The sequence below is a fragment of the Filicampus tigris genome, chromosome 14 (genome assembly GCF_054856515.1).
Source record: "Filicampus tigris isolate MCC_2025a chromosome 14, RoL_Ftig_1.0, whole genome shotgun sequence".
NCBI lineage: Eukaryota > Metazoa > Chordata > Actinopteri > Syngnathiformes > Syngnathidae > Filicampus > Filicampus tigris.
This window is the reverse complement of record NC_141230.1, coordinates 16,769,354-16,841,442: the sequence shown is the minus strand read 5'-3', so window position 1 is coordinate 16,841,442 and position 72,089 is coordinate 16,769,354. Positions and strand designations below refer to the sequence as shown.

The window sequence follows — 72,089 nt, the reverse complement described above, 5'->3', positions numbered from 1 at the left end:
TGAACATTTTACTTGTGTCACTGAAATTGCGGTCCACCCTGTCAAAATGGAGTAATTGCCACTTAAAGAAACCCTCTGAGGATTTCAGTGATATTACCACAAACATTTTCTCTACTTTGGAGGCTGAAATAGTCAATAGTTGCAGAGTAAATTTTTACACTTAGGATTCTTCATTTTGATCACAATGTGTATGTAGATGGATGTCGTCAAGCTTAACATGTCCACTCTGTCGTCGTGAATTATTAATTGATATAAATCCCTTTCAGAAATTTGAAATATATATATTTTAAACAGAGTCAGCTTGCTAACTGAAGTGTTGTTGCTAAGAGAAGGCTCAACATTTGCTCATAAAATGCTCACATTAGCAAAAAAATGTACACCCTGTCATTGTCCACCCTGTCTGCATGTTCATATATTTTTTTGTTTACATTGTCTGCTTGCAGTTCATTTTTTAGAAAAAGTGTGAGAGCATGGCCAATATGCATTACTAACAACTTCATTCAAAGGAAAATCTCAACTTTTCGAGGATGAAAAGTCTCAAAGTCACTTTATATTGATATTGACTCATATATACCAAATATGTACAGTGTTGCCTTTCAAAGTGTGCTTTATTTTGCTGGATGACATCTGTCCCTTAATGCTACCTTTAAATCTTTGCCTCAAGGGATTGTGTTGTATATTTTGATACTGTATGTTTTATTGTCAATAATAAATTATGATCTTCTATTTGCAAATGAAGCTGTTTTTGTGACTTTACAATATTGGACACACACATTAAATTCTGCCGTCACCTCAATTAGGTAAATTTACATCCACAAAACTGGTTGTCATTTCCATGGTTTAAAAACAAAATCAAATGGTGAGCCCAAAACAAGATTGATGTTTCATAGTACCAAATATTTGCAGATCTAGAATTCAAACATTCATGAGCAATATAGACATTTTTACAGCTTTAAACAATTCACTGAATTGTTGCTGGAGGAAAAAAAAGACACTGTACCAGCGGTACCAAAGGAAATAAACTGCATTCCAAAAATAGTTATTATAAGATACCATAACAGGTTGGCGTTTTTTTTTTTTTTGTTTTTTTTTCTCCTCACAAAAACATGCACATTAAATCACACACACAGACAGTCGACAAACAGCAAGAATGCACTTGTCCTGTCTGGACAGGAAGTTTACTGGACACGGCAGGCACAGTCAATGCTTTTCGTTAGCAGGTTTGATTCTTCTGTAATATTACTCATAATAGACTTTGAAATTTCAAACGACAAATGCAAATCGGATGAATATAATGAAAGTGTCTTCAATTTAAAGAGTTGCATGAGCTGAAAGCAAAACATGCTCATCCCGGTGTAGATTCCAGGCAAGTTTCTTCAGTTAAATAACATTGTGTGTATATAAAGGTGGTCAGGCAGTTGGTATTATCAACAGTAGTAGCGCACAGACATTCCAGCCTTCTCGTCTCCTTTATGTGGTTCTGTTTATTAGCCAGTTCGGGAACAAATCATTATGCATCAAGTGGAAGTCTCAAGTGGAGCACGGTAGAAAAAGATGTTGAAAGAATTGGTTCTAATTGACAATCGAATCCCGAGATACACAACCCTGGACAGGGAAATAAGCATTGCTCAAATAATTACATTTAAACAAAGAACAACATGTGAGGCTTGTTCAGTTTGTGCAATTGCTTTTGAAAGGTTAAAAACAAACTGTCATACGTTCTGACAGTATTTATAATGGCCTAAGTTATTCAGTTTACCTCGCCTTGTGAGATTTAATGCAAATAAATAGGAATGAAAAGCCAGCTTTGTGAAGCACTGCACTGCACTGCCAGTGGCCCTGCTTTTACGTTTCACTTCAGCAATTGCTTTTGAGTTATTGTGGTTATAAACATTCTTATTGCACACCCAAACGAATCAAAGTGGAAACGATTGATCTGCACCGTTATCAAGATCCACACCAACATTTAATGCATATTTTCCTTGGCCTTATATTATGTTATGTGAGAACCTTTGAGGAGATTTTGTGTAATCTTGCAAATAAGAGTGAAATCACATTCATGTTTCTATGAAGTAAGATAAAATGATTGTGGTCTGGTCAGATTGAAGCTAAAAAAAAGTAAACAGTTCTTGTGGTGGTGGGGGAGGGGACTTGAAATTCCTTGAATGTGTGTCTTTTAAGCATTTTGAGTGGCGCAGTGTTATCCCCGCATGTTTTTGAATTGAATTGTGTTCACAGATCAACAGAGAGTTTTACAGGCACAAGCATTATGTGGTCATCAATTCACAGTGCAACATAGAAGGGAACGTTTTGAAGGGAAAAAAAGACAAACACATTTTGAAAAGTATGGCAAAATGTAGAAAGATTTAGCAGCAGAGATGATCTCTTCTCGCAGACCTTCTGATTAGCATTAGCATTTAGCTGTTGCATCAGCATGTCGAGTACTATACTTATATGCTAACAGACATCCCACTGGCACCCTTGGAGAATCACTCCAGGCACTTCCGCTGTAGGAAGAACAACAAAGTTCACAAAGACAATTCTGGATTCGCAAAAAAGTCACTTTCATTATTCATAAGTCAATGGTATGTCAAATGGAGTTTTAGAATGAAATAAAATAAGATTTGTAAAAACAACAGCATTGTGTTATTTTGCGGATGCTCTTCAAATTCCCCGTGTAGGGTATTTCTACTGACAAACTATACAAATAAGTCTGGAAAGAAATGAAAATACAAGGGAAGGACCACTTGGTAAATAATTGAACAAATAGAGATGAAAGTAAATGTTTCAATGGATGTACAACAAGAAAATACCATCTGGGTCTTTTCCTCATCTGCTTTTTCCAAGAATTGCTTCTGTTGTATCCGATAAAACACAATTCAGAAGCGCATAATTGTATCGGATAAAGTAATTGGAAAAATAATTAGATCGTACTTTTTTGCTGAGGCACTCATTCCTTCTTGAGTTCAGACAGGGATTTCTGACCCTTTCCAACTATTTATTAGCAAACAAGAACCCACACGGTCTAATACAACATCGCATCAAATTGGAAAATTAAAATGTCCTCCAAATTTGAGACAGCACAGTGCAGGACAAAAGAGATGGCTTTTTGTTCAGGGTGCGTATGCAACATGTATCAGTTAAGTCATCGTCTATTTATTACCTTCTGTACTTAACACACCGGGCAATGAAAATAAATCAACAACAGTTACTGGTGCATACTTTATGGAAGTCTTTAGGTGATACATTGATATACAATATTGTAAAAAGATTTATTCTTCGTTTAATTTCACACATAACACATAAAGCTGTCAGGAACATGTTGAAACAATTGCAGAGTCGTATTTAACCAATGTCTCCATGAAATGACGACATCAAGGAAAAGAAATCTGATTCCTCCCCAAACTGTTCCCTCGTTGGAATCTCTTGTGGGAGGAGCTAACAAGTAAACCGAGGATGTATGCAATTAATGCACTGAGTTTTTCCAATGTCAGCAAATCTGCCCTTGTGTGCTCCCAGCTGGGCCTTATCTGGGTGATTTATCGGCGTGTATTTAGTTGCCATGTCTGTTTTCAACTCCTCATTGTCACGTGACGTTGCAGATAAGCATTATTGATGTTAAGATATTTAGGCTTGTTCCAAAGTTTCTGGCTCCCAAAATGTTTTGTTATTGGAGAAATTAAGTCCGCATGTGCTTCTGGGTGTTATCATTTCATATTATATCATCCCTGCCTCTAATTGTGAGACTTGTGACCCAAGTAACCTCAAGTTTCCAGTTCGGTAGTGCTCTTTCGGTCTTACCTACCATGAATAAGTTCATTCATTCCCAGTTGGACCAAAGTAGAAATTGAACATTTATGGTTGTTAAAATACACTGATTGAACATCCCCTCAGACAGACCACCAGACAGGCTACATTTCTCTGCTTGTCCATGCTCTGTTCGGAAATCTCACCGATATTCCCAATGGCCACCATGCAAGGAATCCTACATTACAGTAGCTAAAAACAAAACAAAAAAAAATACACCTTTCCATCTTATCTTTTCAGATTAAACACAGAAGTTTTGAATGCCCCACATTTACAGTTTTTAGGCTTGCACAAGGCATTCACCACAAATCATTCTTACCTCCGAGAACATCAAACAATTCTCTTAAATAAGGCCTTGGATGGGAAACATATTGCCTGTCAGAATCCGAAAAAGAAATATTCAAGTAAAGTACAGATGAAAAATATTTGTAATCATGAAGACTAGAGACACCGAATCATACCATAGCACTGCGTAATAAACCCAGGATTAGTTTAGTAAATAATAGTTTTCAGGTTCACATTCTCCATGATAATAACTTCATCTGTGTCCTTGCATTCAGTGTGTGTTTGCAAAACCACCAATCCTTTTCCAATCAGGGGGAGCGGCACTCCATTCCATTCAGTAGGTTATTGCTGTCAGCTCCACTCTGGGTAATGTTCCAGTAACCGCAGAGGCCAGTACATAGCTGTCATTCCTGTGCTCACTCAAAGCACATTTAGCAACCAACACCTGTTTCCCCCCTGCTCAGTCTCCACTGCCCGGCCGCTAGAGCAAGGCCTGTCCTCTGTTTGGACAAGCAGGAATCCACCTCATGACTTTTTATGAGGTAAATCTGCTATTTCGGACCAGCTCTTATAGTTGTGGGAATCTCACTTGTATCGCACATCCGCAGAAAATATCATCAACAGGAAGCAATGTGACACTCGCCAAGGGGCAGCATGAGCAAGATTTACATACATACGGCGAATGCCTGTTTTGGATGTTTGATGCAAACAGTAACAGTAACAACTCTGCCAGTCATCATTTGTCACAACTGTAGCTGGATGTAGTGAAGTGCACATACATGCTTCTCATTGATTGATTGATTGATGAAAATGTTGGTGTCTCATAAGGCAGAAAAAACAGGGACAGCAGCAACACTGAGGAATATTAACAATGATTATGCAACAGATTTGGAGAAGGAAGTTACTAACCATCCATGGCCTAGTTTAACCGATATTTCCAGTGCGGATGTTGCTAGCCTATAAACAACCAGGTTCTGGTATTCAAAATTTCTCAGTTTAATCTAAAAAAAAAAAAGAACATCAACAAATAAAGTGTAAATTTTGGGGGATTGTCAAGGTTAGCATAGCGAAGGGAACACGTTTTAATAGCATGTCCAATGTTTTGTTTTTCTTCTCAGCATGAGCACTATATATGCAAGTTAATGCAAATATGTATTTTTTAGTCTTCCAAACAGGTATTTTATATAGTTGACGATAAACATGCACACGTCGTTGTACTTAGATACATTTCAGTGGTTGCACTTTTAAACTTTTACAAAAGTGAAGGAATTGATTTTGTACTTCTGCTCTTGCCAGCTTTGTTTTTAATATTAAATATTTTTGTTACCGCTGGCTGTGTTCCACTCTTTTATCATTTTCTACTAGCACTTACACTTTTACTGCCCTTTCAAACAAAATAAAGTGTAAATCTAGATGAAAGCGCATCAATTTCTGTCATTCGGAGAAAAACGACATTCCCACTATCAACCGTCTCAACTCACACTTTGTTAAGTGTGTCTCGACTATGTAGCGGAGACACTTCACCCTCTCAATCTGTCACTCATTGCTATTATCTGCATTCATCCAGTGTCCTCAAACACACACTTTCCCTCCCACTCGTACAATGAGGTTAGGTGCAGTGTTGAGAGTGTATAGAGTGCAGATCTATCATGGTTCTGTCGAGTAGCCAATTAGGATCAGCACCCGTCTAAATAGTATTACAGTTTACAATACGAATTAAACAATAATATAATTGAAAAAAAAAAAAAAAAAACATTTGACACACAGAGAGCACTAAGGAATCCCTTGTCGAGCCACCTGCATGTCAATCACTCAGTCGGGCCCAATGTGACCATATACAGTACCTGCTGCTCCCAATTCTGCCTGTAGTGACCATACCACGCATACCAGAGCCACAGTGGCATTCCTGGACCATTGACTCAGATGTTTGCTTTTGTTTTGTTTACACTTTGGAGCTGTCACTGAGATAATGTTTCCTCCGAGAATTCAAAGGAACCAAAGGATGGTTTTTGAACATTGGAATCAAGTCAGAAGGCTGCATGTGTGCCGACAATACAAATTCTGGATGAATCCCGTGAGAGTGCTTTGATTTTAAAAAAAGAATAGCGGCAATATGAACAATGATGGATAAAAACACATCTTGTGTAGAGAGTACAGGGGTTGTGCTGTTCATATCTCTTATGAGAATTTTGTATGCTATTATGAGAAAAGTAATGCACTTTGTTACAGGGCACACAGTCAGATCCATAAACATTGGGACATCGACGCAATGAAACAAACAAATAATTGCTTGAAAGGGGAAGTCAACCCAAACATATTTTTTTCAAGAATGTGTTCTATTCAAGCCCACTAGGGACAAGGCATTCTGATAAATATTGCGTTCGTGGAATAAGAGTTAATCCACTCGTTTTTAGCCATCTCCGGGGTCGGCCATTTTGTCGCTTCTGTCAACTTAAAAGGACGTCACAACTTCTCAGGGCTCGGGTAATGACCAATCACGGCTCAGCTTCAGAAAACAAGTCAGCCGTGATTGGTCGTTACCTGAGCCCTGAGCAGTTGTGATGTCATTTTCAGTCGACAGAAATGACAAAATGGCCACCCCCTGAGATGGCTAAAAACGGGTGGATTTTACTGCTTAACTCTTATTCCACAAACGCAATATTTATCAGAATGCCGTGTTTGAACTACTGGGCCTGCTGGGAACATATTCTTGTGTTTGGATTGATTTTCTCTTTAAGTGCAGACTTCCAGCTTTGATTTGAGGGTGTTTACATTCAAATCAGGTGAACGGTGTAGAAATGACAAAGGTTTTCATATGTTCCACTTTTTAAAGGACTAAAAGGAATGGGACAATTGGCTGCTCAGCCGTTCCATGGCCAGGTGGGCATGTATGGATGTACTGAATTGAAAAGCGATCACAATTACAAGTTGAACACAAAAACTACGGGAAATTATGGCTAGAACAAATTTTAATACATTGCATAGTTTTTTTTGTAACAACAGTATTGGTACGCCAACACCAACTTCCTTCAGTTACCGTCCATAGATAACATTGTGTATACTGGATGTTTTTTTTATTTTCCCCCCACACATGCAGTAGAGCAATTATTCACAATCACTGATGGTGATACCGTTATAATTTGCAAAATACTGCAATATCATATCCATAAGTTACACTGCAACCCCCAACCCTACTGTATGGTTATGCTTCAAAGTTTATCGATGAATGCCGCTGTGGTTTTCGATGAGTAAAAACACATCAAACTTCTAATTGATCACAGCTATAAAGCAAAGTTCTATTAAAAACGTATGTTTTCCCACACTGCAGGGCCAAAAAAGAAAAACAAATATCCGACCACATGAAAACAATTGGCTGTCAATCTTGGCTAATCATAAGCCTGAGAAAAGTACAGCCGCCTCGCTCCTTCAACGTGACATTCTCGACTCAATAAAGTGGGAGAGTCCACTAAAGGGAAGTTGACTTGTATAAGCGTTGTAATATTAAATGTTCAAAAAAGGACAACTTTTCAGCTATCTATGACACTGAAAATTTCCTTACATGCCCAAACCTCCTTTACGTCAGGTGATGCATGACTCGTTTGAACACTTACCATGCACACAATCTACCTGAAATCTACATTTGTGTCCGAACTGTCATCCAGAAGGCAATTATGCACTTTTATTCCGTATCAATCAGATTTTTTTTTTTTTTACGTTCCATTCACCAGCTTGCCTTCATGTTATGGCGACGTGTTAAGATTCAGAGCATCCCCGTATCTCAGTGTGTGTGTGCGTGCGTGCATGTCAGTAGAGAGTGTAATCTGAGGGATAACATGAAGCTTATCCGGCTGATCTCCCAACCTCCCCGGGTTCTGACAGGTTGACATCCATCATTCTTCTCATTCACTTTGCCTAATTGGCAGGTAATTCCTTGCTCCCCTGCCAACCTTCGACTGTCTCTCTATTGTTTGTTTTGGGCCCCTACGGTCAGAGGCTTTCTCCACTAGTGTAACCAGGCACCACGCAGGCAAAGAGACCCTTCCCCGGCAGGACGTCATGTCCTGGGCCAGCAGCTCAGTGGGTTCTGTCACTGTAACCTTGGGAAGCCAAGTTGGGAACTTCCTATGTGGTGATGACCCCCATGTGGTGAAGCCCTCCACAAGGGCTGACAGGAGAGCCGGCCCCAAATGAAAATATCAGCAATGGTTGCCCACCCATCGCACAATGAAACTGCGTGAGTTAAACAACATGATGTTCATCACTTTGCTGGTATTTGTACTTTTGTCATGTACAACTATAAAAGCTTGTCTCTCGTCTCTCGTCTCACTAACCTTTATAGCTGGGAGAGCAGATACGTCTTCTTCTTTTTTTAATCCAATTCTCGGTCTCTTAGCTAATTTAATGTATCAGAATATACACGTGACGGTGTCGCGAGACCGCGGACGATGTCCCGGAATTTTTTCCAGCATTAGGCCTACTGGCGGACGACGTCGATCACGGTAGCACAGAAATAGGTAACGTCAGTGACGGAGACGACACGCTTGGGGACTTTGAACCAGTGGAACCAGTCAAACGTGATATATGGTTAAGATATATGTTTGTAGACAACGACAATATCAACGTCTTTGGAACAGAATAGAGGATGGTAATTACCACTTGATTTTTTAAAAATGAGAAATAATGCTTCTCTTGCACTGACGCTTTTTACATCTTCGATTGAAACAGTAAACAATAATAAACTCAGGCCTAAGTTAAAGCCACATGTCTAAGCTCCCAAATTCTGTTGTAATTATGTTTCTATCTTTTACTGGGGCTGAGATATTAATTTTTCCTAGGTGTCGAATTTCTGGGAGAACCTCAGGTTTATGAGGGTGATTCTAGAGTCGCACTTAGTTTTTAGGGAGATGTTGAGCCAGGTGCTTTAGGCCTTAATGGGTTAGTAAAATATGATTGCAGTAATGTTGAAAGATTTGGTATTTTGGTAACAAAATTGTGATCTCAGAAGACATGATTTTGTGATCGTCAAAGTTGCGGGTTTTTTCAAGTGCTCTTATCCCTCCCTAAACATACCATTTTAAAATGGAATGCTACTGGTGGACAGCCCACACAAACCAATCAGCTCCAAGCTGGTTAAAAAAGTGTTGCATGCACCTCACGCTGTCACCCATGATCCACGTAGTCCTTTCGTTCTCGGCTAGTCTCGAATGCTAGGTGCTGAGGTATTTTTTTTCTGTTCAGCACCTAGCTGAGCTAACTTTTTCTGTACAAGAAGACTCTTCTAGCCTAAAATCGTTCAGCTGAGCTAACTTTTTCTGCACAGGAAGACTCTTCTTGGCATGTACAAGAAGACTCTTCTTGTACAGAAAAAGTTAGCTCAGCACCTAGCTTCTTCTTAGAAGACAGAGAAACTAATGCTAATCGCTAATGTAAAATGCAGAGTCGGAAAAGAGCAGAATAAGTGCTTAGGTATGCAGTACACTTTTCACAGAAGTTTGGTTAGAACCACATTAGGGCTGAGAGCAACCAACTATGAACAGAAAACTAGCATGACAATGAATAAGTATCTACAAATAGATTAAGACAACAGCCACATAATTAGCACATGCCCGAAAACCTTCTATCGGTGCTTTATTAGAGTATTGATTGATGTTTTGATGGCATGATGTACTTTTCTGTCATGTAAATGTTACTGTACATATAGTGAATATTGCACAGAAGCTTGATGCGAAGAAAATCGTGAATTGAATGGAAATCGCAATATCTGCCAGAAAAATCACAATTCACTCTATTCCTAAAATCGTTCAGCCCTACTTGACAGTGATTGACAGGTGCTTGCAGGACCATTCGGCAAAGTCAGACACAAGACATATGGGAGTCCCGCCCTCCTGTCACGTCTGCCTTCCCATGAGTCTTTTGTAGAGGTGGTGGAGGTGGCAGGAGCAGTCAGGAGCATGTCAGAGCAACAGGAAGAAGCGAACATACTTGCTGTCGCTCTCTCACACACAGACAGCTTCCTTCTCTCCTACAGGAACAACACTGCAACACACTCGCTGTCAACCCCCCTGTGAGTGTGTCAGTGAGTGTGAGCTGTCAGTTCGTTCAGACTTCCAGTAAGCATAGGGAGCTTCTTTTTTGCTCCCACCCCTTCCCAGGTGATTCTCAATGGGGCTCCATACTGGCAATGCCAACATAAGAGTACCGAGCAGGACATCTCATAATCTTTACACTGCCATTTACAGTACAGCCCCAACAATTCTATAGGCTATAGACAAAGGTATTGGGACAACTATTAAACCTACAGGAAGCAGAAAACATGAAGCTTTTTTCTTCTGTTCAGTTGTAAGTATGTCCGTGTGATTATTTTTAGGGGCCCATCTCACCTAGAACAACATTTTTCAGGTAGACCTGAAAGAGTCTCATAAGTCTACTATAGTTTCCAGTATGTGAATGGTGTTTGATGGAGTTGAAGTGAGGGCTCTCAGTCAACGGTCTTCCACACCAAACTGCAAACTGCACAAATGGTTCCAATGAAGCTGAAAGCACAGACTTGCCGCACTGTAATGGTAAGATGAAACGTTGATTTTTCGAGTTGAATGAACAACTGTTGAATAAGACACCTTGGTCCTTGGAAAACATCCCACTGCTTGCTAATGTTTATTTTTTTTATTATGCTAGTTCAGGGTTGTGGGTGAGCTGGAGCCCATGCATGCTAGCTGACAGTTCCAATCACAAGGCACGTAGAGACAAATCTACGGACAATTGAGAGTCTTCAATAAATCTAATATGCATCTTTTTGGCATGTGTAAGAAAGCCGGATTACCTGGTGATAAAGTGCACATGCAAACAGGAAGGCCAAAGCTGAAATTCAAATCTGGAACTGCAGACCTGTGAGGTGGATGTCTTTAGCACTAGGTCGCCGAGCTGACCCAATGCCGTATTAGTCTCTGGTTATTGATTTTTATATTTACTTTTGCTACTCGTATTGGAACACAGGTATTTTCACGTAATTTCATTTGCTGTCATTCCAAATATATTTCGGATGTACCGCCCCGTTTATAATGTGACTTTACTAATGATACAGTTACAGTACAGTACAGTACAGTTACAGTATATTATAATAAGTAATAGTTCATAAGCACAGATGTATTGAGTAGAGTGTGATGAGGAATGTGTGTGTGTGATACAGAGGCTCACCCCTCACACTACAATAGTGTCTTTGACAAGTGGTTGAAGAGAAGGCTTTGTTTGGTAATACCACACAGTGTTGTGAATGCCCGGCATAGCTGTCATTCCTCTCTCTATGCCCTCCGCCGGGCTGCTGGTTTATCAGGGATTCCTCTCTATTCCATCTGCCTACGCACACCCCAATTGGTGTGTGTGTGTCTGTGTGTGTGTGTGTATGACTGCATGTGGAAGTGAGGGGAATGGTCTGTGAGGCAGTGCTGCCCAGCCTAAGGAAGATGCAAATGAACCTAGGAGGAGAACTGACCCATTGTTAAATGACATACTGTGCCTCAGCTCAAAAGGTTGCAGCTGCACTGCAAAAGGATTTCAACCAATGATTTAAGTTTGCCGTGCTATAGATCGGTAAATCATTAATTATTGTTGCAGCCTACTTATGTTGAATTTGGCATTTCAAAAATAATATAATTATCTGTGGTCTTCTTCATGTCCTGATAAAATATGTTTTCAAACCAAAATTTCAGATGCCATTGCCGTATGGCAGCAGTGAACTCAGCTCACTTCACAATAAACAGAAGATAAGCCGACAGTGAACAATTCATCAAAAAGACATTTCAAGCTGTTTAATGTCATTTCCACTTCCTGTCAAACTAATCATAAAACAAAGAGAATTACATGCATTTAAAACAATCACGTAACTTTGTCTAAGTTAGTTGACTCAATGATAACAGATAGTGGGAAATGCCATCGACAGGCTAACGAGTAGCATTTATGTCGTGGTGCTATAATGCAGTACGCAAGAACTATTTGCACACAAACAGTGCAGCAACACATGTAGACAGACATTACAACAATACGGTCCCAAGCATATATTCTTTATCCTCTGTAAAAAGAAAAAAAAAACCCGACCACTATGCACAACTGGGTGGTACTGCCCTCTAGTGACCAAAGCACTGGAAGGACCACCTGACGTTGCGCAAACTGTTTTAATTCTTTCTATTTTAATGAACTGTGTTACTATATTGTAAAATATTAGAGTGTGCTATTTTATTTATTTAAAAAAAGGAAACTAAAATATTAGTTTTTTTCGGGGGAGGCTGTAAGAGATGAATGGCATTTCCATTCATTTCAGTCGAAAAAGTTGATTTAAATATGAATGCTCTGTGTAATGAGCACCGAAAGAATTAAACTCGTATCTATTACCATTACGGCGAGTCTGACTGATGTGTGCAGGTCAAAATCGGCTGGCCAAATGCACCTTTAAAAATGCATTATGCTGATTTCAGCATAAAATATCAAATGGCTCTCACGCTGCTGTGGAGGAATTCTGGGCTGTTGCTCTTGTTGCTTCACTTAACTAAGATTAGCAGACATGTCAACAGGGTTCTGCAAAGCATTTCAATTGGGCTGAGAGTGTGGCTTGCAACATCATCACTCTTTCTTTCTTTCTTTCTTTCACTTTCTCTCTTTCTTTCTTTCTTTCTTTCTTTCTTTCTTTCTTTCTTTCTTTCTTTCTTTCTTTCTCAACCTTTCTTTCTTAACCATTCTGTTGTTGAGTTGCTCGGGATCACTGTTCACCATTGCACGACCAAGTTTTCATTCTAGAATAATTTGTTGCTCTGAGGAAGTAATGGTTGAGCGAGTCATGGCAAGGTGCTCAGGTCGCGTGGCTGTAAAATACAGGTTGTCGCCCTTCTGCCGCTGTGTGTGTCAGTATGAAGTGTTTGTTCTGTTTGGTCCTTTCTGTGGTCGTGGTTGTGTGTGTGCATTATGAACATAAAGCTCTTATATGTCAAAAAACGTTGGCTTTTAAGTTTGTTCATTCAGACTGCACTTTGTAAATTATATATATATATATATATATATATATATATATATGTGTGTGTATATACATTTTTTTTTTTTTTTTTTTTGAGGGAAAAGGCCTTCTTCAGCTTTAACATGCTAACTTATCCCAACAAGGTCTGGGATCTAACTCGGGTTTATTGATATTTCTCCAAACATTGCACGATCTGACCTTGCGGTCAACTTGCTGGGATAAGGTGTTTGCTAGAGCATGCTGGATTTCCACAACCAGGAAATGAATGCATATATGTGAGTGTGTAATCGAGCATCCATGCCAACAGGTTTGGCTCTTTGGATTCCAGGTTTTGAAAAGCAAATGTTTCAGGACTGCTCTTTCCTTCCACCACAATTCAAACCTGATGGGAAGTAATAATATATAATTGCACGTTTTTACATTGCAGCTATTGCCAAGGAGAATGCCATTTAAATAATACTGAATTGAATTGAATTGAAAAATCCCAGTAAATCCATCCAACAGAACCATACTTGCCTTTGATTTAGCCCAACATTCAGGACGTATAATGGCCTCAAATATTTGCTTTAAAGCCTGGAATATACAATGGTGAGACATCTTAAGACATCAATGGCCATGCCAATGTTAGGTTCAGAATGAATCACAATAGCAGACTTATACTCAAGGACGCGTTGACCTCTGAAGGCCATTGAGCAGCTGTGACTAGATGCTCTGGCAAAATGGTCATCCAAATAGAATAGAAGAAATCAAACTAAGGGAATATAATTTAGGAACAGTTGGAGAAATGTGTACAGTACTCATTCCAAAGTCATCAGACGGGATGTTCTAGAGATCATACTTTCCATTATTACTCCTCTCATCTCTTACATTGTTCCCTTATCTTTGCTGACATGTTCATCGTTCTCCTCAACAATAATGGTATTGGAAACACAAAAGTTGCTGAAAGAAGAAAGACTGACACTCATAAGATACCAACAGCGGTTCATATAAAATGAATCCAATTCATGTTTTTTCTCCCAGCTCCTCCATTATCCATCCATCCGTTGTCTATAACGCTTATCCTGTTCAAAGCTGCGGCTAACTGAGTCAGAGTTTGGGTAATAGGTGGCATTTACCCTGCACTGGTCGCCAGTCAAACAACCATTCGCATTCACACCTTCGGGCAGTTCAGAGTCTTCAATTAACCTCACATGCAGAATTTCTGACTGTGAGGCAGATGCGCTGGAACTATTATATGCAATAAATGTTTCCCTCTTCTTACTTGGCACGTGTCATTCTTTTTTTTCTAAGTAGTTATCTACTCGAATGCATTTCCTTATTCTTATCCCTTGTCGTATTTGTTCATCAAACAAGCTCTTATTGGTTCTGCTGTGATGTTTTTTTGTTTATGTTCTCATCTTCGGGGAACAGTTACGTTCCTTTTATGTTGTTGTGCCTTATTTCATCACACTCCTCCACATCCTCCTCCAGACCATAAGATAAATACACAGATATCAAAACTCACGGTCCATGAACTGTATATGTCTCTAAGGATCCTCCTCCGATTTCTAGTAGCTATTCCATACATACTTCAAAAGGGGTTGGATGGAAATGTTTTAGCCTTTCTCTGTTCATGTTATCAACGTTTGTATGGTAGTGTGCTCGTTCATTGCATGTGTGTTATATAGCGCCAATCAGACTGGACAGACGGTTTATTTCCTAATACAAGCATCTGGCCTGCTGCCTTACACACATTCCATAACTTCCAGACAGTCCCTCAGAAGCGGGAATAAGAAAGGCACTGGAGTTGTTAAAACATGACATTCCCAAAAAAGGGCCGCCAGGCCCAGAGACGACCCAGAAACATCCCACATGACACAATCCTGCAGGAATTACAGCACTGCCAGGGTCGCTGAGTAAGGTCCCCTCTGATATGGTAGTCTCTACTAGACTGCCATCTCCTCTGTCCGTCCTCACCTCGTATCACATGATCCTTGTCCTTTATTGTCTCGTGAACATTGCGAGTCTGTTACAAGGCCAGTAGTACTGGTAATAAGTGACAGGCTATGGCTTCTCCTGTGCATCATCAGCAGGAAATAGTCCATCGATCAAATATTATATGTCAAAAGTTCAGACACGGGTTCTCTTTTAAAAAGGGGGAGTTTGCAGTTTTTAAACTGCAAGAAAGGTTTGAATGTAGCCTCACCTCACTAATGCCTCTCCCTCTTTGAGTCTCTGACCAAAGCCGCGCCCCTCATTGAGGAGCACGAGCGTGATTTTCAAACATGGCCATGCATAACATGTGGTTATGGAAGTGCATAGTTGTAATAGTCACAAAGCTCTCTAGTATCAACAAAATAGCAGTGAGAGCGATACTAAGCTAGCATTAGCACTGTAAACAAGCCGACATTAACAGAAGGAATTAAACAATCGGAATCATTGTATTTTTCGTTGTTTTTGTTTATATTTTTCATTTATTTCTGTATTTTTTTAAATAATACTATCCCAATATGACAAAAAGTGTTTTCTTTGAAGTCCAAACTGCCACTTTAATTGCATGAGAAACGTTTACCTCGAAGTATATAAGGAACAGTTTCAGTATGTATGGCCACAACTACGTGGCACGACCTTGTTTACAGACGCCAATGTGGACACTACACTCCAACACCATGTATGTTTTTCTGTTACGATGTCATATATGTTTGCGTGTTCTATTGCTTATTATGTTAAACAGTTTTTTTACACAGTACTTAAATGATAACATTTTACCTTGAATTGCATGTGCGGATGTAGTTTTTATATGGCAATAGTTCAAATGGAATGGATAATTTTCATTTCCTGTAAGAGAAATTGTCTCAAGATCTGAGCAAATTGTAAGTCACAATCCAGAATGAATTGCGACATGGATAGTTTATTGTTTAATGCAACATATTAACACTTGTAAAAATCGTGTCCCATACACTTTAAGGGTTGACTAATGAATCCTTGTGCTTAGCAAGTTAGATTTGTTTATCTATTTAGTGTCAAGGCCTTTTAAAGGACTAAGGTTACGTCCTCAGATATTAAGTACATGCTTTTACAATGGGAAAAAGTGAGATTTTTTTTTCCTTTGCAAAATTTGCACATTCACATGTACTGACATGCACGTAACTACACGCAGATACAGGAATGCAGTGGGGGGAGGACTTGAGGTCACACTTCTGTATCTGGGAATGTGATCGTATACTCAGTGCTTTTCATGGCTGATTTAACTGTTACACAGTAGATTTTATACAGTAGATTAATACAATCTGTCAACAGACTCAAAAATTAAAGCAACTCCATGCACTGATTGGAATAGGCTACATCCCCCTGTACAATTTGCATGACAAGATATATAAAGGATTATACAAGCCACATCCATTTTTGTATCCGTCTGACCTTATATTTTGTAGTTGAAGGACTGTTTTATCAGTTACTTCACCATGATGAGATGATTGATATGCAAACATTTTGATAGAGTCATTTTAATGTCTTTTTCAAGTGCCCAACCCCCCCGCCAAAAAAAGAGAGCCGGTGGGGAAGCAAGGGAAGATTTCTTTTACTTTTTCCCTCAATAAATTTCCAAACCCCAAAGGCCCAGCATAGTGTGTTAAGGGTAAACACTAAAATATTCATGTATCCAATTAAAGCTCCAGAAATTAATCTAGTAAAATTAACCCGACAAAGGGTTATACTCTCGTTGTTATGAGGCTGAATCTAGGATTTAATCATGTTAATTGCATGAATAACAAAACACACTACGATCGTAATAGTACCATCAAGCGTTTATCGCAAGTTGTCATACTTTACAATCAACTCAAATGTTGCACGGTCGAAATGTTTACATATCATAGGTTTTTAAACATAAAGCATCACACTGCAGTTTGACTTTTTTGTGCTATTGTGGAACATGTGTTTATCATCACTGATGTGCTTCCACCTGTATCACGTTGTCTCAGTTGGGCTCACAATAGATTTTCATTTGTGTGGTATATGTTCAGCCTAAGGTGGATCCTTCATCCTTCAGTTTGCTCTCTCCACTTGATCAACTTCCGGATTCATTTGTTTATGTTTTTGCTGTTTACTTCCGAGTTAATCCCTGCGATGTGTAACGTAATAGTCTTTAATATTGAAACGCTCATAAAAAGGTTTCTGTATCTTCTCCAGTCTTCTGAGGCAAAGTAATTGCTCCGGGGCCCCTCTGAAGCCCTTAAAGCTGTATTAGCATACATACTGCTGCTCTGTGGCTGCAGAGAGTCATGCCAATTGAGAAGCAATCATTTTCTCAGCAGTACTTTACCATCGCCACTGTAATTGTGTGTGCGCGCGCGTGTATCTGTGTGTGCGTGTGTGCGTGCATGTTTTTTGTCATCATGAGAGAGAGGATAATTGCCTCGGCATTACAACATAACAGTATGCTGTTAATTCAATGATGGGACTTGATTGCTTTTGTCTGTTATGTCCCTTGGGCCGCATCGTATGTTTGCCTTATTCGTCAGTAAACAGGAGGTGCAACAAGATAACTGGCCTCCTGCCACTAAACTGTTTGCTCACACTTGATCACTTTAGATTTTCTAGAGAATATTTGACCATCGTCTTAATATTATGTATTAAAATTGTAGTGAGTCCCGCTCTGTCGAAATAGAATTGATATAGATGCGGTTGCTAGATGCAAATATGAATAATGAAGAGCGTAAGAACTAATTAATTACTGTAAATGTCGGGTTTAACATTTGACAGAAACACACGGACAAAAAACATTTTTATATTACCACAGTATAGGAACCCGTGCTTCCAGAAGTACAGCCAGCATCTCCATGATTAACTTAGTAGTAATACCATCATTCTGCTAATCTCAATAACATTGTTAACACAATAAATATTGTGCACATTATCCCTGCTGCAATTCCCCTAGTTCCTCTCTTCCTTTCTTTCACTTTTTGCCATTTCCTCTGTCAATCTCAACCCAACCCGTCGAGTTTGCATTTATTTCTTTAAGAACCCTTGGAAGTTTTCCCTTGCCTCTGTCACCCATTGCTTGCTCATGCAGACTTCAGCTGGTTGGAGAGTAGTTCTGAGCTCCATATATAAAGTGCCCTGCGATTATAGCTGCTATATGGATTGGCAAAATATAGACAAAATTGACTTGACAGAAAGTTGAAAGTTGACAGAAATATTTCTGAGGAAATTCTCCGTAATTTACGTTCAAATTGGCTCTTGTTGCTACACGTCACTAAATAAAATAAAAATACAGGGCACTAGGGTCCCCAGAGGGAACATTAAGGAAACACTGACACCCTCTGGCAGCTTGCAAGAATTACAAAAAAGAAAAAAAGAAAAGAAAATATGTGCGTTTAAATTCAGAAACGTGCTGTAGAATGGTTACAACATATTTTGGTAATCGTATATTTTTTGTGTGATTAATTAAACGGAAATTATTGTAATTCTGTGGTGAACAACTTACTGTTTGTCAAAGAGGAAGGCGCTCAACAAGTCACTCTAGATACACAAGTCAAGTAAAACCCGGACATGAGGTTTCAAAATAATGTACAACCAACTACGAAACTTTTTAAAGATAGCTAGAACCGGAAGTGCATTGATTTTCAAGGAAAAAAAACAAATAAACAAAAAACATTCCACTGTGGATCTTTGAGACTTCCACAAAAAGAAAAATAGCAGAAATGAAAGTCAAGAAAGGCAGGTTGGTTGTTATCCATTCATTGTTGTTCTTTCTGTACCGTCTGTTAGAATTTCTGTAACTGAATTTTTAGGCTCAATAATTAAGTGTTAGCATTCATCCAAACAAGCTAAAATAATGCTAACGCTAATGCTAAATAACCTTTCTAAAATAAGTCCAATAAAGTCCCCACACATACAGTAATTTGATATACAATATTTTTAAGTGCTACTACTGCCAAGGAGGTTGTGTTTCCATCCACAGAGGTTTGTGTGTCCAACCTTTCTGTTTGCATTTTTAAATGTTTTTTGTATGTATGTATGTATGTATGTATGTATGTATGTATGTATGTATGTATGTATGTATGTATGTATTTATGTATTTAATGTTTAACCTGTATTTTTAAATTATTATTATTATTATTTTAAATTTTGGCGTCAATGTAGTTTTTGTTAGTGGGTCAATATTTGTTGCAAAAAATTATTTCAAATGTTTTTCAAGAGGATGTGATTTTATTGTAGTTTGATGACAATTACTATAAAGGTTTCGATTTGTGCTCATGTACGATCATATCAGCTAAAATGAGGTCAAATGTCTTCTAGTAGTTTGCAGGTAACAAGTGTCAGCTATGATATAATTTTGCAGGTGGCACACCTTGATGGAGATCTGCGCTCTCTGAGTGTTGTTGCGGATTTGGCAGTAATGGGAAGTCGCCAAGATAGCGACAAGCACTCCACTTCGGGACCCTCAGCTTGCAAGAGAGAGAGGTGCGTCATGCTGAAACAACAGTTTTTATTTTCTCTTTAATTGTGTTAAAAGTGAAATCCACACTGAACACTTTGATGTCACATGTAAAAAAAATGTTTTGTGCGTGCTTTTCAAGATCACAATATCAGCTGATTAAATAGCATCACAGTGACTCCTAATAGTACATTTCAAGACTTCTCCACCCTGACTTCTAATAAGATGTCTGCCTCAGGCTTCATCTTTATTGATCCAAATGTGACATATAGACCTCCTGTTTGAGTGGTAGCTCTGAACCACTGCAATCACCGTGTATTGTTTTAACCTCAACATATGATAAACATGACATACATTGATGATGCTGAATACAACCATTTACAGCATTTCCGTGTAACCCAAAGTTAAGGGTGGGAGAGAAGAAGTCTTTTCAACTCACGATTTTGCCTTAACTGCATATTAAGCAGTTTTTACTGTGGCCAGAAGATGACGCTGTGGCAGTGCTTTGTGCATATGTGGCTTCATGGCATTGAGTGATTTGTTGTCAAATTACTGAAATCATGGTCTCAACACTTCACTGACAAGGCTGAAAAGCCAATCAAAAAGTATTTACCTTACCAACCAGAACTCAAGACTCCTTACAGACATTTTAATCCCAACTAACAACTCATCTTTCTGTAATTTGTGTGTAACCTCTACTTTGCTTATTGTCGGGAAACCTTGAGTATTCACTTCGAAAAGTCTATAGGAAATATTTTTGTTAGGTTTTATTCATGGACAGGACTTGGTCACTTGATAATTCAAATTGCACTTGGATCACATAATTTAGTTAGTCCCTTTTGAATTTGTGCACAGTGATGCAGGAAATTTGAATAAAAAAAAGGGTTTACACGTTATGTCACCTAACATTTCAGTGCTTGCCATATGAGGTGTGCTGGAAAAGTTCCAGGGACTGTTGTCACAAAAGATAATACAATACAATACAATACAATACAATACAATTTATATAGCGCATTTCATAACAGCTAGAGCTGTAACAAAGCGCTTTACAAACAATACAATAAATAAAAAAAAACAATAAAAGGCTGTGATACACGTATTGATAAATATAGATATAAATAAATAATATATAAAATATAAATAAAAATCTAAACAAATAAAGCCAATAAATTAACATAAAACACTATATACAATTGACACCGGAAAAGAGCCGAAAATTTCAGGTCTGAGCAAAAGACAGAGAAAAGAAATGTGTCTTCAACCGGGTTTTAAAAATGGACAGAGAGGGGGCTTGCCTAACAACCAATGGGAGGTCATTCCAGAGGGAAGGACCAGCAACAGAAAAGGCTCGATCCCCTCTGAGGCTCCGCTTGGTCCTCGGCACCTCGAGCAGCGCCTGCTCCGCAGACCTCAGGCGGCGGGAAGGTGCGTAAGAGTGGAGGAGCTCGGAGAGGTGCGCCGGGGCGAGGCCATTTAATGATTTAAAGACAAATAGGAGAATAAAAAGTCAAGGATAATAATTTGTTTAAATATTTTTCAAGTTACTTTTAAAAGGGGCTTGGTATAAATGCTTGCAATATCTCAGAGTTATTTATCACATGTGATAGTTTGAAATTTTGGTACAGATTTTAGCAAGAATCATGGAAGTTGACACACTTGATTTTCTTTTGCGGACCACACAAAGTGATGTGGCAGGCCAGATTTGGCCCCCAGGGCCTTGAGTTTGACACGTGTGATTTAGAGTCTTCAATTAACCAAACCGTGGCCCTTCATTCTGAACAGTATTGACAAATAGCAGATAAATATCAGCTCTCACGTGCTTTTTCTTTACATCCATGTTGGAACACAGCTGTATCTTTATGTTCTGATTTATTGGTTCCATATATCTTTTAGAAGAGAAGCCTACTGGTTCCATGTCAGACTAGATTTTTTTCTTCAGCAGTTGTATTTGATGAATATCCCAGTAGGCATATTGTTCCTATTTTGGAGTTGTATAACAGTAACTGACAGCAGGCTCTAGCATGAATTTTGAGGAATTACCATTCTTCCAAGTATGTGTTCCTTAATGTATTGCGCAACATGTATCTCTGTTTGCCATGCTGCTACAGTTAACAAAAGTTTCAAAGCCCACCATTACGCTTGTACGGTAGTTCTCCTATCGGAAGATCCCCCTATGTTTTTCCACGAAATCTCTGGAAGAACTTCCAGTGGGGAACAGACCATTGTATCGTCACTGCAGTGTAATACAAATCCATTGTTTGCCGTCATATACAACTTTATCCAGCTTAATTTTACAAAGTCTGTACAGAAAATTGCATGATTTTTTTTGTAATCCAGTTCAGAAGTGGAGGTGTTTTTCCTGGTGGGAGGAGTCTTCGGTCAAGGAAGTTTGGTCTTTCAAATCGGATATCCGACCTGCGTTTTGTACCTCACTTCAGCATATCACACATAACTGATATCACGAAGACATGGACTTTGAGAGGCAGAGACATCACTTTTCGACCAATAAAACCACTGATGAACAACAATTTAAAGACACACCACCAACAACAGTCCTGCCTCCAGTCGTTAATTTGCGGACGCAGCCAAGGTCTGTAAGGAGTATAGCTCAAAATATCACATTCGTGTAGCTCCTCCCCCTCAAAACACTCTAAATGAAGAAATACACTCATATGGAGTTTCAGGTTTTAAGTAAAAAATGTTGATTGATCTTATTGATATACAGACTATTTCAAGACAAACTATTCCCTCAATGATGATTTATGCACTGAAACCCAACTGACTTAAACCCTAGAGAGATGTTCATACTGTATATTATTGTAGTATTTGTTACTGTAGCCAATGACACTTATTTATAGTGTTTTACAATGGAGTAGTCAAAGCTCCTTGACATTATTTATCCTCTGCTGCAGGTGTGAGCTGGTTCCCTGCAACATTTACAAGAACAAAACATATTGTACAGATTGCATACATCACATTGAATTCTATAATCTAAAGAATACTGGCATTTTATCTTGGCCCCTGATCTTTCTGGCTTTCCTCACCTCCGCTGAAATTATACAAACGCCCCACTACCGCCATTTCTCAAAGCCTTTTGAATGTGTGGATTCTATTTCTTGCCAATGTGTGCACCAGGTTTGCTCAGCTCTTGTTTGATTCAATGTCAACGACACTGAGCATCACCATAAATGTTTCTTTTTTTGTTTGGTGCATTGCAGGGCTGATTTTTTTTTTTTTTAGATGGTGTTAAAAACTCATTCATCATATGTTAAGTCATTGAAAGCTCAAACAAAACAAATCCACATCAGGCTTATTAGAAGGTAATCCTCACGACGCAAAGTGCAAGTTTACTGGTGTATACAACCAAATTTAGAGGAAGGTTCTGAAATTAAAATGCTGTTTATGTATTTGTATTTGCTCCTATCTAGCTTTGTTTTACGGTACTCTGCTGCCAGGTCTGTATTGCAAATGAGGCTGTTCTCAATTGCTCCACCTGGATAAATAAATGCATGCCTAGCTGAAACATTAGGGTTGTGTTTAATTTTGGACAAAAGTAGTCAACCCAAACATATTTTTTTCAAGAATATGTTCTATGCAGGCCCACTAGTTGAAACAAGGCATTCTGATAAATATTGCGTTTGTGGAATAAGTCCACCCGATTTTAGCCATCTCTGGGGGCGGCCATTTTGTCACTTCTGTCGACTGAAAATGACATCACAGTTGCTCAGGGCTCAGGTATGAGTATAAGCAGTATGAGGGAATCTCTGGAATGGTTTAGCTGCAGGACTATATAATCAAGTTTTAAGACTAAGGGAGGTTTGATTTGAAACATACTTAGGACATAAATTACTTTTAGTATGTGTCACCGTCTGACCCGTTGGCAGCTGATGTGCTGACGCTGGTTCTGGACAGCCTCCATATGGATGTGAGGTGTGAAGAGTCTCATTGATTCCAAAATCACCGCACAACTCATAATATTCTGACACGTCTGATATTACCGGTCTGTTAAGTACTGTAGATGTTGGCAATTTAACACAGGCACACCCAATGCAACAAGCGAATTTTGTTTGTTGCTTTACATCAACTCTTTTGGAAATAGAAGTGGACTTTGGTCACCCTCCTTTTATGGATGGCCAAAAGTCTCACCACTGTTGGACCGTAGAGCATCTGCAGTGTTTCCACATGGGGAACTTAACCAGGGTCATTGGTCACATCTCCTAAAAGTGTGGCATGCTGATGCAGAGCAGAGGCAGCGAGGCCCAGAGGACCGATAGTGAGTTTCATGGCGACCATGAGTCTTGTAAAGCCTGCTAATTATTCGCCTTTACAACATGATATTTAAGGCAGACAGGAGAGGGAAAGAAAATCCAACGCTTGGAGTTCGCCAATAAAAAAAAAAATGACAAAAAAATGGAAGTCTAATAACCATCACACACACTATTGCATTGGTGGTTTAGATTGAAGATTTTGCCTCAAGATTAAGACGCAGGTACGAATGTCAGTTAGTTTGGGCCATTCTTTGTGGTGTGAGTTTTACTCTGGTGTTCTGCCAGAAAGTCCTACCCGTGTGAAACTTCCTTCCATGATGATTGAAGCGTTACAAGGGTGGTAATAGTTTGTAATTGTAAATTCAATTCCTCAATCTTGGCACTGTATTGATGTCTCATTTGCCTGTCTTAGTGCAAGTTTCCTGCAGGCAAGACATGACTTCTATCCTTCTTGTTCCCTGAAATTTCCCCTGGTTGTTTTTTTTTTTTTTCCAGCAAATCCTTCAAGGAACAAATGGTCTGTGAAATGTTCTTGTAAAAAGTGTCTTTATTTTGAGGAAATGCCAATAAGAAGATAAGGTGATTGTATTTTGTTGGTTAGAAAACAGTCTGGCCATGATTTTATTTTTTTTAATCAGATTTTACCCCCGTCTGAAAATGATTCCATTCTGAAGCATTCCAATCGTTGCTTGTGATTTATTGCCAGCAAAATACTTGTGTGGGCCAAAAATGCTTCTGTGCGCAAATTGTTTTCCCTCGGTATAGTTGTGCCAGTTTTAGGGCCAGTCAAGATTGTGTTGCTGGGGGATTTTGAAGCCAAGTTGAGCAGAAACAAAAAGTAGATTTATCAGAGATTCACAGTTTTAGCTGCATATTTGCCAAACGAATGTACTGTAAAAGATTCAGTCTGATGGTTACAGTTAACATTGCCATCAAATACAATTATCATCACAAAATCCTAGCAAGTATATTCTGGTGTCATCGGTCTCATTTACAGCACTCTTGACAAACAGACATAGTGGATTTGGATATAAACGCACATGGAAAAAAGTCCAATGCCTGTGCCAGAGAGCTGAGGTGACACTTATAGTATATACTCCTACATTAACTCCTTCACTGCCATTGACGTATTTATATGTCTTTTCACAGTCCAGCCATTTCAGTCCCGGGAATTTATTTAGATTTTTTCCAATTTACAGTAATGCTCATCTCAACCTATCCATATTTGCACTGATATGACCATGTAAGAATTACTTTTGTAAATAAATTGGGGCGGTCCCAGCCTTTGGCCACTACCTAACAGAGACTGCAATGTAATGTAATCTAGCAATGGGAGTTATCCTCTGTGTATCGATTTATCTACCTATCATTTAATATATTTATTTGTAACATTTTTTTTAAACGTCTCACTTGGTTGTGGAAACTGTATTAGGCAAGTACTGTATCTCATTAAGGACTTTAATGGGCTGTTGTTGTGCCTTCTCTGGAAACTGTCAATGACAAAATTATTTACTTTCATGACTGCTTGCCAGTGTCTGGTGCATGCTCCCTTGACATATAACCGCCAAGCTACCCTGCTATGCATCACCCACACGATTTTATGCACTGATAGTGATTTATGTTTGGGGTTTTTCTGTCGTCCAAATATTCTGTAAATTGCCCTAAAGAGCCCCCCCCCCCCTCCGCCGGTCTGGCTGGTTAAGCTCATTAAAGTGTTATTTGGTTGTTGGGGGAGAAGCATTAGCGGTTCCACTTGGGCTCAGCCATAAAGTCAAGGCAATCAGCAGTTTGACGTGGCGGACCACAAAATATATATTATTTCCACCAGCCACAGTGAGCATGCTGCTGAAGTAATGCATTAAGCACATGAATGTTCTTCTAATGTACCAGACTGATGGAGCAGTGAGTGAAGCAATCCACTGCTTTGCTTTTAAAACCATATGCGAGTGTTAGCTGCTCTGCACCTTTTCACACCATTTACCTCTGCCCAAAGCCTTCCAAATAAGCTTCGTAACGATGAAGAAAAATATTGTCTTCACTATGCATCTGTGACTCGACATTTTTTGTCCATTATTTGCACATTTGCATATCACAGACTTGACGTCTGTTATAGTGAGCGTCGTAGAGCTTCTGACTCTTGGCCCACTCTGCTGCGTTGCGGCATTCAAAAATCAGTTGCTCTGCACTCTGACACATCACAACAACCTCAAGCAAGGCAGTTAAATTCATCAAAAAAAGAAAACAAAAACATTTATGTTGATGAAATAAAATCTTTTAAATACAGACAAGCAGATTTCAAACTCTGTAATTATAATTTCAAAATGTGCTCTTCTCTCGCTCTTCCGGGGACAGGCTGCAGGCAAAAGTCTCTGCCGCCACCGTCTCATCGCCGGTTCTGCGTTTTATGAGCTACATTACGTGGGATCAACACAGATTGGAGCATGTCAAATCCTATCTGCATGAACACATGGTCAACTACTCTTAACCCCACTGCAGTCAAACGGTTTCTCTTTCAATGAATTTGCTGGTTAATTCCTCAAATTTAATGAAATGGAAGTAAAAATCGAGGGCATCACCTAGAAAGTGTGCTCAATGGGTTTTCGGTTCAATGTTTCAAGGTTATTAATTTCCCAGTATGCGCTGACTCAACTGACAATATAGGACCATCAATACCTTCACACAAGATACAAATGATGCAAACTGGTTAGTGGTTTTGCACCCACCGGACATTTTATTAGGTACCTGCACAATCGAATGAGAGCCAATAAAAGAGTATTAAAATTCTTTAAACAGTTAATGCTCAGTTTTGATTCACATTGCTACACTACATTAATGCCTAATTCTGTTAGTGAGGTGGTGAAAACACACCAGCGTAATAAATCCATGTTGATTTTATTGTATTGCGCTACTTAACACAATAGAGCCCAACACCCTAATTGCAAAGCGTTTTTTTTTTTTTAACATACCGTCAACAATGTGCTGACTGAAATCATTTTTTGTGATTGTGAAATAGTCAAGTATCAAGACATTTTTGCCATACATCTTTATTAAAGTATACATTATGTACAATAATAAGTTATATATACAATTACACTTTGGTTCTGCGATGAAATTGAGTGTCTTTGTGTACGCAGCTGCTGCTACTGAGGTATCCCATTAATGTTCTGTATATCTTCAAGCCTGATATATAACAAGTAAGATGTCCAAAAACAGCTGTGGGAACCACTTCAGTTCAGTCCAATCCAACAATTAGATCATTTACGAACAGCTCAGCAAAGTCTGTTTTGTATTAAACTGGATTTCACGAAGATGGCGTCGCTCGAACAAGGCACTAAATTTAAAACTTTGAGGTTTTTATTGATTGCTGTGGCAAAATATATGAATACATGCTTATACACGTGCATGGATTAAAAGTGACGGGAGTCCAGCCCCAGCTGTTGCAATGTTAAATATGAATTCGTAAGTGTTATAAAAGCGGTCCTTAAACTTGTGCTTCTGGTTCGCTGATAGAATTCTGATGCTGACGATCACGGCATCAAATCAAGCGTTTTCAGATGTGTGCTTCTAAAAATTCTGTCTCCACTCACTCAACAATAGGTGGGCCGGCATTTTGTTCTCAAAATGGTCCCATAGGTGAAAAGGGAGCTCGAATTCTGTGTCATCAGGATTGACTGAACCACAAAGGCTAAGTGTTAAAAAAAAAAATGAAAAAAATAAGGCCATTGTGTAACAATGGTGCTGTTTTTTTTCACTATTCTGTGGGTACCTTTACACAAGAACAATCAAGAAAAAACAATCCTGCCTCTTTGCTTTCAGTCTGAGACCTATCCCTTTTGTCTTTGCCCTCCGACCCACCAATGTTGTACAAACGGGTGGCCAAAATAACAGTTACATACATTTACATTTTAAGACAATCTCTCCTAAGTGGCTCCGAGGTGCAGTTAGTCATGCTTCTGCTGTAGCGCCATTTCTTACAACTTTCCCACTGGACTTTCACAGGTTAAAAGGCTTTAAATGCTTAATTGGGTGGTGGAAATCACAGCCACTTTGTACCCGCTGTATAAACCACAACACTTGAGACTATTAGGGACCCCGGGGAGTTACACAGCCAATAATTAATAGTGGCGGCAGCAGTAAACGGCAGCGTTGAGGTAAAGAGGAAGGAAGGAAAAGTTATGAGGTGGAGGTTGGGTCGGGGTCACGGGCAAGGCTGCTGAAGAGGAAGTTGCTGGTGAAAGACTGATGTTTGGTACAAGTGTGTGGAGCTGGAAAGGCACATGCGCGAAGTATGTGTAAATCTATGACTATATGTGCAAATGTACGTATGACTTTAGTGAAGGCTTCCTGTCCAAAAAGCTACATTTGAGTGGGCGTTGGCATCCAGGAAAGCTATATAGTTTACTCTTCTACTACTACTAATTGATTAAAACTTCAACAAAATGTCAGATTCAAATTCAGGGAGGAATTCAGATCGTATAGGATCATGTGTTGTGATACATGCCCCCCTTTTCAGATATAAAAACTTCCAGTCGTTGGGGAAGACTTTCGACAGAACGTTGGAGGGTGTCGTTCTTCCAGAAGAACGTTTGGAAGGTCAGAGGTCATTGTTATTGAACCTGAGAGAGGACCTGGCTCACAATGTCTGTTCTAGTTCATCTCAAAGGTTGTTTGACGTGGTTGAGATGAGGACTCGCACGTTTTTCCACTCAGAAAAGGACCTTCTCTGAAGGCTTCCTCCAAAACTGGAATCATACAATTGTCCCTCCGGAATAATGAATTGATTCTGCGGTACGTATCTGTACTTGACAGATGAGAAACCACCAAAGCTTACTAGCATAGAAACGGAATCAGTTGTTTTTTTCTCGAATCCTGTGTACCAATTCAACTATTTTCGATATATAGCTTCTTGACTCAGTGGTATATCCACCAACGTTCTTCATGTGACGAGGGGAGGGTACAGTCTAGTCTCTGTATGCATCTTGCGTCAAAGCGTCCCGACTTCAGAGTTTGTGCTGCTCAGAGGTCTTAGACACTGGCGCAGCGTTGAGAGGATGGCTGACAAGGTGACGGGCACGCCAACTGGCAATGAAAACCGCTGATGCCCTGCCGGCCACCCGCGGCCGCCATGTCGTGGCCTCCCAGAACGTCCGAGCACAGTGACTCCACAGCGTCCAGCCGCTCGATCTGCACCAGGCGGGTGAGCAGGTCGGGGATGCTGTATCCCGCCGTGCTCACCCTCTCGAAGAGTTGCAAGCCGTCGCTCATGCCGCCGATCTCGTCGCGCTTTAGGCCGAAGCTCTCGGCCAGGTGCCTCCACGTCTTAACCACGGCCGCCTCGCTGCTGTAGGAAGAGCTCAGCATGCGACTGGCTTTCTCCAGGCAGTCGAAGGGAAGTTCTGTGGGGCTCAGGCCTGATGAGACGCAAGTATGCATGTTTTTATGTCGCAGTTTGCAAGCTAGTTCTTATTAAGTTGTCACATAAGCAAAGTTATAAACAGAGCTGGGCATTTTACTAAAAAATGAGCGTCCGTTATTTGTCACCCGTCTGCAACGTGGCTACCCTTCAGTCTGTCCGTCATTCGCCTTTTTTTCCGGGGAGAAAAAAATAGTACCCGTCTATAGGCCGGTCCGCCTCTAATTTTAAACAGCCGACCGTCGGCGAGTCCGACTAAACTATCACATTTGTGTCAATATAAGTACAGCTGCTGTACTATGTTGTTCTGATTGGCCTCTCATTGCTGTTATAAAACAGCGATTTCTACCGGCTCAAAAATCCGCCAGTGCTGTGGAGGTGTGTTTTCGGTTGTTGCGCAAACCTTAAACAGGAAGCCAACCCCAAAAAAACTCAGGTAATGACCAATCACAGCTCACCTGTTTTCTGAAGCCGAGCCATGATTGGTTGTTATCTGAGCCATGAGCAACTGTGATGTCATTTTCAGTCAAAAGCAAGTGACAAAATGGCCGCACCCTGATGTGGCTAAAAACAGGTGGATTTTGCTGCTTAACTCATATTCCACAAATGCAATATTAATCAGAATGCCGTGTTCCAACTAGTGGGCCTGCCTAGAACATATCCTTGAAAAAAAATGTTTGGATTGACTTCCCCATTAATTTGTCATAATGTCATCAGATGAATTATTAATTATGAAATGCTTATGAAACTTACAAAACATAAATAAATGCATATTTTCTGCTGCTTGAGAGTAACGTACCGTCTGTCACATTGCACACTTTTGCATACAGATCCAGGATCTTTTTCCTGCGACTCTGTAACATCTGTGTAGTAGAAAAAAAGAAAACGCTATGTGATCCAGATGAACCAGAACTGCAGATCTGTTTATAATCATAAATGTATAGTAGATATTTCAAAGATCCACATTCCTACCCCTGGGTTTTTATTGCTGTTGTTGATTGCGGTCACATTGCTGATGTGGTTAGTGCTGGAGATGTGGTTGACACTGCCCATGTGGCTGGGACTGGGGAGGTTGCTGTTGGAGCTAGCGGCGACGTTGGCGGTCCCGTTGCAGGCGGGATCGGTGTCCACGGCGCCCATAGTCAGCAGGCAGAGGTCCGGCTTGTTCCCCATATTGTTGAGTCCCAAATTGGGGGTCAGGTTGTTTGTCCCCGCGGAGCCCTGCTTGTCCAGCGTCGCCTCCTCGTCGCTGTCGATGCTGCGGCTCAGCAGCCGCTCATTCTCGGACGAGGCGTCGTTTTCACTGCCGCACATGCATTTGAATGTTATACACATTTTATTAAAAAAAACAAATATCCCTCAGAGGTTATTTAGAGAATAAGGACCACTTCTACCACCTCGAAATATGGATACCAATTTGAGAATAGCCATCATGTTTATCAGGCCGAGTTATCGTAATATGGTGGTTTTAAGTGAAGCCTGAAATAAAGAACCCCAAACACCTTAACCGCAGCACCCCCTTCTGTTCACCTCTTGGTGTTTACGAGGTGTCGTGTACCTCGCACCCGCGAAAGACTCACCAGCTTTCAGCATCAACATATTACTGTTGCACAGAGTTGTTCTGTGGTGGCTGAATTAGAAACACATGTTGGATAAAACTATTTCAAACTTTTTTGTTGTGTTGTGACACACATGCACATATGACTAATAAATGGAATATTAACAAGATAAAGGTTATTTGGAATATTTGTGCTAAAACGAGAAAGAAAACATGTTATATTGACCCTGAAATGGGGTATTAATGACACGAGAAGATGAAATTTAATTAGTGGTAAGGGAAAGTAATAAATTACAAAGCTGGAATATAGGAGAAATCTGTATTGTGAGCAAGTGCAACAGACATGTCTCACCTTTTCACTGTCATCTGAGGCGAGGCCTGAAGTTTGTCAAATGCATCTTTTTCTGAGTAGATCGCCACCTTATCTGAGAGAGAATGAGAAGATGCATTTTTGAACGAACCAGAGTTGCCGTGAAAATTCGATTACACTGAAAACACACAATCAACTGCTAACTATTGTTGAAAGGTATAACAGGTTTACATTTTCTCTTGCTTTGCAGTGGTAAATAAATTGACTGTGAAATGGTGGTATCAGTCATAGGAAAGGTACACGTTACACAATTAGTTTTTGTTGTTGTTCTAGGGGGACATTGATGATATACCTCAGATAGACGCAGCAATTAATTGAAACATATCAACTGGTAGAGTAAAGGACACTACAGGGCTCTCGATACTTGGCGCTTCGGTTATTGCAGCTTCACTTGATCGCAGGTTTTCATTTGTGTCCATAACTTAATCTATTGCAGTTTTAGCTCGCTTGATTGAGGATTTTCTTGCTTCTAAGTTGGATCAATCAAAAACATGTAGAATTTTTGTTTTGTTTTGTTTTTTGGAGGGGAAATTTGTTTGACAAAAACCAAGACTATAAACATGATTCCGGTTATGGTATGCCATTTTAAGATAAAAAGAAAAACTTTAAAGCGGAGGTCAACCCAAACATTTTTTTTCAAGAATATGTTCTGTGCAGGTCCACTTGTTGAAACAAGGCAATATTATTAATATGAAATATGAGTTAAGCAGCAAAATACATTTTTAGCCATCTGAGGGGGGCGGCCATTTTGTCACTTCTGTCGACTGAAAATGACATCACACCCCCCCAGGGATCAGGTAATGACCAATCACGGCTCACCTGTTTTCTGAAGCTGAGCTATGATTGGTCGTTATCTGAGCCATGAGTGTGTGTGATGTCATTTTCAGTCGACAGACCCGACAAAATGGCCGCCACCGTAGATAGTTAAAAAACGGGTGGATTTTGTTATTTAACTCATACACAAAGACAATATTAATCAGAATGCTGTGTTTTAACTAGTGGGCTTGCAAAGAATATATTCTTAAACAATATATGTTTGGGTTGACTTCCGCTTTAACGTAGTTATTAAGCGGACGCTTCGTCATCCTCATGTGCTCTTGGAGGCAGAGCGCATTCCGCTCCCAGTAATTTCTGAATGCAGCCTATAATCAGCAGCTCGGTGTTTATTCTTCATTTTGCATTTTAAAAATTACATTTATTAAATGTAATGTGTGAACCCTGTGTGGGGGTTCATAATGGCTCAATAGACGTGTAACCCCCCCCTTCAAAAATACAAAAAAAAGTCAACCTCTGTTTCGCGGAAATTTGCCTTTCGCTGGGGGTCATGGAACGTGTCAACCGCAAAAAGTGAGGGAAAACTGTATCTGAGGAAATCAGCAGTCTCAACTAATTGCTGTAATTTCTTTTCTTACACGCATGGTTAAAATCTGACCATGAGCATATTTATTCACAGAGCATAACTCCACTTTAGGCTCTGGAATCGTGGTATGTAAAAACCAACGCAATTACATTGACTGTTATGTGAACACCAATTCTGGCTGCAGGCGTTGCAGTTGGAGGGTTTGTGGGTTCCTGTTGGTTGCTGGGGTTGCGTCTTGAAGGTGGTTAATTAAATCAAGCATTTGTGTGGGGGTCGGGGTTAGGGGAATGGTTAAGATTGTATCTATTACGGTCGACATATAACGTGTGTGTGGGTGTGTGAGTGCGAGCGTGCGTGCGTTGGGGTGTGTGTGTGTGTTTGTGTGTATGTAGGCACCCATGACTTTCATCTCCCTGTCTTATTAGCGCAGTCTATATATGTGACAACTAAAGCTTGGAGCTATGGCGTCCAGCCCATGTATCCACAATATTACCCCGTCTTTAAGCGCCAACATGTTTTGTTGTGAATCATAGCCAACTAAATTGCCATGATTTTAGTGATTATATGATTAGGTCTATAAATTGCCATGCTTTTCGTCATTATATTATTAAGTCTATTTTTAATCTGTCCTCTGGTACCACTGTATGCAGACTCTTGAGAACATGAGGAACAGTTAGCCGGCACATGAAGGAGAACAGAGCATCATTGTCAGCAAAAATGGCGCCTTAAGGGATGCATGACTTTATCTGGGCAGGTTCCACATTCCATCAGGGTGTACTCATCACGCCGCAGCTCTCGTAGCCCACACACACCCGCATGCACGCATACGCAGACTTGCACATGCACGGCGTGAGTGCGCCGCTAACGCACTGAAGATTATGCCATGAAACAGAACGTTCTTGATGCACACACGGCCGACTTGAAATGAGATGCTAAAATGTGTTTTACGAGATACGAAGGAACCTCCAGGGTGCTACGCAATGCGTTTAAACTGTTGGCGTCATAAAAATAAACGGTATTTTAACTTTATTAACAGACATACACGTTTAAATGTAAGTGCACAACTATTACGATTTGAAACCTAAAAACAAAGGGGAAAAAAAAACTCTTAAAGAAAAATCAACCCAAACATATTTCTTTTCAAGAATATGTTCTAGGCAGGCCCACTAGTTGAAACACGGCATTCTGATTAATATTGCATTTGTGGAATATGAGTTAAGCAGCAAAATGCACCCATTTTTAGCCATCTCAGGGGGCGGCCATTTTGTCACTTCTGTCCACTGACATCACAATGACATCACAACTACTCAGAGCTCAGGTAACGACCAATCACGGCTCAGCTTCAGAAAACAGGTCAGCCGTGATTGGTCATTACCTGAGCAACTGTGATGTCATTTTCAGTCGACAGAAGCGACAAAATGGTCGCCCCCACAGATGGCTAGAAACGGGTGGATTAACTCTTATTCCACAAATGCGATATTTATCAGAATGCCTTGTTTCAACTAGTGGGCTTGCATAGAACATATTGTTGAAAAAAATATGTTTGGGTTGACTTTCCCTCTTTAACTCTTTTGAATTGACTCTAAACGTTCCACTGTACAATAAAGATTTAATAATTTGGGATTTTAAACATGAACTGACAGTTGCTCCCTTGTCTTAAACTTCATTCGCTGTGAAATATAATTCAATGTGGATTATAAAAAAAAAAAAAGGTTTTGAACAAACTATCATTACCTGTTTTATATTGCAAAGGCTTGTTTTTTGCAGGACTGTGTGAATCTCACTTACTGTCACTAAAGCAAAGGTGGAAATTGTAATTATAGTCTGGCTAACTACAATCAGGATGCTGCTTGCACTGTCATTACACAAACGTATGATTTTCACTTTAGTTTGATTCGATTTCAACTGCATCTGTTGCGCATTTGGCAAGCTTTTCTTTTTAAAATGCTTTCACGTGTGAGTGAAGTTTACGGAAACTTAACAACCTGTTATTGTCTTATATTTGCAATTTAGAATGAAAACATTGAAAAAATGAATCAAACGCAGCTGTAATAATAGAATCACTTTGCGTATATTTTATGTGTAGTATAATAATGTCACTAATTTAATGTGTTGCTAAGTTATCTTTACATTTTCAAGTACCCTTGACATTTTTTCAAAGTACTTGAAAATGAAGGTTTTGAATAAAGAAAAAAGGTTTTACTGCCTAGTGTTTGTTGTCTTTGGCTTTTTAAATGAGCATTTAAAACACGTTTTGTAAAACCAATGTAACGTATTAAATGCATACCTTTTACAAACTGAAACAAAAAAAAAAAAAGCACGTGTGTGCGTTGGCATGTGTGTGTGCTGTCCTACCAGGGACGTCTTTCTTGTCCTCTTGTTTATTGGTCTGAGCTTCAACTGATTTCACTTGCCCATGACAGCATGCTGCAAACAGTGCGGGTGTCAATAACCACGTAGGCTACGTACCTGGGTCATACCCAACATGCATGTTTGCGTGTTTGTTGTGTGCGCGCTCACCCTGGCCGCTTGACTTGGCCTTCAGAATGTAAAACATAATGATAAGAACAATGGCGATGGCCATGACAAAGATGGTGGACATGGCGATAATGAGAGCCGTTGCTAGGTGACCTTGTCCTGTTGGATCTGAGGATGACAAAATGTAGGAAGTTACATTCATGCTTTTCCGGTGTGCGTTTTCCGCAACTGTGGGTACCTTTTTGAAGATGAGGGAACACAGTGGTGCTGCCTGGGTCCAACTGAGGTTTTTGTACTGGACCACTGGTCTGCATACCTGTGAAACAGACACACAAACATAACCTTCAGTACTCATTATGTTATTGCTAGAATTTCTCCTCTATTTAAGATTTCCCCAAGGTCTGTCTTAATTTCTCAGTAAAATAATAATAAAAATCCAAATGCTAGAATTCAGCCACATTTTGTACTTCGAAGGTAAGCTCGTCTTAGTACTTATCCAAAGAATGTTTGGCCTTGGGAGAGGACTTTGGTGTACTGAATTCCACTTTAGTTATTCCTTTCTCTTATCTTTCTAACTGAAATGTGTTGTAGTTTATTGATTAGCTCATGTTTCATCACCTTTTTTTCCAGGCAATGTGAAGACCTCTTTTACATGTGACCACACTTCCTCTGATCTTACACTCACACATATATTTATGTGCCCGTGGCTCCAAACATCTTCCAGTATGTGTTTACACTCCCTGGATAAGATTATAAGCTTGAACTGCAACTCTGTTTAAGGTCTTGTGGTTTTGTCTCTTAATCATGTATTGCTGACTGAACACACACACACACACACACACACACACACACACACACTGGGTGTTCAGGTTAAACACAGTAAGGATGATCTGTTATTAGGATTCCTGCTTATATGCCTTTGTACTATTTTCCCTATCGTATCAGGCTGCCATAGACAAAATGGGATGCTTGTGAGACAATGTGAAGACAGGATAGGCAAACGAGACAGGCCTTGATTGCTAAGGATGCCACTGTGTCGGTTAGAAATCTAGCCGGCTGTATTAAAAGGGACGCTAGCTAAGCCATGTATGAGATAGAGAGAGAGAGAGTCAGAATTAGTTGTTGACAGAAAACCAATATTAGCATATATTATAGAGCGCAATGTGTGCCCGGCCGTGCTGACGCCGACTCTGCAAGAGGGCTTCATTCAAGTCTGACGGGGCCACAAATGTGTCCGGATTTAATTAGTTGAATGCCTTGATAGAGAAACACGAGAGAAGCCGTCATTTTCAACAGGACTGCAGGGAATATACTGCCATCTGTGGCAGGCCACGGGGCAAACTGTAGCGGGCCGCTGAGCCTCAGGCAATCAGTAGTCAGTACGGTTCGGTACCCACAAAGTGGCATATTCACATATTTTTTTCTATTTTTACAAAATATTTTGTTAGATTTTGTGTTTTTTTTTCCGTCCCCGTTTTTTTGTGGAAAATGTATTTTGAATGATTCAGTGTTTCTTCAAGTGTGCTTTCAATTGCATAAAAATAGACTTAGACACGAACGAGAAAATGGCCCTTATTGAGTTGCATGGGAAGGAGCCATAATGCATCATAATGGTCTAAAATTGACATGACACAGAAATGTCGACCAAAATGTAACACAAGTGCTAACATGCTAATCATCTTTCTCAAACTAACTGACGTTTTAATTGCTCTAACACACACACACACACGCACTAATGGAGCTAATTCACAGATTACAAGGCACGTATGTGCCTGTTTTAAGGGCGGGGGGAATAATAAATTCTTTGATGTTTTTCCAGGTTTCTAATATTTTGACTTATTGACGTCTGTATGCGCGTGCAAGGAAATTCTATCTCTATTTAGCTGAACTACAGACACTACGGATAGAGAAACGATTACAAAAAAAAAAATGCATTGAGTAGATTTCTGTGATTACATTCTTTGGTGTTGGGCGGAGCATTCTGGCAGGAGTGACAAACCATCCCATACAGGTTTCTGGGTCTGTTCTCCAGCATGTAATACCTGCATGAAATACAAGACATATCATCGGTGTGACAGAGACAATCAGCAATTGTAAAATCAGCTTTGAAAGTCGATCTCATAAGAAGGTACTGAGTAAAGGTGCAGTTGGAATATGTTTGGGAGATCAAGGAGAGTAGAATATGTCATACTGTTTATAAGACAAAGACCTGACAGATGATGAAATTTAGCCCGCAGGCACTAAATATGACTTGCTACAGGTCTGAGTTGAAATTGAAGATAAGGAGACAACAAGGAGTCTGTGAATGACTGGTACAATTGAACCATTCATCTTAGGAGTACTGTATTATCAATTATATGTCTGAATGGGAATGCACTGTCATGCTACCTGCAGCCTGAAGAAAGCAAAAACAAAATCCTACTTGTTCAGTTTGGACCAATTCATGGGGGTCTTACATCACCATAAATGAACAAAAACAAATCGGTATGAGGATGAAGCTATTGTGTTTGAATTCCTCTAATACGGTACAGCTTGAGAAAAGATGTTCATGAACTGCCATACAATTCAGGGAAACTAAAAATAAGCTTATATGCTGGTTTTGAACTAGAATTCAATCGATTTAATTGATTAAGCGAGGACCATAAAATTCAACATGTTGCTTCAGGCCGCTGTAAAGAATGGCGCTCTAGACTCCAAAAATTATAGTTAATATTTGAACTGTTGAACACAGTGCAATAACGCATTATTGGATCACATTAAGAGAGAGAATGACTTTCAATGCATATAATTCGATTTTCCCAATAAGCATATCCAAAAATCTTGTTTTTGTCCTACCATTATATTCTCATACTCATTTGATTTTTGTTGTCAACAAGACGGCCTTTTTCCTTCCCTTTTCCTGCAAAACGTTTTCCTCACATTATCTTGTTGCGTTTGTGTACCAGAGTGTTTTTTGTTGTTGTTTTTTTTTTTTACCCCGGCAAACAGGGTCCGCACTCTGCATCGCTGTCTGCCGTTCCCACCGTGCGCACTGTGGCTTTGTAGAGGGCGTCACAGTCTTTGTGTCGTCTGCAGATCTCATATTTGCCTTTGGAGTACTTCCCATGCGGACATGGCGCACAGTAAAAGTCTTCATCCTTCACACCGTAGCCACAGGACTACAAGACATCAGACACGCACACAGTGATGTTACAATGTCCCTGTTGACATACAGTACATTGTTATTCAGTTGAGAAAAGAAAAAAAAAAAAAAAAGGAATCCATTTCACTACTTTCCTATTACACTTGCAAAATTGCAAATACGTCCGTTTGTAAAATAAAACAACGGAATTATTTCTTTGATCTGTCATGTCTCAAGCGGGATGTCAATGAAGTCAGGCTGGAGGCGATCGGCTTTTGGAGGAAACTCAGAAGGCTCCCCTCCTGTTTGACCCTCATGGCTCATACATAAAACAGTGTTGGGCCCTCGGCAGAGTCTTGTCACTTTGACTTACTGTGCGCTTTGGTCTTTTTTTTTTTTCCAGGGGATAAAGAACACATGCATGCCACCTAATCAATTTTCTATTCAATGTTAGGTTGTGTGCTGTGTCATATAATCTCATTTAAGAATGGTCATTTTCCGTTTTTTTTTTTTTGGTCCAATCTTCCATTACTACTCTTGTATTGGATCTACTGCAATGGAATTATGCAGGTATACCCCATGTTGTGTGTTGTGAGAAATGCCGAAGATATAAAGCAGCTGCATTTACCGCAGTCTGGATTAAGAAATTAAAAGAGAGGGCCTTGAATGTCTTCATCTTCCTGTGATGTATTTCGCGTCCGTGCGCGTGTACGCGCGTGCAGACGCTCTCTGAAGTCGGTGTGAGGATGCGTCCTGCGGTTACGCCGTGATTGAACACACGCTTGAGAGCTAACACATGAATCGGAGGCTCCGTGGGGATCAGACAGGCGGGCGAAAGTGCAGCGGCGTCGCTTGACTGACTGATCCTCGGTTCTTTCTAATCTCGCCGTCTTCGGCTCGAAACTGACTGCATTAGTCTCGGCGATAATCGGGATCAGTCCGAGGCGCTCATTGAAGGAACGGGGAATGAGTACGGTGAGGACAGTGTGCTTATTGGATTAAGGTACTAAACGAGGAAGGAAGTTGATAATAGTGTAATTAATTCGGCTTCAAAAGGAAGGATGTTGTTGTCTCCTAACAGGCTTTAATCTTGAGGGAGCCGACTTGGCGAGTGCACAGCACTCTTTGTGAAAACGTCAGATTGCCGTATGGCCGTTCATGCTAATGAGACGCTATAGCGGACGAGACTGCGCACCGCAGTGCATTCTGGGAGGGTTACAAAGGAAAAGTTGAATCACCCAGCGCACCCAAAAAAAGTCTGCGTCTTGCTCATAGGCACATTGTCAAGGGAGGACTGATGTCGGAGGTGGGGGAGGGGTGAGCAGCAGTTGCAGGAGGCAGATGATACGATAACTAGGTGTATATATGAGCTTGCCCTAAAGAGAAATAGGCTGTCACTCATTACAAAACAGCCATCAAGTTGTTTTTAATTTATATTGTAATGAATAATTGATAAAGATTTGATTAAATTGGATCTCTCACTATTGTCAAAGTGCTTGTGTTGGTGAACACGCTTCCATTGACAATCTCTGTCTTACCTTAGCTAAATATGGGAAATGCCCTGAGTGCAGTTCTACAAAACAAATTCAAACCGGAATGATAAACATCGGCAAATTATTTAATCTCTGAACACACCCTTGCCGTTTAGTGGATGCACTGTATTTATTTTATGCATGAGTAACCAATGTTGTGACTGAAGTTTTTATTCATTATATGAGGCAAATTGCGTTGGCAATTTCCATCCTGCGGTTCAGTAAATAATGTTGCTAGTGGTCTAAGATTCCAGTAATTATGCTACAATCCATGTTTTCAAAAAGTGATGCAACTCTGGTGATGCAATACATAACCATTTTTTTTAAAAAAACTCCAGCAATTCCTCTACTAGCTTACTTTTCATTCTGTTGTTCGGGATTTATTCATTGTGAGCGTCTCAAGAAGGCCCCACCTGCAAGGCGCACAACAAAGCGTTTTACCTTTGCTCTGTTTTCTTTGGCCTTTGTGGACTGACAGACTGACTACTGCGCGTCATTCACCTTGACACATACCTCCACATCAACGAAAGCGATTAGCCGTACAGGAACTGTTCATTTGAATTAAGGCGCTTTTCACTGAGCAGCATGGCGCAGATGTGTGCGGACACGGTGGGTGGCCCGAGTGTAATAATACACACATTTGTTCCAAGGCATGATGTCATTTGCTGATGACATGAATGTTGTGCAGGACTTGAGATGGAAAAATGTGCGTATCTAATTGAATGACTGTTTTACTACTCTATTTTGGAGTGGGATCAAGATTTAGTTCATGATTGAAGTATTAACTAAGCCGGATGACATGTGACACATGCGGTTACACACGAACTGTCCATTTGTGACTCTCTCACCATGTGTGGCTCCTGTCCTGGCTGGCACTGAGGACATGCCTGGCAGCTGTTACTGGTCTGGTTTAAGAACTCATACTCGCCACAGCTGGAATATTCTGCGCTCGCAAGCATGCAGCACACCTACAGAGACACAAAGACATTCGAAATTCGGGGAGTTTGGGTGGCAGCGGTAGGATGGAAGTTGTTGTGGGTATGACAGACACGTATTGTACAACTGCAAACAGTTATGGCTGAAAAAACATCTAATTCCACAATGGGGCGAATTGCAATGGGATTTAAAGCATTCAGTACTAATCCAAGAGGGTCCATTTGTACGGAAGATCTGTTTGTTTGTTAAAGCGGAAATCAACCCAAACACATTTTTTTCAAGAATATATTCCCAGCAGGCCCACTTGTTGAATCACGGCATTCTGATTAATATCGAGTTTGTGGAATATGTTAAGCAGCAAAATCCACCCTTTTCTATCCATCTCGGGGCGGCCATTTTGTCACTTCTGTCGACTGAAAATGACATCGCAACTGCTCAGGGCTCAGGTAACGACCAATCACGGCTGAGCCTCAGAAAACAGGTCAGCCGTGATTGGTCGTTACCTGAGCAGTTGCGATGTCATTTTCAGTCGACAGAAGTGACAAAATGGCCGCCCCCGGGATGGCTAAAAATGGGTGGATTAACTCTTATTCCACAAACGCAATATTTATCAGAATGCCTTGTTTCAACTTGTGTCAAATGTCACGAAATACGATACCCGCGGTCCCAGGTTAGCCCAGTATGTCCCAACACTTGTGAAAATAAAAACTACAACAATCTTTAGCGACCTTCCACCAGCTTTCTCCCCTTACACTATGTGAGGCATATGCAAATGATTTGTATTTAACTTGGCGTCACACAGACTCTGATGCTAATCCAACCCATTTGTTGCCCATCTTTTGTCTTCAAAATTATTTCATCTGGTTACACAGAAGTATTAAAAGGCAAACTATGATATTTTGTGAAACGTAACACTGTGGTTTTGTTGCAAAAAAAGCAGATGTGAATAATTGTGGATGGATTCTTTGAGGGTTTTTATAATTTCTCGCACACTTCTGAGAGTTTTGGGAAGGAACACACATGACCAATGAAACCATGTCCATAGATAGGGGGCATTTGTGTGGTATTCATCCGTCCATTTCATTTCTACAGCGCTTGTCCTTATTAGGGATACGAGTGAAGTGAACTTGATTGAATTTGGGCAAGAGACGAGGAACACGCGCAGTTTTTTTCTGAACAGCTTAATGAGCTTTTCCAAACAAGCAAAACATATAATAATCATAACTGCACAATCAACATTTTGAGCGCTATGAATTGTGCATAGTGTTTAATTCTGGCCAAGCTACTGCTTGGAAATTTCAAAATGTATATTCAGTTTACATTTTAAAATCAATCATCTGCTCTTTTTTTTTTTTTTTTTTTTTTAAATCATGGCATGTTTTTTTTTTTATCATTCAGTAAGAAAAAAATACAGTACAGCCTCGCTATTTCGGTTTCGCGTGTGGAGTCGCCAATTAGCTGTCATTTTTTCTGCATCGGTCCACTTCAATCGCGTTCAGTTGCGTCGCGTGGTGTGCAGGCAGCTTTCATATCTATTTCAAATATTTCCCCCCCATTTTTACAAGTGCTTCCACCCATACTCTGTATGATGCATACACCACGTAGATTTAGCTTTGTTTCAAGGAAACAGAATGATGTGAAGGATTAAGGCCAATTTTATATATTGAGGAAAATGAGTAGACATACAAGGTAAGAAGCCAAATAAATGCAGACCACTTACTAAAATTGAGGACACAAAGATGGATTTTGTCGTTCCTCTCCTCTGTGGCATGTTTGCGCTCACTTCCTGGAAGACATCGGACAAAAAAAGTGTTCTTTCAGACATCGGAAATATAGAAATGCAAACATTCAGAACTCCTTCTCCCTTTGCAGCGGATTGGGTGAGTATGAGCAGTCGTGCCGGCTGTGATACGTAGTGTGTGGCCCACATGAGTTCACTGAAGCGCAACTGTCACATCATTGCCAACAAACATGTAATGATCGAGCAAAACAGCCCATAGCGTTGCTCCGGCTCATATCTGCAAGCACGCGTCACCGTTGGCTAACCTCTGCTCCAATTTTTTTTTTTTTTTTTTTTCTTCAACATGGTGGCCACAAACAATTAACAACTGGCCTGGATTCATTAGGTTGTAAAACGAAAATGTAGATTTTTGTTAACCAGACTCCTTCTTCTGACTTTTCACATTTAGTGTAAATTATTGTTTCAACTAAATATTATAATTTGTTGGTGATACCTGCCCCCTTTCAATCTTGAGTAAATAAACAAGGCTGGGGGCCTCTACATGAGAAAACGTCTTGCTTTGTTTGTTCTTTGGAGGGATAATCATATGGAGAGAGAGAGAGAAAAAAGCTACTCGTGACAACCTTAAAGTAGAAATCAACCCAAACGTATTTTTTTTCAAGAATATGTTCCATGCATGCCCACTAGTTGAAACAACGCATTCTGATAAATATTGTGTTTGTGGAATAAGAGTTAATCCACCCGTTTTTAGCCATCTCTGGGGGCGGCCATTTTGTCACTTCTGTCAACTGAAAATGACAACACAACTGCTCAGGGCTCGGGTAACGACCAATCATGGCTCAGCTTCAGAAAACAGGTGAGTCAGTCGACAGAAGTGACAAAATGGCCGCCCCCTGAGATGGATAAAAACAGGTGGATTTTGCTGCTTAAATCATATTCCACAAATGCAATATTAATCAGAATGCCGTGATTCAACTAGTGGGCCTGCTGGGAATCTATTCTTGAAAAAAATGTGTTTGGGTTGATTTCCACTTTAACATTGCATCATCAACCTCTCGTACGGACACATGCACACAAATGGTAGCATATATGCAAAAATACGAGCTGTCTCGCTGCTGAAATTCAAATTCATTAACAATCCTGGCCAGCAAACTGAAGGTCTGTAAAAGTATAAAAGCTTTGTGTTAGGTTGTGCTTCCAACTTAGGAGGAGAAATACCACACCAACCACTCAAAGCATTAAAAACATCAAAATGTGATTTGCGCTATTGTTGGAAAATCTAACATCTTCGTGCACTTAGCTACAGTCACCTGGGTGCTGTTTTTATTTGTCTTCAGTGATGGGGTGTAGCTACTTAAAAACGGAGAAATCAAGGCAACTTGTATTGCAAGGCGTGTTGCTCAACAAGCACAAGCACACACACACACCAAGTTTATTTTCAAGAGTAGTAAATAAATCACATTCTGTTCATGACTTCCCACATTTAAAGCCTGCTGTGTATTTTTCATCATTTTCCAAACATGCATTTCCTGACTAGCTGACAGTCACTTCCCCCTCTGTAGCTACATTTTAATTAGTAACACAAAGCCGAAAACTGTAAATAGTTGAGCTGAACTGTAAACTGCAGGCGAACACAAACACTGCTGTGATTACCGCTATGAAGCACATTTCTCCTGCACGTTGCTTAACAGTGGACATTAATAATGGAAAAGACAGATACCACGCTAACATTTGTCCAATTACAATTTCACTGAACACAAACCGAGTTATATTTCCTCAATTGAAGAGGCATGAAAGAATCGAATTCCTTCGGATTACTCATGGGTATCACATCCACTCAGCGTCTGAGTGCTAGAAGAGGGTACACGTCCAAAAGGTCTGCTTATCAAGGTTAAAACAAACAAACTTTGAATGGTGGAGTCTGCCTGACAAGCCACACGTTGCCCATATGTGCAGTAGCCAGCAAAGTGGCGCCTTCATGACAGCAAAAGTACATCAACTACATTATTGGAGCGTTGTTTTTTTTTTTTCTCTAATAGTGCTCAGTGCTTCATAATAATGCTTCTAATTTAGCCATTCGCACTCGCGCAGCACGAGTGCCGACTCCAGCTGTGTAAGAGGAAAACTTTTTGTCTCTTGCTTTGACACATGAACAATAGGACAATGTTTTGCTCTGCCACTGTAAGTATTTATTCAATCAACTTTCAAAGGTCAGGGCTGTCATATTCTTCCACACTAAACCAATCCACAGCAAAGTTTTATGGACCTTGCTTTTGAATTGATACCCACTGAAAAATTCTTCCAAAAATACTGAAACACATTCAATATGTTTTCCATTAAAAAACGGAGGCGAAATTGGGGAAGAAACAGAAACAAATATTTAAAAAAAAAATAAAATCCGCAAATATGTCAATCCATGGTTGTCAAACATAAAAACATTCGTTGCCAGTTTGTTGGGACACTAGAATTGATAAATGCAATCGGGAAAGGTTTGGAGTACGAGAGTGATTTGGGATACGAGCATTGTACCGGAACAAAATAAATGCCGTGGTCAACTGTATACATTAAATATAATACCACAGCAACAGCTGACAAGCATCCGACATTAGTTATGAATTGTAAAAATCAGTGTAACTCATGAGCTATGTATTTGATATGTACTTTTTTATTGATGACTTTATGATTATTTAGATGACTGACAGTGAGTTCTGATCAATAAAACGTCACTTTGCACATCATTCTTTATCAGAATGTTTGTAATTTTTTTTAATGCTTAGGTGTCAGTAAGCCCACACTCATATCGATTTTGAGACATCTGGCATCATTATCGATTTTGTCAAGTTCAGCAAGTCAATGTCTTCTATTCAGGCCGACTCATCGAAACACGGCATTCTGATTAATATTGCGTTTGTGGAATAAGAGTTACTCCACCCGTTTTTAGCCATCTCAGGAGGCGGCCATTTTTTCACTTCTATTGACTGAAGATGACATGGAAGTTGCTCAGGGCTCAGATAATGGCCAATCATGGCTCAGCTTCCGAAATCAGGTGAGCCATGATTGGTCGTTATCTGAGCACCCTCATCTTCAGTCGACAGTGAGTGCATTTTGCTGCTTAGCTTTTATTCCACAAACGCAATGTTAATCAGAATGCCGTGTTTCAACTAGTGGGCCTTCATAGAAAATATTCTGGAAAAAAACATGTTTGGGTTGACTTCCCCATTAAGTCTGGCTGCTTTGTTTACACCAGACCAAACGACAGTGTACCCGAAGACTGTCGATTCTGTCCGTAGTGTATATATCTTGCGACTTTCCTCTCCAATTAGACTGTCAACTGCATCAGCTGAACTTAAAATGCACCTCATATTGCCTGGGGCATCAAATAGATTTTTTACATTTTTTTTTTTTTTTGTGATGACAAAAAAACGGAGTCCTTGTCTCCATTCAGCATCTTTCCGTGTGGTTCCAATCCTCAGATTTCACTCTTCTTGGTGAAAAACATTCTTAACCTCAATGAGAGCTAATTCTCCCTAGCCGCTGGGTTTGATCTTGCATAATCACTGACTACGCACACAAACACACATGCATACAATCTATAGCCCACGAGTTGGTCTTTGAGGACAGTCCTTGTGGTCACGCCACAACCGGTATTTCTGTGTGTGTGTGTTGGGGTGCGCGTGCGCGTGTGCGTTGCCGATGAGATAAAAGGCTGGATAGCAGGAAATGAAGAACTGCCAAATGTATATGAAGCCCCTCAGGGCACAATCATTATGGAGTTCTCACACACACACACACACACACACACACACACACGCACACACGCAGTTAGAGCGACGTGTTTGAAGGCTCTTTGTCTTTTGACAAGCCTCACTACTTCTTTCAGCCTTCACTTCATCCCCCGCAAACCTTATCTCAGTGTGTCGAGGCAGGTCTGGGATGAAAGTCAGGCCCCGAGGTTATTCATCTTCTAACGACCGCATAATCTTCTCTAAATAACTCCTCTGTTTTTTAGGTGTGTCATTGCCAGGTAGTCTTTGCAGAATCTTGTGGCCCCAGCTAAATTTGAAATTTGCGAAAGGTGAAGCTAAATTTAAAGTGCTGGGTAAAGCATGATATTTAACACTGTCTGGGTGGTCGTTTTCAGTATTTAGGGGAAGGGTCTGAAAGTGTTAGGACAAGAGGTATTGTTTCAATCAGCGTCGTTGGTTGTATTTTTTCGCAACTCGGTGAAAGGATCGCACATGTGAATATTTGCTATAACGTGGCACATATTGAATATTCAGTCATCTGGATTTAGTCTCTCTAGAGTTGATGGCAACAATACGATTAACCGAATAAATAGCAGAACTACCCCCTTATCTCGTCTGTGTCGCTTCAAGTGAAGGCCAGAAAGTGCGGTGGAAAAGTTCTGTTTTTGTTATTGTGACTGTATTGGATGAAAAATGGTTCTGCTTTGCTGAGTTGAGCGAATGGATTTATTAAAGTTCTTCTATTCTTAAAACCAAAGCAAGATTTAGGCTTAGCCTCTTTAGGCGTTTTCACTATCGGCGTGCAAGTTATGCAAGTAAGGAAACCATCTACACATGGACCGCTCTAAAAAGAGAACAAAGGGCAAAAAAAAGGATCCTATTATCCTCGTTTTTGATCTGCGGATTTCCTATGACAACGCAATTAACAGCACATGGAAAATGTCCTCCTGTCTCCCATTGAAATTGTTTTCTCTGTCATTTTTGTATCTCTCGTGTAGTAGCGCATCCATCAAGTAGCCTGACAGTCTTCTTTAAATGATAATAACTGCAAGTGTGCTTGTGATTTGACTGCTCGACAGTCATCGAATTAGGTAAGATCGCGAACCTGCCAGCCACTTTGTCCTTCAAAGTGCTGCTTCCAACACGAATCAATTCTCCTTATCCACCACTGAGTCCTGTTGCCAGAAAACAGATAATTAACTTATTTTCCAAGGCCATGACTCAGCCCATCAAATTGAATTATGTTTTATATGTTGTTTTTTTTTTTTTTTTTTGCGGCGAAATAACTAGCACATGCTGTAAATCAAGCCCTCCGTCTTTGGAGCCCTGACAGAAGAATAAAAGGTTATTGTGACTTAACATTAGGATTCGATGTGTTCCTCCATCTATTGTCAATCATTCCCCGACTTTTTTGAGACGTGCCCTCACATCTGTGCAGCATGTGCACGGATTAACGTCAGTCCCATTCGTGCGCAGGTTTAACAGCGGAGAATAAATCAATTATATAGATCCACTGTACATTTAGTGGGCTGAGATGAGACACGACGAAATATAGCATCAAAATGTACTCCGCCTGGTTTTCCGTCATCTTTCATAACAATGTGCCTCGGTTTTACTTGGATTGACTTGAGTTCTTCGCCACATCAAGTCGACAATGAAAATTGACTCGTGAACTATAATCATTAAAAAAAAACAAAAAAAACGATCATTCAGTTTAATAACATTCCATGAAGACAATTACCCATAAATGTCACTAAGCATCTGGATTTCAGTAGCAACACAGAATGTGCGTGATTATTGTTATTTGGCCACTACACATCAAATAATGGAAAGTGAGGGACACTCCTAACTAATCACTGAGGAGGAATGAGCTGTGGGGACGTGTCTTTAGCGAGTAAGTAAATAGAGGCCTGGCGGTCCGGCTGTCACTCAAACGCCAACCGCTTTTGCCTTTGCAATTGGACCCAAAGTAGGTTTTGAACAGTTGTCAGGCAGCGGGTCAATTGTAGGTAATGATTATCATTACAGTCGAGTTTATTGTCAGGTAGGAATTTTGTTATGGTACGGTTTTGGATAATTACAGCATTTCAACAAAGAAACTAAAATCCTCAATCATGTGCACTCATAATCGCACTATATTTGTTAATGACATAAATGCATCCTGCTTGGGAAATGTGAGCCATTATTTAACACCGAAGCCTCTCCGTAATAGTACTCAAAGTAATAATACTTTTGCCAAGGGATTAAAATATGGTAGTAAAAAAGGATTAAAACAAACGCAATATTGTTATGACATCTTCAGAAGGTCATGACCGCAGCTGGATTCACACCTCAGGTCATCCAACCCAGAATTCTTTAAATGGACTCAAATCAGCAGTTAGATGGCGGAAACTTGGAGAATGATCCAGAACACTCATCAAAACTGGTATTGATTAAATAATAATAATAATTCAAAAAAAGAAAGCTTCTGGAATGGTCTTCCCAAAAGCCGTGTCAAAATCTTATGAACATTGGTGGACTACGCTTAAAAATTGTGCCCAAGACAGAAAAACAAAAAATATAAAGACAAACTTTGAAGAAGACAAATCAAATATCCAGAAGTAATGAAGCCGGAACATTGTTCATGGCTGTAAAAAGTGAAAATTGAGGTGAAACTTGCAAAGCGGCATTTAACCAAATAGTAGTCGGGGTCTATGTTCTTAGTTGTGCCTTTATTTCTAAATTTGAACCCTGATGAAAGCAAATCCTAAATAAATTGTACAACAAGTTCTTGTTATTAAAACTAACTGCAGATGTACATCGTGGAATCCTTCCACTCTGGAAAAATAACAGTTTCAATGAATAATTGATAAGACTTTCATGCCTGCAATGAGTATAAGCAAGTCACTGCAAGTGTATTTCCAATCTGTCACCTTATACTGCAGATAGAGCAGTCACATGTCCAAATCATATCCGACTTTTCTCCACAGGTGAGGCCCAGTTAAGATTAGAGGGCAATTTGTGCCTACAATGCCATGTCATTATTCGAACACGGGAGAACAAAATGGGAAATTACATCACTTGAACAATCTATTGTAAATGCAGTCAGATGTATTTGCGCAAATTGCTCTTAAGTGGTTTCTACTATGTTCACAATGGTGTATGGGGGTCGCTACAATGTGCTTGTATTCATTTCTTTCTTTGGCGTTTTGCAATTGTAGTGCAGTTGTTGTACTTTCTTTCACTTTTCTTTCAACTTTCCTCCACGGACAATGAACAGGGCAGCCGCCTAAGCTGTCAGGAGCTAAATGAGGCCGAAGATGAACACAACTCATTAGCAACATCATCAGCATTTTAGCCGGACGAGAATATAAACACACACGTTAAGTGATTTCCAGCTTTGAAAGCAGAAGCAAACGTCAAACGACAGCTGGACCTCATTGCCTTGGAAAATATCACTTAATACAGATGCCACTGAAAAATCATGTTTATAAGATAACATGCTGCACAACTGGGATAGCTCAGAGGAACCGAGGTCAGTTTAAACACGGTGGAATTCAATTCCCGACTGCTGATTGATCTCTGATTTGATTTTTCCGACAGGTCATATTCTTAATGGTCATAGTACATAGTACCACCGCAGAACATAAAAGCAATAAAACAGTCTATTTTGATAACAATTGATGAGTCTTTCGGCGATGTCATATATGACACGAATTTGTGTGTGGCTTAGGTTTCAGTCGATTCTGAACTGTGAACTCAACTGTGGATTTAACCTTGATTTTAGTTCAATTGACTTAAATGTAACTTGCCAAAGAAAAACTTCTTTGTTTCAATCATACGCACGCTGACTCGGAACGCTGAAAAATATGAATTTTTAGCAAAGCTGGCTAGTAAACCAGATTTACTCCATTCCATTAACTTAAGTAATTTAAAATCACACTTGTCAGGATAGTTTTAATGCAACATACTGTACTTTTTACTTTTACTTGAGTATTTTTGTTAAGAAGAAACGTGACTTTTATTCCATTATTTAAAAAAGCCAACCGCTATGTCCAGCCTGGTGGCCTACAGTATGCCTGCCTAAAAATGTCCACATTTCAGCCGACAAGAACTCCACTTTTTGCAATTTTTAAAGTTCATTTTAGACCATATTGTTGGGCAATATCTTAATTTTCACATTCCGTTTTTTGTTTTGTTTATTTTATTTTAGTCGATTTGATTTTTATGCTCTGATTTAAAAAAAATAAAAAAACTCATTCACTGCCAGACATTTTTAGACCCCCTTTAACCTTAATGTTTGAAATTGAAAAAAATAGAAATAAATTCCTGGGATTGAATGGCTGGACTGTGAAAAGACAAATAAATATGTCAATGGCAGTGAACGAGTTAACTTAATCAGTTCATGAGTAGTTTTTCTACACAGTAAGTAGTTGTGTAATTTTTAGGACTACTCTTTACTTGGACTATAGCCATATTATTCTCAAGTAACAATACTCTTACTCGAGTACAATTTTTGTCTACTCTACACACCTTTGAGTAAATGACCCAATCTCATTTCTGTGCTGTGTGTAATGTATGCATCTGTGTATGCATTTCCTTGTCTCTCTTCATCTTTTGATTGCTTTAATTACAGACTGCCAGAGTGCCAGCTCCCCACTCGGTTGCAGAGTAAAAACAAACTCACATGAAAAGAAGGCACACACACATGCACTCAGTCAAAAGTCTGTTGTTTGATGATTTGCCTGCTGGTGATGTCTTTCATCGACTCTTCTTCCTGATACCTTGTTTGTCTCGCTTTAGATTGGCTGGGCCACAATGTCTCCTTCTTGTCTGACTTGTCTCTGACTCTGTTTATTTTGTCGTGGCTGTAAGTGGAAAGATTAATCTGCAACCTGGAATGTCTTTGTTTTCCTTATTGGACCGTCCCGCAACTAAAACGTTATGGCTCCTGAGTCTAATAATAAAAAAAAAAGAAAATCAGAAGATTATTTAAAGAGGGAAATCAACCCAACCATATTTTTTTCAAGAATATGTTCCCAGCAGACCCACTAGTTGAAACACGGCATTCTGATTAATATTGCGTTTGTGGACTTTAGGCATCTCAAGGGGCGGCCATTTTGTCATTTCTGTCGACTGAAAATGACATCACAACTACCCAGAGCTCAGGTATCGACCAATTACGGAACAACTTTAGAAAACACGTGAGTTGCCGTTGGTCGTTACCTGAGCTCTGGGCATGTGTGATGTCATTTTCATTCAACAGAAGTGACAAAATGGCCGCCCCCAGAGATGGCTAAAAAACGAGTGGATTAACTCTTATTCCACAAAAGTGAATGTGTGGATTTGTTGTGAGGCGCTGGCAAGAAATACCTGTCTTAGGTCATGAATGACCTTATTGTCGGGAGCAAACACGTTGTTTGACAAATCTCAGCACTGTGGGAGTTTTTGTCACCTGTGGTTGCATACATTTGATAGATGATGACATGATGGATGGGAAGTAGTCAGCGGGTCAGAGAATTCCTCAAAACTAGGCATGCTTATTAGAGCATCATCTTTTTCAGGCTAACAGAAAGTTTCATGACAACAGCTGGCAATGGTTTGGTCTTCTTCTCACCTAATGCTGCTTGTTCTCCTGAGATAAAGGGAGTACAAAAAAAAAAACTACCATGCCATCACCTAACTTGCAAGGCAACATAGGAATCAGATGAGTAAAGCAACATGGTTCACTGGTGACTTCACACTCGCCAATTGGCCTTAATAAATCATTGGACGCTTGAGGCTCCACAGCTGCGGTTAACCCACTCGAAGCACTCGCCTTGCACCAATAAACCGGTGACTCAGTATCTTTTGCAAACTGTCACCGTTCGTTTTTTTTTTTTTTTTTTCTCAAGCGGCATCTGTCTGCTTTTTATTTATTCGCATGATTAGATGAAAACTGGCCAATTTGAACAAGCGTGATGCAGGAGAGCAGCCTGGCCCCCATAATTTCCTGCAGATCCACTCAAGCAGCATTTGAAGCGTGTAGTATTTTTCAATTGGCAAGGAGATGAACACCAAAGCGCTCTCACATCAGTCCCTATAGAAATAAATCCCCTTATGAAGTGGCGTGACAACGTGAAGTCTTAATTATTACATCAGTTTGCTTTCAATTACTGAACATTGGAACTTCTAAAAAGCAGTCACAATCTGTTCCAGAACACTGGCTGACCTTGTTCACCTTTAGAATACTTTTTCATGTGAGAAATATTTGAAATAGAAATTCAGAGAAAGTTTACAATTTTGAGGCTGAGTGACGGACATGACAAAAAGAAAGAAAGAAAAAAACCCATCTCTATTTAGTGTGGTTGTAGCCATATTATTATATTGAGCAGCAAAGACCGAAACATGTTCTGTTTTCTATCATCACTTTTTTCCTACAATACCCTTCTGTCGTGCTATTTGAAATACATATTAACACACACGCACGCAAACACACAAATCCAAGCACAGTTTTTTAATTGATGGAAAGCTGGGCCAATTCTTTCGTACCGTGCCTAAGCGCTGTCACCAGTTTCCCCCCTGTCCCTTTCTAGCCCGTAGTTGCTCAAATTAGGAATTATTTCACTAGTTAACCATTCAACTTTAGCTGTTCAACTGTCTATCGGAAGTGTGTCATGGATCGTGAAACCATAAACCATGTTTGGACGGAGCAATTAAGTAATTTTGCGTTGCGGGATAGCTGCGAGAGCTTAAGTGAAGAGTGTCTCATCAACCATAGCAGCATGACGCAGCTTACATCATCAAAACAACAACTAAGAAGAGGGACACAACACAGTAGTTATAGGACCAATAGCAAAAAAAGTTTCACAACTGCTGCTGGTGGTAGTTGGAAGGAAGTAAAAATGCTGAATGACGCTCATGATTTGAGGTACAACAGACTATTTACAAACCGCAGATGCATTAGTGTACGAGACACGAGTGACTGCTCGGTCCTTCACAAACTATCACCTCTTGAGGAGCAAAGTGGCAATAGAAGACAAGACCAACCACCATTAGCTACGGCGGATTATAATTTTTTTTTCTTCTTACAGTCGGTGAAGCACGGCAGATAAACTGAATTAAGTTGTTGAGTATGAGCTGAGATGAACATAAGGAGTTCTGCTGGTTAGCATTTCTGCCTCACAGTCCTATGGTCAGGGTTCCAATCGGTGGGAAATTGTCATTTCCTCCCTGTGTTTATGTAGGATTCATAGATTCCAAATTGTCCAGAGGTGTGAATGTGAGTGTGAATTCTTGTTTCCCTTTATGCTCCCTGTGGCTGACTGACAACCAGTCAAGGGTGTTTCCTTCCTCTCGGCCCGAAAGAGCACTACAGAAAATGGACGGACGACAATGATCTTCTGTCAAATGTGAGTTCAAATAATCTATTCTGTATATTGACGTAATCTACAGGACTAGCTCTGGCAGTGAAAAAGCAAACATTTGTCTCGAATTTAAGATATACTAAACAAATGAGCCGAATTAAAACTTGCTTCCGCATATAATGCTGATGAATGCATTTCATTGAATTCTGTCTCAGATGTGTAACGAATGAAGAAGTGGCCCTCTGGAGCTCTATAAATTCGGTTATGCCTTTTGGAGGAGAAACAGCTATGACATTTCAACATAAATCACCTCACTACTTTTACAAGGAAACACACGGATCCACTAAACAGACTTAGGATATGGATTTAGTGTCAAAGCAACATGGTGGTGCATGGCTAAACTAGGTATGTATTCGATTCAGTCAAGAGTGAGGGGACGAGACTTCATGCTGGGGTTTTCTTTCCCCCCTATGCCACAAAACCCTTTTAATCATCAAAAGACATATTTACGTCTTTTGAAGATTACATCCCCATCCTCTTGCGGCTTCCTCTTTAGCCTTTCTACCTGCGAACATGAAAGACGTGATGGCAACAGAGGCAGCTTGGGGGGCTTGCGGGGGAGGCGGGTTGGAGAAGTGTGGGTGTGTGTGAGACAGAAAGATTTCCACCTTCAGCAGCTGCAGTTCAAAGTCAGCCAGCAGACTTCAGAAGCTCGGCAGGACCCGGCTTGCCCTCACCCGGGTTGAGCTGCCTGTCTGCGGGCAGGACTTCCCCTGGGGGGGTTGGGGTGCCCGCGGGACAGTCAGGCGGCACCATGAAAACAATTATGCAGGCAGGCGGAAGGTGTCACAACCGCACGCCTAACCCCAAAAGTACATTCGCATACACAAGCACTCTCCCGTGGGACGGTGTTACTAATCAGGCCGCTATTGAAGGAAGTCGATAGCGAGGCTACGCGCAACCGTTCGCATAAAGACGGCATCGCTAGCAGAGCATAACAGTTGAAACAAACTCAATTGTTTGTATTAGGCTGAAAGCTTTGCGCTAACGTGCATCTTTCAAGCACACAACACCGTCTTGTTCAGCGATGAGCCTGTCATGCATGCAAATGAAGCAGCCTTTCTGCAATGTTAGGCACTTGGCAGGCAAACTTTACATCTGCATTACACGTGTTTGGCTAGCGCACTGCCCACCAGTCAAATACAACAATGTTATCTTACTGATGGAGGGATTGACTAATCATAACGAAACAGACAAACGTGACCAGGATTTATTTTCATTTCCCATCATCCTGAAAGCCAAACGTCAAAATGAAAGCTAAGCAGTAAATGTGGACTGCTCAGGAATTTCCACAAGTCTTGCAGAAATCTGTCGCAGCATTCCACAGTTGCTCAAGTGGTCTTACCTGCAGTGGGAGGGAGGGCACACCAGGCTGCTTTCTCCGAGGATGTTTCACTCTTGGTTCAGTTGTCAGTCCCGGTCCACCGTGAGCTGGATCAACCTGAGATCAGCATCACTGAGAGAGTGACTGACTATGAAGGTCTCACTCCAAGCAGCTCAACGTGAGTCTCTGCTTCCACTTTTTAGTGTGCATGTTGAGCGTGTCTGCAGGCTCCTCCTTAATGGGGAAAAGTGGGAAAGTTCCTCCGCCCTGAGACAGATGAAAACAGGTAAACTCCTGGCATGGAATGAGCGTGGCTGCATCTCCTAACTCGACTTTGCCCTCTAGTGTCCATAAACAGGTAATAGTCACAAAAAGCAACCAAACCAAGTGTGGAAACCTTTTTGAGCAGTTCTTCAATGTCGTTGATATCCATCTTAAGGTCCATGTAACACTACGCTCTTTGTTCTCAATAGTCACGTGATCCATTGCGCAAGTAGAATGACTAGTCTAGTCATGTTTTTTGCACCAATACTACTAATATCACTTTTGGCCTACTCGTGCTAGGGATGTAACGATATCCGATGTGATATTATCACGATATTAACCTCACAATACGACCATTATTGTGGGGAGGTTGGTGAAATCACACAATACCGTATATAATACAGTGTATAAAAACTTGAGATACTGTAAAAAAAAGAAAAAAAAAAAAGCTCATAATGTTGAAAAGAAGCTCAAAACTGTATTGTGTTTTTGTACATAATAACAGCATTGACAAAGAAATAGTGTTGGTTGGCTTGTCCTTTTGTTGTCATGTGTTCCTATTGGCTCAGAGGTGAAAAGTATCACAGTCCATGTAGTTCACAGTGCTGTGTTCGGCTGAACGGGAGACAAGTCATGTTTTTGGACAGAGATGCTGCTTTTAATATATATATATCACGATATCACCGTTATCGTTACATCACTAACTAGTGCATAAAGACCCTAGTTTGAAGTTTGACTCTGGTACAGCATGTAGCATTTACATGTTCTCCTCGTACTTCCGAGGATAGAGTAGGTAAATCTTGATTCAGGGGAACTCCCGTAACGCATCACTTCCTGTATGCTATCCCTTATTATAGGTGAAATGTTCCTGTTATTTCCATGTTATTAAGTTATTCAACAGGCTCTAAAAGCGTACTGTAGATCATGTTCATGTTAGAGGCGGTTCCCTCACAGTCCTGAAGTTTGTTGTTTGAATTTGGTTCCGGCCAGCCTGAGTGGAGTTTGCATTTTCTACCATGCTTAGGTGGAGTTCTAAGGATACTCCAGCTACCTACCACATTCCAAAAAGCATGTTAAATGTTTTGATTAATATTGTGTTTGTGGAAAATTAGTTAAGCAGCAAAATCCACCTGTTTTTAGTCATCTCAGGGGACGGCCATTTTGTCACTTCTGTCGACTGAAAATGACTTTACAATTGCTCAGGGCTCAGATAACAGCCAATCATGGCTCAGCTTCAGAAAACAGGTGTTTTTGCTATATCCCATAAACACAATATTAATCAGAATGCCCTGTTTCAACTAGTGGGCTTGCGTAGAACATATACTCGAAAAAAAATATGTTTGGGTTGACTTCCTCTTTGAGTTCATTAAAAGTTTAAATTGCCCATTGTTGCAAAAGCACGTGTAGATGGTCACGTGTCGATCAGTTCCACGTTCCCAAAGTGCAGTAGGAACTTTATTAGATTTGTAAAGACCGAATCTATGACACGGCTGTTATATTTAGATGTGATTACATTTTGCAAGTAGAGTAGTTATAGTGTAGTCATACCAACTGTCAACTTAGAAATCCTTCAGCCTGAGGATTCAATCCTTCACAACTGGCACTAAAACTTCCTCATTTAGAGATTTTTAGGACACTTGAAGCTTTAACCTGAGGGGTCTGTCATCACCCAGAAAGCTGCCGGCTCTAATCCTGTCAATATTTCCTCCTCCGGATCAGGTTTCGACAGGAAGCTTGGATTTCTTTAGAATAACGAGCCGCAGATTGACAGGTTAAATTGGAGGACCATTTTTACACTCTTGCGTACCGTGCTGCCGTACCAAAGACATCGCCGCGGCTTTTAACACACACGGATGAATTAATCAAAGAAAAAAAAAAAAAAAAACCTGGTCATCCTTTCTCGTCCATCACTGGATCCCTCTGACTTTCTTTGCAGCATAAAGACTCAATACTTAGGAGTTCACCTATGAATTTGCCTTGTGTATTGTGTGCCTGTGTGTGATTGTGATTCAATGTGATGTTTCAGACTGTTTGCTGTCTGAGAAGGACCCAAGCTTGGTCTTGATCTCACTTCCTTCCTCTCCGCCGCTGCTCGTCTTCTTTACCACAGGAAGGAAGAGATAAAAGAGCCCCTTTGAAAACTCGGGGAGTCCTGTAATTACTTCACGCTCCCCGTCTCCTTGTGTTTCTCTCTGACCGTATTCTTGTCTCCTCACTTCTTATCTGTACTTCTTGGTGGTCATTCACTCCCTCGACTTCCACCTGTTCTGCTCTTCTTTCCGTCGGCATCCCGACCTTACTAACCCTATCAGGTTTTCACTTCATCTTTCTTCTTCGCATCCTCTTTCAACGTGTTATTTATGTTGAGCCAGTGACTTCCTGATGAGGGGAAAAAAAAGAGGAGGAGAGGAGAAGAGATTAGATGAGATGAGAGGATAAATACAGGTTGAGGAAATGATAAACAAGAAGAGTTATGCGATATAATGAAAACAACAAATGCACACAGCCACAGATCTGTATTCAGTATGATCAGAGATTTTAACATTCAATAAAGCAGGATTAACAATCATAATTGATGAAAAAACAACATATTAAGATGAAGGATTGAGAGTTTGACTAAAATTCCTTAATCGGACAATGGGAAAATGAGAGCGAATAAGATAAATAACAAAAGGAAGAGGGGAAACTCCTGTTTCCATGCTAGTGTTGTAAATTTAAAAAAAAAAAAAAAAAACCCTGACATGACTTTTTAGCACCCCTGTTAACCTCCCTCATTCTCACACATTTACAAACTGCTCCATAACAAGGAAAAAAGACCCGGTTTCCATGGTAACTGCTGCATCAGCTAACCTACTTTTGCATGAACCGAGTCCATTGGTTGATGACGAGATGTGTGCAACACATACGTGACTTTTCATGGAAGTAATATGTAACATAAAAGCACAGTCAATTGCAGCATTGTGGCTTATTTGAGCATGGGGAAGAACAGATGCTTAAGTCAGGCGAGGATAGCAATTGCGTAACTTCGATAATTGTTGCAGTGCCGTAATAATGATCGGGACTGTTCATTGTGTTTGTTTATTGCGACAGTAAAACTAAGTGGTGCATGCATGTGGCGTACAAACTTGCAAAAATAGTCCCGGCCTTCATATCTTGCCAGGCCTCCTTTAGCGCATTTGGCTCAAGACAATGCAATTAGCGTGGTACGTGAGCTTTATGTTACAACAAATGCTCGTATATGTGGGCATGTTTGTGCTGATTGTCTCAGTTTTTGTCATGATGTCAGTGTGGATTGATAGATTGAATGAAGTCTTTAAATGAAGCTCACACTTGTCTGTCAAGTCAATCTTTCTACGACTTGATTACAGCATTTGTACAGCACAATGCACGTGAATATACATCTCAGCATCCTTAACAGACCATTTCATTGCCTCGGTTTCACCCCTGCATCTCCAAAATAGCTTCCTGTCACCCTTAGCTTCTACTTAAACAGATTGAGGGGGATTTTCATCCAATAATCACTTTTGAGCACTTCTCACTCTACCTTTAAAGCTCAATTAATGACTGTGGAAATGTATATAAAGCAGATGAAACACACTGAGCACAAAACCTGGGCGACCATGATAAAGACCGGGAAGGATGAGGAATGGCTTGTTGCCAGCACTCGTGAGCGAGGCATTTAAAATCAGGGCTTGACAACATCAGTCTCCCATTCTACTCAGACGAACCGCTGTGGCATTGCAATATTGCACAGACTTGGTATGGGCTGCAAATGGAGCTTTAAGAAATGGCAGGTCCCTGTGGATATAATGTAGCAGATTTCTACGGATTTCTAGTACTTGACCTTCATTTGAGAACCAGACACTCTCGTTGCAGTTCAATCAGAATTTCATTTTAGTATGAATAAATGAAATAAATCTCGTTTGCACACCTCCCTTCTATATACTCATCGGCCACCACATTAGACACACCTGCAAATAATGCGTGTTGTGCAATAATGCTCCGTTTTGATGAACAGTGTCAAACAGGTAACAATGACCAGAAGACAGGAGATGGTGGTGAGGACGGCAGAGTTAAGGGTGCTAAGGATCCCTTTAGGATGATTTTCTTTGTAAAATAAACCGTCCTTCTTGTTCACTCTAGGGAGGTTCTGTGCTGCCGTCATTAATAATAATAGTGGGGATGACTGTACAGTAAATAAAAAAGTTGTTTAAATAGATTGGATGGTTTGGCCCATGATTGGATCGGTGATCGGTTATCGTGTTTTTTTTTGTTGTTTTTTTTTTTGCTGATGGGCTCCAAAATCCTGAAAAGCCAAGTTATAAGTCAAATCAAGGGTGTAAAAAGTTATGAATTGCTTTTTCTTCATCTTGTCTTTTATGTCACAAAAAAATGATATTTACGCATGGGTGTGTAGACTTTTTGTATCCATTGCATAACTCCCAACTCTTGTTTCGATGCTAGTATTCAGTCAAATAATACTGCTTGGAGTAGTTGCCAAAGTGTGGATGCAACTCAACTCAAAGGCGCAGTTTCCCGTGTAATAAAAAATTTGCCTTGACATTTTCTGCATGCACACACACTCACCCCTCACTTTTCGCGCAAGCGCTCTACCTTGAGCTTTTCATTGTGGGTGGCAATTTGTGCAAAGTCGCATACTGACACAGAGGCACGAGCACATGCACTCCTGATCCCTTTGGTGCTGAATGATTGCAAGAGTGGAGCGGATCTGGACAGGTGGACAGGCAACATAGCATTCACAGCTGATACACACACAATTACACATGACTGCCAATATTGTGTTAGCAGATGACAGCATTATTAACAAACTGTCCAAACTACAACAACAAAATGTAGGCAATAACCAGGAGTGCCAGGGATTTTGAACCTAATGAAATATTACTATTAAAAATACTTTATTGTTCCCTGTCAGTGATAGGCCTTAAGAATTGTCACCGATTGTATCCCCCTTACAGCACCTCTGTCTATATATATTCACTTTTTCTTTGATAGTTAATTAATCAATATTAGTTATTGAATGTTCTAATCGGTATTACACTAATACTAAACAATTTATTTAGCACTGTTTCCCATCGAATATGACAATCACACCTTTGGAAATAAACTAAACAAAATTTACTTTTCACCGCTAGATGGCAATAAAAGCCAATTTTTCCACGAGAACACGCGTGAGTTAGTTGCCCCTCTGCAGGTACAAAAGAGCCAGAAATTTGATGAAGGAACACAAATAAGTATAATAATAATAATAATGCTAACTAAAATCATACTGCATACTATTGAAATCCAATGCAGGAGATGCGTCAAGTTAAATGCTAAAAATAGAATGCAGTGCCGTTTTGCAGAACAGTGAAGTTAAACCCACCAAACAAAATTGAGCGTTGGTTTCCACTTTGTCAAAACTGTTTAAAACAACTCGTGGGCTACTGTTATTAGATTGTATTATAGCGCACTTTATGGTACAGACATGGACTATCTTTTCTGCAGACTTTATAGGGTCGTTAGTAACAACTTGTTACGTAAATTGCCGTTGCCTTTTTGCCCAGATTGGTGTGTGGAGAAAGAAACGGATCAGAAAGGGTGAGGTACTTTTTTTCCCCCAGTTTGAAAAGACACCTATCATTCTTTTTTCCCCTCGCATATCCAGTGATAGCTTATTGTTGTGATGAATTCACCAGTTCCGTGCTTAGTCATAGAGCTTGTGTTGATTGACAAGTTGTCTGGTCTCGGTGTTCTTCATCAATTCAACTGTGCGCACGCGCCACAATTGCGATTAAGTGATGATGACGAGGATGAGGGTGGCGATGAGAGCTTGACCTCAGCGCCTCCGGCACAGCCGTGGGAGACACGATCGCGCTAACTCGCGGAGAGAGGCGAGGGGGGGGGGGGGGGCGGACGGACACACGGCTAGGGAGGCACACAGACACACTGGAGACGACCCGGGGGAGGAAAGTGCACGACGACGCACGCGGGGCGTCCCTCGACTGCTTCCCGTCTGCTCGCCTCCCAGAATGTTCTGTACTCGCGGTCCGTTCCTCCGCCGCGAGAACCAGCAGTCGCCGCCGCCGCGTCTCCACGGAGCCTGAAGCCCAGATGATCACCCTCTCCGCCGACATGGACGAGTCTTCGTCGTTGCTGGATCTCTTGGAGTGCTCGGTGTGCCTGGAGCGCCTGGACACCACGGCCAGGGTGCTGCCGTGTCAGCACACCTTCTGCCGCCGGTGCCTGGAGAACATCGTCAGCTCCCGGAACGAGCTGCGTTGCCCGGAGTGTCGCATCCTGGTCGACTGCGGAGTGGACGACCTACCGGCGAACATCCTGCTCGTTCGCCTCCTGGACGGCATTAAACAGCGGCCTCAGCGAGGCGGCGCTGGAGCAGGCGGCAGGCAGCCCGTGGCCGGGGGCTCGCTGCAGGGCTGTGCAGCCGGGATATCGGCGTCTCCCCCGGGCAGCGCCGCCAGAGAGCTGCCCGTCGCTACCCGGAGCTCTCCTGTAAAGGTAGCTTATCTGCTCACTTTTTGTTTGCACTTTTCCAATTCATCGGATCTTGGTACTAGTTTGCATTCTGATAATGACAACAATGATGACAACAGTGCTTGCCGCCGCTGCTGCAGTGCATCACACTGGGTAACAGTGGATGCATTGTGCAGATTTTCTTTCAAGATAAGAATTTTGTCCTGATTACCTCTGACAATTTGAAGCTCTTAAGCGGGGATGACTTGCTTGCTTGTTTGCTTTTCTAGAGGCGTGCATGCTCACATATTGCATCGCAGATTGTGTGATGAAAGTGATGCATCAGAAACTTACCTGGTAACACGCATGCACCATGCTATGTTACATACAGGCAGCAGGAGACTGAAGTGTAATGCGCTCAAGTGAACAGTACAATCGCACTGCAGATGACTCATCTTCTGAATAACGTGTGTTGTCCATGAACTGTTTTGATGTGTCCCTGTGTCTTTGGTTTCACTTGGCATAGATGGACTTTTGAGTGTCAATCTATGCTTATGGTCCTTTCAAAAAAAGACTTTCATGAGCTCAATGGGTGAAGAAATCCAGTCTGCCGTGTATCTTAGACATTGTTTTGCAAGCATATATCACAGAACCGTTATAGTTTTTTCTTGTATGTCCAAGAAAGTGCAAGGTGTTCAATGTTGCATCTAAAAAAAAAAAGGAGAACGGAGCAGTTTGTGATGCATGAGCAGGTGTTTCCTGCAGGTCAAGAGTTATATTGGCAAGCGAGGTGATGCAGAGTTGATGTTTTTTTTCCTGTATTCTGAAGCAAGTTGATCCAGCAGTGTAGCCCGTAAAGTCAATGTTAAATCAAGGGTCGCGCCAAGACAATTGTATCGGCATTAGAGCAGACTAAGGAAGTGAACTCAAGAGAGCAGAAAATCACTGTCTTATTTTGAGCTATATGCCAAGGTTGAGTCTCCTGATAGCCATTTAATGCCTTTAGCGGTCCCCACAGATGATTCTGTCAGAGTTTAATTTCGCGCATGTGCTTATGAACGCATCTTTTCCGAGCCCCAGTTCATAAACACTACTCCTGCCGGTTGGCTTCTAATAAACTCAATAAATATTTGTCGCCGCTGGTCAGTTTAAGTGTCTTGTTTTCCATGCGCCTCAACTGTGCTAGACCTGTAACGTTATGCAAAAAGACAATATTTTTTCTTGTTGACGATAAACTTGGCCTCTTTGTCTTTCACCCACAATATGTAGTATTTATTTCAGGCTGCGTGGGATGTAGGAAAAAAAATTTCTAAAGCATGGTATTCAGTGTTGTTTATCTTCATTTATCCCTAAAGAAAGCCAGCAATGCCTCACTTTGGGAATTTAATCTTCTGTGTGTCACTGCGCCTCTTGTATATTTGCTTATGTAAAACGTGATGGGTGATGACAGCAATGAACAGGAGGTAGGGACACTGTAGAGGCATAAGTGTTGGGACACTTGGCAATTACACAGCTGTAGCAGCTTATCCCCTTTGGGAAGTCGATGAATTGTATGAGAATATTTCATCCAGAAGAACATTTGTCAGGTTAGAAGATAGATACTGGACCCGAGAGATTGATTGGCTCACAATCTATGCGCTTGTCCGTCCTAAAGATGTTTGTTGGGGTTGAGGTCAGGTCTCTGAAGTGTGAGATTTACTCCTTGCTTTGTGTGCCGGGGGAGGTCATAATGGAACCCCAAGCTGCTGCCACGAAGTAGGTTCTACAGTTTTCCCATTTATTCCAGGCCTATTGGCGTTAGGTAAAAATCTGTGATATTGATAGACCATATTGAAAAAAAAAAAATCAAATTGTTTTGCCCCATCCTACACATTTTGAACACACTTAAAAATATTAAAACACATTCTTATATTAGTATTCTTAGTATTCCTTTGTGGCTGTTCTCCAAATAAAAGGCAAAAGCGTGCTTACGTCAAGCTGTTTTGTCGCCCCCAGTTGAGGTTTAGTGTAAAACTGTCACAGAAACCAAAAGAGAATCAAACATTGTTTAATTAAACGCAAGGATATTTAAAGATACCTACAATTAGTCTACCAAAAGTCCGAAGATATAATGTGAAATTGCATGGACGGGCTAACAGAAATTAGCATAAATGGTGACACTAATTATAAACTTTTAAAATAACTCCTACACTGTAAAAAAAACACACATAATTTGTATTTTTGGGGGCTAAAACAGTAATTACGATGGAACAACTTTAAAATGTAAATTAATTACATTTATGGCAACAATCTTAATTAGCACAACAAGGCAAGCAGCTTGTTTGCTCCAAAACAATTTGCTAAGTTGCTTTTACGTACCTCTCTAAATCGGGGGACCATACAAGGGACATTTAGTTCGTTGTCATGAAATGCGGCAAAGGCAATTTTCACAACGCCAAAACTATACATATAAATATTCTGTCCAATTGCCCAATTTAAAATTTGATCAAAGTTTGTTGCATTTAAATTTTGAGTTCACCCAACATTTTTTAAATGGATTCTTTTTTTTTTTACAAGGATACTTTCACAATCATGGAGCAGCAACAAATAGAAACATTCTACACAACAATATTCACAGACGTAAAGTATGTTCTGCTGCCCGACATGTGGCGGTACAACGTGGCCCTCCACTAAAAAAAAAAACATTAAAAAAAAAGCACTGTCTTAAATGTTTTAATTGTAGCAGAGGTGCAAACAATGAACCACGGGTTTCAGTGTCATGAACTGCAAGTTTGTTGTTTGCTGTCAGCACTTAACCCAAAATTCCCAGGATGGACAGGGGCACTGAATAATTCGGCTAATAAAGACAGCCCCCTCCGCTCCGTGCACTCACACACCCTCTCTTTCCAATAAGACTTATCTGGCAAGCTGGCCATTGATTGATGCCGCGGAGTGATTCAGAGCGATGAAGTGTGCTCGCAGTGAGCAGCCCAGTCGTTTATGGCGATGAAATGCAATTCAAACCTTCTGTGGCATTTCCACTAACGCTTAACACCCCATTTCCGTTCATTCAATATTCCTAACCCTTCGGGATTGGTGCGTGTTGGTGAAATCAAGATATTTTGCTGACTTATGATGTGAGACACAACTCAAAAGTAAGTTTTCATTCGCGGCGAATCGCTACATTTAACGAATGGCTGAACTAATCAACGAATCAATCAGTCGCCCGCCACTAATACGCGCGTAGAAATGTACACACATTGCACAGGGTTGTGACCAGCCCGCGTTTGCTTTAGGCCATCACCACTCGACTGTGTGTGCGGATGCCACTGACTGAACACACGCACGCACACACACGCCATTACTATCCGCAATCCCCCGTAGCCACTTTGCCCAAGTCTCCTCCAGGCTCCCCAGAGAGCAATGCTCCATGATAAAAGTGAGAATTAATCTCCTCCAGTGTACGGGACTGGTGTGCGAGCGACCCCAGCACACACACGCACGCACGCAAAGAGACTAACGTCAGACATGACACTCACACACGCCATTATGGAGGGTGTGAAATGGGTCAAAAAGAACAGGACTTCAAGTGGTGAGGGGTGTAAAATAAGGTGTTGCCATGGAAGTGGGAGAGAAGGCAGAAGTGCTGAGTCTGCAGCAAGACCAGCGTTTTTAATGCTGTTTGGGCTTTGGCCAATGGTACTTTGTCAAAATTGATGAATTGCTTGCTCACTTGACACATGCTAGCGCGTCGCTGAAAGAAAAGCCTTTGCTGTATCTGCTACGCTTAAAAAGAAGAGATTAACTGATTTTTGACTGCACATCAAACCATATAACATACTGTATTTACTAAAATGCACAAGATGGGTCACTTTTTACTTTGTATTCTGTTTTTTTAGCAGAGCTCTGTCTGCATCAGTGTATTTGTGTGATTATGTAGTTACTTCTGCTTGATTTTCAGCATGATTTTTTTTTTTTTGCTGCTGTCCCAACCTGTCAAAGGAAATGGAGAGTATTAACATTTAATGGCCCTTAAATACAACCTCTTGATTTTGTAGCATATTGGTGTTGCTGACCTAGCACTACAAAAGCAGAGACAGCAGTGTGAGTAGTTATATTGACCATGCATCAGTGTAATGCTAACTGAAGAACAAGACTGGAGGTCCTGTTTAAACAAAAAAAATTAAGGAATAAGCGCTTTTTTTTTCCGCATAGCACAATAGCCTTTAGCCTTTTGGTGCAGATCTGAATAAAGCCTTCACAATTTGTTTTCACTTTAGTTAACAGTCAGACTTCAGGGGAAAACTGAATACAACTTATGCCTTTTTACCAGTTATCAGTTTGTAAATGTGTTGATAATATCAACTTGATATCCCAACTTGTAAGCATTCTTCCTATTCCTGTCGTTGCTGGGGTTTTGTGCCTTTTGAATTTTGATGTTTCACTTTAGAAATTGTTTACTCATGTTTATTATTATTATTATTTTTTTCCCCATTGATTGTTAGAGAAATTGGATAACAATTGATTTTGCATTATTAAACACAATAACATGTACATGTGAGGTGCTGGTATAATTTTTGTCAGCTTCTGCTGTTGTGACTTTGACTTTGAGTGTTTATAGCTTTAACAAGCGGGGTCTGGCCCGGTAAGTGACATGGGCGTCAGTGAATGGTGACCACCATTTATTTGCAAACAAATAAAGACTTTAGATTAGCACACGCCTCTTTCAGCCTAACACAATAATTTTACTGACAACCATTTCCTATGATTGGTACAAAGAATAGTGCAAACATCCATAGTAGTGGCTTTCAAATGATTGGATATCAAAACCTACCAACAAGTCTGAAAACTGATCACAATTTCCCCCCCTGGCTACTTGTGTTTCTTCTCGAAATTTGTGCTCCCATAGGTTCATGTATGTATTAAGACTCCTCTTAAGTTACTGCTGAACACTGTAGATAGTTATTAAATGTACCTGCATAATTCATTAGAACGCCTGGCCATGGTGTTGTTTGTCACCACAACAACCTTCCATTTACAGTGAGAACCGCTAACGCTGCGTGCTGGGAAAAAGTCCATACTAATAAGTTGTCTACAATCTCATCAAATTGATGCGCCATATTGGCCTGTATTTACCTGGGGGAAACTTGAGTGACGTTTGAGGTTACCATAGTAATAATGAAAAGTACCTGCTTTTATCTTCAGGGCAAGTCAAAACTAGACCTTTTCATTACCACTTGTGTGCTCGTAGGTCATTGTGTGCAAGGCTTAGTTTGAAGCTTCAACAAAAGGAAGTGGCCTGTTATCAGTCTGAATAATGAGCCAATGAACCATTGTGCTTTCTTTGTGCTTGTGAGGCCCCTAATGTTAAACTCTAAGTGGCCCCTCAAATAAAAAGGAGGTATCAAAATTGTACAAAAAGATGCCCCGCATTTTAAGAACAACTTATCTATTTTGTGCTTGTAGTGATTGCCTTTGACGCGAGGAAACAGATAAACTACTAAAAGTATGCTACTCAGTAGTTTCAGGTCAATCTATCTTGGTCTATCTAGCGCTTATCAAGGACTGTTGTGTTGTTTATTTGTTTATCACACAACTTCATTTTGGAGCCTGAAGTGGAAATATCTATGGAATTGTTTTGGAAAAAGCGATAGTGTTATATTGTAAAAAGCCTGTAAAATAAGTGGACATGTGTATTAAGTTTCCATTCTCTGCATGTGGGAGTCTGTCACAGTCAAAACTGTAATGGTGGATCAGGGGTGGGCGATATATGTAAAAAAAAAAGAAATTGCGATATTTTTTCAAAAAACTCGATAACGATAATTTGACGATATTCTACAAAAAATATTTTAAATCTGCACTTGCTTCACAGACCAATTGTCGATAGACAGCGTTTGTGAGCAACATCTCTTTTAAATTTCTAAATGCATCTTCTGCAAAACATAATGATATTCTACGACAATATTTAACAGTAAAGAACAAAAAAATCATGTATAGACTTGCATAGATTTTTGGGAATATTTATGTCATTAAAATGTCTCTGCTGTTATTCCATAATGATGTGACATTTTGAGCTGAAGTAAGTACTGGTGTACCACTGCCAACCACTAGAGAAATCAGAATGAGAAAAAGGTGTTAACTACAGCAATGACAATGAGAAAAAAATGTAATTGATATGTGACGTGTGACGAAGTGTCACCCAGCGAGAGAGAAAAAAAAAGACTTCGTCATGACAACACCCATTTCTCATACATTGGCCAACGTATTCAGAAGAAAATTGAATAACAAAACTGCAATTTACCGAAAAGTGCATTTTCCCACTATTTCATCGCTGTGACATGTATACTTGTGACTTTATTCATGTTTGGGTGTATTCTGGCGTCACACTAATAAACCGTCGTAGTTTGTGTAGTTTGTCTGGGGAATACAGGCTAGTTATGAATGATGCGGACTAAAAGCGTGTAAACTGAAGGTTAACCGATCATCCAGGATGTCACGTTGGCCTTGCTCGCTTAAATACTGAGTGTGTGTGTGTGCGTGAGTGGGTGCGTGCGTTTACATTTGTTGGTTAAACTCGGCGACTGTTTTCTGGGTGTGTGTGTTTAACCTTTTGTTTAGCATGCTTGTGCGGTCGCCAGGTTTTCCTCGTAATCCATATGGCTCGTGGTGCAACTCCTGCTACTCTGAGTCTTTGCCTGAGTGAGTGGCTCAGGCACACTTTTCGCCCCTCCCCTGGCAGAGAGGGCGACGGGAGAGTGAGAGAGCGGCCGGAACCTAAAGCAATACAGAGCCAAACAAGAAGCGGAGCGCAGTGTGGATTTTTTTTTACAACAACAAAAAAGGACAGTGCCAAGTGTGATTTGTGTAATAAAGTGTTCCGCTACTGTGGTAACACCACAAATTTGCACAAACATATGAAAAAAGCTCACCCTACAGAGAGTAATGAGCTGCAAGAAGTTGAGGGAGGAGGAGGGGGGTAGGGAGAGATCCCCAAACCAGAACACCCCCGCGGACAACGTACTCTGGCAGAGGCTTTTTAGCCCAAAAAAATCAACAATAGTTGTTGTAGTAGAAGTATTTAATTTTTTTATAGTGTTAAAGATCTTTACGTTGTATTGTTTACTCTATTTTCACTTTCTGACTTAATTCTCAAAATGTTATTATTATAACTTTTTAAAATTTATTTATTATTTATTTATTTATTTTTTTTGCAAATCCAAAATTTTAGGGAAAAAAAATCCCTGAAAAAAAGAAAATGAAAAATATGAAAAAAATTTGAAAAAGAAAAAAAAAATCCACAAATATGCAAATCCGTGGGTGCTGAACTGCGAATATGCAATGGTTGACTGTCGTTTTTAGTTGCAATATCACCAATCACCACTAGGTGGCAGGCATTACACCCTTTGTTGTTGGGTTAGAATAGTGGATTTTTTATACATGCGCCAAAGAATTTATGCTAAAAAATTAAATATATTCCGAGCATGTTTGCACGTGTGCATGTATGCAATCATTTGATTGTGCATATTTACAATAGCATTTTTGTCATACATATGGTTAGGAAGTGAGTGGTCTTATGCGGCCCCTAAAAGCACTGATGAAAAATGATGATCCCCTCCAACATTTAAATTGCCCATCCCTGGTGTAGAGTATGTATTCACGCACTAAATATAAACACAAAAGTGCTGTTATGGTAATATCATAGATTTTCCCTTTGTGCCAAACTGAATCAAATCTCCAACATCCACAGCACCAGCTAATATGACCCTCATGTGACCTTTCTGTCCATAATACATTTCTATTTTTACCCGGGCACATTTCAGCCTAATTCAAGTAAGTCTCATCTCATGGGCCTCCATTCTTGCCACTTTCCTCCGTCCCACCCAGCACTCTTCTGTCCAAACAGATGCGAAAGCAGGACAGGTAATGGATTGATGGATTTTGGCAAGGTGGTGGTCAAGGGCAGTGCAGAGCTTGATATGTATAACGATGCGGAATGTGTGTTGGTTTGTTTGTTTGTGTGAGCATGTGCATGTGTGCGTGCACACATTAACGGGTGCAAAAGCCCAAACAAGCTTTGGAGCTTGACTGTGATTCCCACGGGTATATGGGCGGAATCTCATCAATTCCATCCCCCAGTCAAACTAGTTCACACATACACACGTAGACGTTAGGTTAAAGGTCAACCCCCTCACTTTGGGGCAATTGTTGTAATGGAAATGAGGGTGAGATGTCAGCGGTCACCGGTCAGGCCCCCGCATTTCACCAGTGGCATTTCAAACACTATCAATGATTATACAGTTAACCAGTCAATGGATTGCGTTTAAACACAACCTGTCCAACGTTGACTTTTTTCAACGTCATTGCTCTTGAAAAATCTGCAATGAATGAGTTGACCGGCAAACATGTCTGGCACGTTGCTTTCCGTGGATTTAAAAGCAGCCGTGAATCGACATCATGCTTTTATTGGAATCAATGAACCGACACGTCGTGCTTGTTACACTTCCTCTGCCAGCGGACAATTGTTGGAGCTCAACAGTGTGATTTAAATGGTAATTAGAAGTCGGGAAAGATGTCTTAACGTCTATTGACAGGTCTGTAAAGGTGTATATTATACAAGTTGCAAAGGGTGCCGATTGGTCTGAAAATGATTTCATCATGTTTAGTAGCTGCTTCATCAGTGTAAAATCCATCCATCCATTATCGATACCGCTTCTCCTCACATGGGTCGCGGGGCGTGCCGGCATGCATGTTTTTGGAATGTGGGAGGAAACCGGAGTACCCGGAGAAAACCCACGCAGGCACGGGGAGAACATGCAAACTCCACACAGGGAGACCTTGGCCGGGATCGAACTCGCGACCGCTCAACTGTGAGGCGGACGTGCTAACCACTCGACCACCGTGCCGCCCCCAGTGTAAAATCATTTCACTCAATTCCTCAAATAGCAGGTGGGGGCGAGGAGGCCATTTATGAGCGCCTTTCCTGATGAACAAAACCTCAATTATGTAATGGTAATAATCTTAAACTCAGGGAACCACTGTATTTTGTGAGTTGTCGTGAGCGTATGACGAGGCATAGTTGTTTTCCTTTGTTCTTTTTACTGCTTGGCGTATTGCAATGTCAACTGTGCACGTGCTGATGGATGACTTCCAGTCACGACGGGCAGCAAAAAGTGGAGCTGTTCTCCTGGGGGAAACCATTTGTGGCAAGACTGGATCCTCCCCTCAAGTAAGCACAGGTGTGTGCTGCGCCTGCACATTAATATGTGGCAGCTCCTTCCTGTTGTGTTGCCAAAAGGCCTCTCCGCCTTCCCCTCATCCTCCTCGGCTTTCGCTCTAATGGGGAGATGTTGAAATGTGCCCACCGACCACTTTAAACCAGGCAGGAAACAGAAACTTGGCGGGAGTAGTGACGAAAGAAGAAGAAAGAAGCGAGTGCGCGCGCGCGCGCAGGCACGCACGCACACACATTTGAAGAGAAGTGGGATACATGGCAATGAATACAGGTCTCTCTCTTCATCGACCTGCTGTTCACTCTCACGGCTCTCCAATTCAATCCGTCACCACCAATGTGCTTTTGGTCTTCGTGAAATCATTCTTCTCTGTATCACACCCGTCCCGTCGCCCCCCCCCCCCCCCCCCACCCAGCCCCATTTCGCCTGTGGGACCGATTGAACTTTCCATGGTTGTTCAGTTTCTTTTCAGAAAACATTTTTTCCTTCACAATTCACGACAAGTTTCGGGCTAAAGCGAGTCGATTTAGGCGCCGTCTGAATGTGACAATCGCGACATGAAATTGGACTGAATAAAAGATTAACTAAGAACAATACATCAAATAGTTCTCATTTACGCCGCAAGCTGTGCTTGTGAAAACAGTTTAATATTTTGGGGGTCAGCTTAAGAACATCCCGGGTTATTTTGGGACACTGTGATCCGCAGCGTTCATGGCTGTTGCGATCATCTTTCCGCTCTGACGTCTGCGCCAAAAATTCCACTGCTGGATCTGTATGAGTCACAGGTAGCGTGTATGTGTTAGCTCTCCCGGTAAATGCTCCTTAAGTATGTTGGTGGCATGTGCTTGTAGTTTGTGGGTGTGTGTAAAAACATATTCGGCGTGGATATATTTATTTATGTGACGTGAATTAGTCACCGTGTGTGGTATGCAGCTGCTCTTGATCATGTGACAGAAGAAAAGTGAAGATGCGGGAAAGTCCGAACAAAGTCTAATGCTGGGAGTTTATGTGTGTGCATGTGTTGCGACAAATTTGTACATTTACATATATTTGCATTTTTTTATTTGCACTGGAAATGATGGGAACATAGGTGACGTTTCTCCTGAGAGGATTTCGGGTTTTTTTTTTTGCACATTTATCTGTTTATCCATGTGATTAAGTATTTCTTTAACAGGCGGAGACAGAAGACGTATTACCAAAGACTTGTTGCCATGGCAACATAGACAGATCAGTCTGGCACTCAAATTCACATCCCTGTTGTGTGAATTTGTTGAAAGTGAAGTAGACGGAGTCCTTTTTTTGTCGTTGTAGTCTTGTGCCAAGGGTTTATTGGCTATTAGTGGGGTTTTAGTCATGTAAGATGGGATATTTAGATGTATCAGAAAACAGTATGAACAGCCTT

General features: G+C 40.6%; 3 protein-coding genes across 3 annotated transcripts in view; 2 read left to right on the top strand and 1 right to left on the bottom strand.

Moving 5' to 3' along the window:
* vgll3 (vestigial-like family member 3) overlaps positions 1 to 686 on the top strand; it is a 4,142-nt gene extending 3,456 nt beyond the window's left edge. Inside the window, exon 4 of the mRNA XM_086051808.1 lies at positions 1 to 686. This exon is cut by the window's left edge and continues 601 nt beyond it. The gene's annotated coding sequence lies outside the window, so the exon portion shown is untranslated.
* Positions 687 to 28,341: 27,655 nt separating this feature from the next.
* Positions 28,342 to 55,044, bottom strand: edar (ectodysplasin A receptor). The gene is made up of 12 exons (XM_086052545.1): positions 54,765 to 55,044; positions 42,268 to 42,333; positions 40,460 to 40,579; positions 37,935 to 38,116; positions 36,915 to 37,000; positions 35,197 to 35,274; positions 35,001 to 35,126; positions 34,836 to 34,907; positions 31,103 to 31,175; positions 30,165 to 30,495; positions 29,992 to 30,055; positions 28,342 to 29,190 (listed from the first exon to the last, which is right to left on the bottom strand). The coding sequence occupies exons 2-12, from the start codon at positions 42,316 to 42,318 to the stop codon at positions 28,805 to 28,807; spliced, it is 1,569 nt and encodes a 522-aa protein (XP_085908671.1). The 5' UTR covers positions 42,319 to 42,333; positions 54,765 to 55,044; the 3' UTR covers positions 28,342 to 28,804.
* A 5,928-nt stretch (positions 55,045 to 60,972) lies between these two features.
* The window catches only part of LOC147136560 (E3 ubiquitin-protein ligase SH3RF3-like), an 82,279-nt gene continuing 71,162 nt past the window's right edge, over positions 60,973 to 72,089 (top strand). Inside the window, exon 1 of the mRNA XM_086052378.1 lies at positions 60,973 to 61,523. Within this exon, the coding sequence (XP_085908504.1) occupies positions 61,119 to 61,523 (405 nt within the window). The 5' untranslated portion in view covers positions 60,973 to 61,118. The remainder of the gene's footprint in view (positions 61,524 to 72,089) is intronic.

Bases quoted from the DNA above. Each gene is read 5' to 3' on its own strand.
- edar (XM_086052545.1), bottom strand. From the start codon at position 42,318: ATGCCACAGAGGAGAGGAACGACAAAATCCATCTTTGTGTCCTCAATT. The intron at 40,580-42,267 runs GTAAGTGGTCTG...GTGTCTCTGTAG, and splicing joins TCTTTGTGTCCTCAATTTTA to GTGTGCTGCATGCTTGCGAG. The intron at 34,908-35,000 runs GTGAGCGCGCAC...CACTGTTTGCAG, and splicing joins GGCCAAGTCAAGCGGCCAGG to CATGCTGTCATGGGCAAGTG.